This window comes from Trachypithecus francoisi, unplaced genomic scaffold (assembly GCF_009764315.1).
Source record: "Trachypithecus francoisi isolate TF-2019V2 unplaced genomic scaffold, Tfra_2.0 Lachesis_group0, whole genome shotgun sequence".
Classification (NCBI taxonomy): Eukaryota; Metazoa; Chordata; class Mammalia; order Primates; family Cercopithecidae; genus Trachypithecus; species Trachypithecus francoisi.
In genome coordinates, this window is record NW_022681453.1 from 79,446,340 (window position 1) to 79,518,428 (window position 72,089).

The window sequence follows — 72,089 nt, forward strand, 5'->3', positions numbered from 1 at the left end:
ATGAACTCGTCAGCACCCATCAACTCGTCATTTAAATCAGGTATAACTCCCAATGCAATCCCTCCCCACTCCCCCCTCCCCATGATAGGCCCCAGTGTGTGATGTTCCCCTTCCCGAGTCCAAGTGATCTCATTGTTCAGTTCCCACCTATGACTGAGAACATGCGGTGTTTGGTTTTCTGTTCTTGTGATAGTTTGCTAAGAATGATGGTTTCCAGCTGCATCCATGTCCCTACAAAGGACACAAACTCACCCTTTTTTATGGCTGCATAGTATTCCATGGTATATATGTGCCACATTTTCTTAATCCAGTCTGTCACAGATGGACATTTGGGTTGATTCCAAGTCTTTGCTATTGTGAATAGTGCCGCAATAAACATACGTGTGCATGTGTCTTTATAGCAGCATGATTTATAATCCTTTGGGTAAATACCCAGTAATGGGATGGCTGGGTCATATGGTACATCTAGTTCTAGATCCTTGAGGAATCGCCATACTGTTTTCCATAATGGTTGAACTAGTTTACAATCCCATCAACAGTGTAAAAATGTTCCTATTTCTCCACATCCTCTCCAGCACCTGTTGTTTCCTGACTTTTTAATGATTGCCATTCTAACTGGTGTAGATGGTATCTGACTGTGGTTTTGATTTGCATGTCTCTGATGGCCAGTGATGCTGAGCATTTTTTCATATGTCTGTTGGCTGTATGAATGTCTTCTTATGAGAAATGTCTGTTCATATACTTTGCCCACTTTTCGATGGGGTTGTTTGTTTTTTTCTTGTAAATTTGTTTGAGTTCTTTGTAGGTTCTGGATATTAGCCCTTTGTCAGATGAGTAGATTGCAAAAATTTTCTCCCATTCTGTAGGTTGCCTGTTCACTCTGATGGTAGTTTCTTTTGCTGTGCACAAGCTCTTTAGTTTAATTAGATCCCATTTGTCAATGTTGGCTTTTGCTGCCGTTGCTTTTGGTGTTTTAGACATGAAGTCCTTGCCCATGCCTCTGTCCTGAGGGTACTACCTAGGTTTTCTTCTAGGGTTTTTATGGTATTAGGTCTAATATTTAAGTCTCTAATCCATCTTGAATTAATTTTCGTATAAGGAGTAAGGAAAGGATCCAGTTTCAGCTTTCTACTTATGGCTAGCCAATTTTCCCAGCACCATTTATTAAATAGGGAATCCTTTCCCCATTTCTTGTTTCTCTCAGGTTTGTCAAAGATCAGATGGCGGCAGATGTGTGGTATTATTTCTGAGGACTCTGTTCTGTTCCATTGGTCTATATCTCTGTTTTGGTACCAGTATCATGCTGTTTTGGTTCCTGTAGCCTTGTAGTATAGTTTGAAGTCAGGTAGCGTGATGCCTCCAGCTTTGTTCTTTTGACTTAGGATTGTCTTGGCAATGTGGGGTCTTTTTTGGTTCCATATGAACTTGAAAGCAGTTTTTTCCAATTCTGTGAAGAAACTCATTGGTAGCTTGATGGGGATGGCATTGAATCTATAAATAACCTTAGGCAGTATGGCCATTTTCATGATATTGATTCTTCCTATCCATGAGCATGGTATGTTCTTCCATTTGTTTCTGTCCTCTTTTATTTCACTGAGCAGTGGTTTGTAGTTCTCCTTGAAGAGGTCCTTTACATCCCTTGTAAGTTGGATTCCTAGGTATTTTATTCTCTTTGAGGCAATTGTGAATGGAAGTTCATTCATGATTTGGCTCTCTGTTTGTCTGTTACTGGTGTATAAGAATGCTTGTGATTTTTGCACATTAATTTTGTATCCTGAGACTTTGCTGAAGCTGCTTATCAGCTTAAGGAGATTTTGGGCTGAGACAATGGGGCTTTCTAAATATACAATCATGTCATCTGCAAACAGGGACAATTTGACTTCTTCTTTTCCTAACTGAATACCGTTGATTTCGTTCTCTTGCCTGATTGCCCTAGCCAGAACTTCCAACACTATGTTGAATAGGAGTGGTGAGAGAGGGTATCCCTGTCTTATGCCAGTTTTCAAAGGGAATTTTTCCAGTTTTTGCTCTTTCAGTATGATATTGGCTGTGGGCTTGTCATAAATAGCTCTTATTATTTTGAGGTATGTTCCATCAATACCGAATTTACTGACCGTTTTTAGCATGAAGGGCTGTTGAATTTTGTCAAATGCTTTTTCTGCATCTATTGAGATAATCATGTGGTTCTTGCCCGTGGTTCTGTTTACATGCTGGATTACGTTTATTGATTTGCGAATGTTGAACCAGCCTTGCATCCCAGGGATAAAGCCCACTTGATCACGGTGGATAAGCTTTTTGATGTGCTGCTGAATCCGGTTTGCCAGTATTTTATTGAGAATTTTTGCATCGATGTTCATCAGGGATATTGGTCTAAAATTCTCTTTTTTTGTTGTGTCTCTGCCAGGCTTTGGTATCTGGATGATGTTGGCCTCACAAAATGAGTTAGGGAGGATTCCCTCTTTTTCTATTGATTGGAATAATTTCAGAAGGAATGGTACCAGCTCCTCCTTGTACCTCTGGTAAAATTCACCTGTGAATCCATCTGGTCCTGGACTTTTTTTGGTTGGTAGGCTATTAATTATTGCCTCAATTTCAGAGCCTGCTATTGGTCTATTTAGGGATTCAACTTCTTCCTGGTTTAGTGTTGGAAGAGTGTAAGTGTCCAGGAAAGTATCCATTTCTTCTAGATTTTCTAGTTTGTTTGCATAGAATTGTTTATAGTATTCTCTGATGGTAGTTTGTATTTCTGTGGGGTCGGTGGTGATATCCCCTTTATCATTTTTTATTGCGTCTATTTGATTCTTCTCTCTTTTCTTCTTTATTAGTCTTGCTAGCAGTCTATCAATTTTGTTGATCTTTTCAAAAAACCAGCTCCTGGATTCATTGATTTTTTGGAGGGTTTTTTGTGTCTCTATCTCCTTCAGTTCTGCTCTGATCTTAGTTATTTCTTGCCTTCTGCTAGCTTTTGAATGTGTTTGCTCTTGCTTCTCCAGTTCTTTTAATTGTGATGTTAGAGTGTCAATTTTAGATCTTTCCAGCTTTCTCTTGTGGCCATTTAGTGCTATAAATTTCCCTCTACACACTGCTTTAAATGTGTCCCAGAGATTCTGATATGTTGTATCTTTGTTCTCATTGGTTTCAAAGAACATCTTTACTTCTGCCTTCATTTCGTTATACACCCAGTAGTCATTCAGGAGCAGGTTGTTCAGTTTCCATGTAGTTGAGCGGTTTTGATTGAGTTTCTTAGTCCTGAGTTCTAGTTTGATTGCACTGTGGTCTGATAGGCAGTTTGTTATAATTTCTGTTCTTGTACATTTGCTGAGGAGTGCTTTACTTCCAATTATGTGGTCAATTTTGGAATAAGTGTGATGTGGTGCTGAGAAGAATGTATATTCTGTTGATTTGGGGTGGAGAGTTCTATAGATGTCTATTAGGTCTACTTGGTGCAGAGATGAGTTCAATTTCTGGATATCCTTGTTAACTTTCTGTCTCGTTCATCTGTCTAATGTTGACAGTGGAGTGTTGAAGTCTCCCATTATTATTGTACAGGAGTCTAAGTCTCTTTGTAAGTCTCTAAGGACTTGCTTTATGAATCTGGGTGCTCCTGTATTGGGTGCATATATATTTAGGATAGTTAGCTCTTCCTGTTGAATTGATCCCTTTACCATTATGTAATGGCCTTCTTTGTCTCTTTTGATCTTTGATGGTTTAAAGTCTGTTTTATCAGAGACTAGGATTGCAACCCCTGCTTTTTTTTGTTCTCCATTTGCTTGGTAGATCTTCCTCCATCCCTTTATTTTGAGCCTACGTATGTCTCTGCATGTGAGATGGGTCTCCTGAATACAGCAGACTGAAGGGTCTTGACTCTTTATCCAGTTTGCCAGTCTGTGTCTTTTAATTGGAGCATTTAGTCCATTTATATTTAAGGTTAATATTGTTATGTGTGAACTTGATCCTGCCATTATGATATTAACTGGTTATTTTGCTCGTTAGTTGATGCAGTTTCTTCCTGGCCTCAATGGTCTTTACATTTTGGCATGTTTTCGCAATGGCTGGTACCGCTTGTTCCTTTCCATGTTTAGTGCTTCCTTCAGGGTCTCTTGTAAGGCAGGCCTGGTGGTGACAAAATCTCTAAGCATTTGCTTGTCTGTAAAGGATTTTATTTCTCCTTAACTGTTGAAACTTAGTTTGGCTGGATATGAAATTCTGGGTTTAAAATTCTATTCTTTAAGAATGTTGAATATTGGCCCCCACTCTCTTCTGGCTTGTACAGTTTCTGCCAAGACATCTGCTGTTAGTCTGATGGGCTTCCCTTTGTGGGTAACCCGACCTTTCTCTCTGGCTGCCCTTAAGATTTTTTCCTTCTTTTCAACTTTGGTGAATCTGGCAATTATGTGTCTTGGAGTTGCTGTTCTCGAGGAGTATCTTTGTGGCGTTCTCTGTATTTCCTGAATTTGAATGTTGGCCTTCCCTACTAGGTTGGGGAAGTTCTCCTGGATGATATCCTGAAGAGTGTTTTCCAACTTGGTTCCATTTTCCCCCTCATTTTCAGGCACCCCAATCAGACGTAGATTTGGTCTTTTTACATAATCCCATACTTCTTGCAGGCTTTGTTCATTTCTTTTTCTTCTTTTTTCTTTTGGTTTCTCTTCTCGCTTCATTTCATTCATTTGATCCTCAGTGGCTGATACTCTTTCTTCCAGTTGATCGAGTCAGTTACTGAAGCTTGTGCATTTGTCACGTATTTCTCGTGTCATGGTTTTCATCTCTGTCATTTCGTTTATGACCTTCTCTGCATTAATTATTCCAGCTATCAATTCTTCCACTCTTTTTTCAAGATTTTTAGTTTCTTTGCACTGGGTACGTAATTCCTCCTTTAGCTCTGAGAAGTTTGATGGACTGAAGCCTTCTTCTCTCATCTCGTCAAAGTCATTCTCCGTCCAGCTTTGATCCATTGCTGGCAATGAGCTGCGCTCCTTTGCAGGGGGAGATGCGCTCTTATTTTTTGAATTTCCAGCTTTTCTGCCCTGCTTCTTCCCCATCTTTGTGGTTTTATCTGCCTCTGGTCTTTGATGATGGTGACGTACTGATGGGGTTTTGGTGTAGGTGTCCTTCCTGTTTGATAGTTTTCCTTCTAATAGTCAGGACCCTCAGCTGTAGGTCTGTTGGAGATTGCTTGAGGTCCACTCCAGACCCTGTTTGCCTGGGTATCAGCAGCAGAGGTTGCAGAAGATAGAATATTGCTGAACAGCGAGTGTACCTGTCTGATTCTTACTTTGGAAACTTCCTCTCAGGGGTGTACTCCACCATGTGAGGTGTGGGGTGTCAGTCTGCCCCTAGTGGGGGATGTCTCCCAGTTAGGCTACTCAGGGGTCAGGGACCCACTTGAGCAGACAGTCTGTCCCTTCTCAGATCTCTACCTCCATGTTGGGAGATCCACTGTTCTCTTCAAAACTGTCAGAGTCGTTTGCATCTGCAGAGGTTTCTGCTGCTTTTCTTGTTGTTGTTGTTGTTGTTGTTTAGCTGTGCCCTGTTTCCAGAGGTGGAGTCTACAGAGACAGGCAGGCTTCCTTGAGCTGCTGTGAGCTCCACCCTGTTGGTGCTTCCCAGCGGCTTTGTTTACCTACTTAAGCCTCAGCAATCGCAGGCACCCCTCCCCCAACCTCGCTGCTGCCTTGCAGTTAGATTGCAGACTGCTGTGCTAGCAATGAGGGAGGCTCCATGGGCATGGGACCCTCCCGGCCAGGTGTGGGATATAATCTCCTGGTGTGTCCGTTTGCTTAAAGCGCAGTATTGGGGTGGGAGTTACACGATTTTCCAGGTGTTGTGTGTCTCAGTTCCCCTGGCTAAGAAAACGGATTCCCTTCCCCCTTGCGCTTCCCAGGTGAGGCAATGCCTCACCCTGCTTCAGCTCTTGCTGGTCGGGCTGCAGCAGCTGACCAGCACCGATTGTCCGGCACTCCCTAGTGAGATGAACCCAGTACCTCAGTTGAAAATGCAGAAATCACCAGTCTTCTGTGTCACTCACGCTGGGATTTGGAGACTGGAGCTGTTCCTATTTGGCCATCTTGCTCCGCCCCCTTGTAGCTCCCATTATTCCCACATATTGTGGGAGGGACTCAGTGGGAGATGATTGAATCATGCAAGCAGTTTCCTCCATACTGTTCTCATAGTAATGAATAAGTCACATGAGATCTGATGGTTTTATAAGGGGAAACCCTTTTCGCTTAGCTCTCATTCTCTCTTTGCCTGCAGCCATCAGGTTAAGATGTGACTTGCTCCTCCTTGTTTTCTGCCATGATTGTGAGGCCTCCACAACCATGTGGAACTGTGAGTCCATTAAACCTCTTTCCTTTATAAATTACCCAATCTCAGGTATGTCTTTATTAGCAGCATGAGAACAGACTGATACACCATTTATATGCTATAATTTGAAAGACCCTTCTTGGTTGCTATAAAAATACCTTCTTATTCCACTTAGCTTCAGGTTTTATCATTAGGGTCAAAAAGTTTGAACAAGAAAGCAAGAACAGTCTTTCCAAAGGTCCATGAAAAAGCATGCTATTCTGAAACCACCCTTTGCTCTTTCTGGTAGGTGAAAAGATTATCAGATTAATTCATAGACACAGGGAAGAAAGGCCAGACTGCTAGAAGGGATTGTAATAAAGGAAGTGGCTTCAGATTTAAACACTGCCTCTTCAAACCTATTTTGAACCCATTCAACAAGATAAAACATGACAGAAGACTAAAAGAAGGAACACTTCCCAATGTCAAGAAGGAACTCTTCATCCCTGGCACTTCCTTATCTGAAAAGCAGACCCTGCCATACCTCTGCAAAATCCCAAGCTTTCCAGGAGCAGAGTTTGAACACTGATGCTCTAGTTCAACTCTCCCACTTCACAGATGAATAACTGACTTTCTGATTGTACAAGTCAGAAGATAAGTTAGTGGAAACTTCAGGAAGAGAATCATGGTGCTTTTATTCTCGGTCTAAAGCTTTTTCCATTGTATCCCTGAGTCCTGAGAACACAACTGTCCAGACTAAAAGAGAGCAGAAGTGTAAGTATTCTACAATCTCTTGCTCCATTTTGTACTAGGTAGCATAGCCAACTTTTCAGAGGCAGGATTGCATCATGCTTAAACAGGGAAGCAGGGGCTCTGAACCTCAAGTGTCTAGGTTCGAATCTAGATACCCCACCTAATAGCTGTGTGATATTGGGCAACTGAATTAAACTCTGTGACTCTCAGTTTTCCCATTTGCAAACAGAAACAGTAGTAGTATCTACTTGATAGAATTACTGGGAGGATAATATTATGAATCTATGCAAAGCACTCAGAACAATGAACTGGCATAGTACATACCATCTGATACGGTTTGACTGTGTCCCCATCCAAATTTTCATCTTGAATTGTAATCCCCATAATCCCCATATGTCAAGGGTGGGACCAAGGGTGGAGGTAAATGGATGATGGGGACGGTTTCCACCATGCTGTTCTCCTGATGGAGAGTGAGCCTCATGAGACCTGATTGTTTTATAAGTGTCTGGCATTTCCCCTGCTTGCACTCCTCTGTCCTGCTGACCTGTGAAGAAGGTGTCTGCTTCTCCTTTGCCTTCCATCATGACTGTAAGTTTCCTGAGGCCTTCCCAGCAATTCAGACCTGTAAGTCAGTTAAACCTCTTTCCTTTATAAATTACCCAGTCTCTGGTATTTACTCATAGCAGTGTGAGAATGCACTAATATACTATCTAAGCATTTACCACTGCTGTTGTCTTTAATGAGAGATACAAGAAAAAAGTATCATGGATATCTGAACTTTAAAAATATTGAAATCGATATTCCAGTTTCCCTGACCAGCAATGTTTGTATGCTGAATACTGAGCTCTAACTTTTAGAGAGTAAACACTTTAAGTCTCTGGTCATGACTTTTTTCATTTTTCCCTGTTAATTAAGTCAATTTCTTTCTTTCTTTTTCTTTCTTTCTTTCTTCTTTCTCTCTTCTTTCTTCTTTTTTTGTTTTGACTGACAAAAATTGTATATGATTATGGGGTACAACATGATGTTTCCATATATGAATACACTGTGAAATGGCTAAGTCAAGATAATTAACATATCTGTTACCTCACATACTTATTTTTTTTGTGACAGGAGCATTTAAGATCTACTCTCTTAGTGATTTTGAAGTATGTAACACATTGTTACTAACTATAATCATCATGTTTTACAACAGATCTCCTGAGTTTATTACTCCTATCTAAATGAATTTTGTATTCACAAATTTTTGTATTCTTTAACCCACATCTCCCCAATTCCCACCCCACCATCAGTCCATGGTAACCACAATTCTACTCTTTGCTTCCATGAATTCAACTTTTTTAGATTCTACATTTAAGTTAGATCATGTAGTATTCACCTTTCTGTTCCTAGCTTATTTCACTGAGCATTAGATTCCACATTTAAGTTAGATCATGCAGTATTGATCTTTCTGTTCCTAGCTTATTTCACTGAGCATAATGCCTTCCAGGTTAATTCATGTATTGCAAGTGCCAAAATTTCTTTTTTTTAAGACTAACTAGTATTCCATTGTGTATATATGCCACATTTTCTTTATCCATTCATCCACTGATGGACACTTAGGTTGATTTCATATCTTGATTATTATGAATGAAGTAATGAACATGAGTGTGCAGTTACCTTTTCGACATACTAATTTCATTTTCTTGGGATATGGAGGTAGAATTGCTGCATCATATGGTTGTTCTATTTTTAATTTTCTAAGGAACCTCCATAGTGTTTTCTCATAATGGCTGTATTGATTTACATTCTTACCAACAGTCATGACTTGCATTTCCAAGTCATAGGGTCAGGGATAAATGAGTAACAAAATATATAAGGAAATATTCCTTATATACCAATATCTTGCAAAATCTAGTCTGTATTTCAATTAGAAAAGTGGGTCTTTATCAGTAGAAAAATCTCAGAAAAGTCTGTAAAACTTTAGTGTTTTCTGCAGTCTTTTAAACTAAGATTAAAATGCCCATCTGTCGCAAAGCAGATGCTTTTTCTTCTATTTTGTGATTTTAAAACAATGAAAACAATATTCGTGACAATGACAGACTCTGTGATGAGTTCCAAGTACCTCAATGACAAAAACTTTCCACATTAAAAATGATGGAAGTGTAGGTCACTGTGCAAGGGGAGAACAGAGTACCCTGGACGGAGTTTATTTTCTTCAATGTTAAGGTGGCAGATGTTGGCAAAGAGTAAGTCCAGCCAAAGTTGCAAATCAAAGGTAATTTTCCTAAGAGAGGAACAGTGGGTGAGAAATGCATCAAAGAGCGAGTGGCCCAGGCTCAAAACGTTGATACACTCTTTCTGTATCTGGATGGTTCATTGGATCATGGAGTTATATTCCAAAATGTACTGTAGTGTGCATTTTAGCTTTTATGAAACTCGTTAAAGCAGCAAAAGTGAGATGAATGTCATGAAACCTTATGGAGATTCTAAATGCTTTTTTAAAAATATATATATTCTTATAGGACACTTTAAAAAAAATCTGTCTCAATTCAAAACTAAAACAGAGTTCTTAAAAATAACGTTTTAGGTAACAAAATAGCCTAAACTTCAGGGCATGGATTATTTCAGCCTCTAAAACCTCCAAGTTTGTAGAATCAATAACATGAGATTAAAGTTCAATGGCTATCTTAAAAGTTTTCCTCCAGGAAATTGAAAGGCATTTCCCAAGCTTCCAACCACAAGCTCCTCACCATGATCACTGGGCATGGTTGTTCCCCTTCAGGTTTATTATAGATACATAAGAAGAGGATAGGGTAAGATTCAAATGATACTTCAATAGTGCTTAAATTGATATATTTAATGTTTCACTCTTTCATTCATCTATTAAAATAAATAGTTATGTCAGATATTATGCTGCATCTTTGTGAATTACATACATCCAATTATTAATTAACTTGATAAATTTGTTGAATTGCCATTTTGTACCAGGCATGGTTTCAGATGCAGTAATACAGCCAAACGAACTAGAAGGTATGACCCTTGTTCTTACAAATTGCACATTGCAGTGAAGAGACAGAAAGCAAAAAAGTATGCAACATTTCAGATAATAAATATTATTTTAAAAAGGCAATATGATAGAAACAACTTATGACAGGGTGGTCAGGGAAGACCTCTCTGAGGTGGTAGCCTTTGTCATAAGACCTAAATGGTAAGAATGACTTAGTCATGCAAAGATCCAGGAAAAGAGCAGCCTGGACGTGGAAAGATCGTAAACCTGGGAGGTTGAAGGGTCAAAAAGCAGCCCAGGTTGGCTGGATTTTAGTAAAATGGGGAGTGGAAGAAAGCAAGAGTGTGGGGTAGGCTAAGGTCAGACAATCCTAGGATCCAGAGGATCTAAGTAATTTGGAATTTATAGCATGTCACTGTCAAGTTCAAAGTAGAGGAATGACAAGATATAATTTATGATTTTAAAATATTACTGTTACAGCTATGTGGAGAATGAATTATAAGCAGTGATGCACCAGTAAATTTTTAACAATTAGCTATCTAGTAAAACATGTATTAAAAAGCCCAGATTTATAGCATTTCCCAATGCATGTTGTCTAAATACTCTTTCCATGGCCAATTTCAAGCTAGAAACTTGTCACTGAATGCGGAGCTTGAAAGTGACGGGCACGACTGGCTCTTTTTTTTTTTTTTTTTCTGAGACAGAGTCTCGCTCTGTCACCCAGGCTGGATCTCAGCTCACTGCAAGCTCCGCCTCCCAGATTCACGCCATTCTCCTGCCTCAGTCTCCCGAGTAGCTGGGACTACAGGCGCTCACCATCACGGCGGGCTAATCTTTTTGTGTTTTTAGTAGAGACAGGGTTTCACCATTCACACGATGGTCTCGATCTCCTGACCTCGTGATCGGCCCGCCTAGGCCTCCCAAAGTGACAACTGGCTCTTAAGTCTAAATAAGACAGCCCCAGGCCATTCTACTGACTGCAGAGCAGCAGAGGTAGAAGCAGAAACACAAGTACCGAGATTTCAGCAGCTGCCCAGCCAAGAGAGTTGGCAGCTTGGTAGAACAGGCTGAGTGTTGGCAGATGCAGTTGAAAGAAATAGACAGACTTGAGAGGTACATATGAGAGAAAAATAGATAGGACTGAATGATGAATTAAATATAGTAACCAGATAGGCATCACAAATGAATTCCATGTTTCAAAATTATAAAGTTCCATTCAGTTACTTACTCTCTCTTGACTTGTCTCCATCTTTCCTATATCCTACCCAGGTTCTTTTTTTATTTAATTTTTTAAAAAACATAATTCATACCTATTTGACTCTTCTCCAATCCAGGGAAAATAAAGAAGTTTCTTCCCCATGTTCTGCTCTCTTTCAAGTAGACATAGCCCAGTATGGACTACTGAGAGTGATGGTAAAAATTCTGGATTCAATATTAACTTTCTCTTTAAAATTAATTAATTTTTAATTGACAAAAATTGCATATATTTATTATGAACAACATATTGTTTTGAAAGATTTAGATACTGTAGAATGGCTAAATCAAACTAAATAGCGTATATTATCTCATACTTATTTTTATGATGAGAACACTTAAAATCTAATTTCTTAGCAATTTTCAGAAATCCAATACATTATTATTAACTGTAGTCATCACATTATACAGCAGATATCCTGAACTTATTCTTCCTATCTAACTGAAATTTTGTATCCTTTGACCAACATCTCCCCAGTCTTCTTCCAACCTTGCCCCTGGCAATTACCATTCTGCTCTGCTTTGAGTTCATCTTTATTGGATTCCACATGAAAGTGAGATCATGTGCTTTAATCTAATGTGCTTACCCCCTGTCCCTGCATCCTTGCTGTGGTACACTTGGGCAGTTCAGCCCCTGACCATGTTTGTGTTGAGTGAGGGTAGTTAGCGATGATGGGTTTTGAAGAAATGGTGTTAAGAGAAGTCATGCTGTTTCCCAACCAATTCCAAAACCTACTATTTCAACTATCAATTTGACAATGAATACTGAAGTCTCATTTACTATCCCTATTTGTGTAAGAAGGTATTTGGGCTGGGTGCAGTGGCTCACACCTATAACCCTAGCACTTTGGGAGGCTGAGGCGGGCAGATCATGAGGTCAAGAGATCAAGACCATCCTGGCCAACACGATGAAACCTCGTCTCTACTAAAAATACAAAAAATTAGCCAGGCATGGTGTCAGGTACCCGTAATCCCAGCTACATGTGAGGCTGAGACAGGAGAATCACTTGAACCCGGGAGGCAGAGGTTGCAGTGAGCTGAGATGGCACCACTGCATTCCAGCCTGGGTGACAGAGCAAGACTCCGTCTGGAAAAAAAAAAAAAAAAAAGAAGATACTTCATCATTTGACAAAACCCATTTCTAACTGAGTACTATTCCATAATTGAAATTTGTTACACAATATTTTTAGTGTTTGCTGTGAATGTATTTTATTCATTGCAGTCATTTCCCATTGCCTATCATTACTTTTTGTACTATGTACCAAATGTTTTAAACAGCTATATCCACAGAACCAAACTGCATTTTAAAATTACATTAATAAGTCCATTGCACTGTACCAGCTTTCAGGAACTCCCTCACCTTTAATTTGATGGACTGGATGACACTGAAATTTGGTGACCCAAAAACTGAAAGAATATTTTATGGATAATATTGTATGTTTGCTATCACAGTTTTCAATGGAATCAATAGAACTAATGATGAGCCACGTGTCAGAAAAAATGAATGCATTTTTTTTGGTAATTGACAAATACTTATGTTCAAGGTATTATTTCCATCAAATCTCTTTTTCTTTGCTCTCCTGTTGTCCTGTATTTATAAGACAAGTCCACTAAAGAGGACTATCTTTCTCCCTCTGAGAAATGTAGATATTGAATTTATTGATATAATAATTTATTTTGTCCAGACATAACTGCAGATTTCAATAATAATATAGTTTCCTTGCCAATGTTGAAATCTATCACTGTCACAACAACATAGGAGAAAGGTTATTGAACTGTTGGTAGAAGGTCTGAGTTTCAGGTCCTCTAACGACTGGCTGTTTGACTATAGGAGACACACCAGTCCTCTGTGACTTCACTCATTTATATAATGAAGCACTTAAAAATAGACATTTAAAAAGTTCCCCTGAGTTCTCAAGATGTCTGAAACTTAGAAACTTGTGTCTAGCTTATATAGGCTCATATACATTATCAAAACATTGTATACTGCCTCTTTCTACCTCCATATTATTAATCACAATTGTAGTTAAGCTCTTAATAAATCGCTGCCTATATAGTAGTCAAGACTCAACTCAAACTAGCTTATGAAGAAAAAGCAGGGGAAGGAGGAGAGGTGTCTTGATTCACACAACTGGGAAGGAGAGTGATTAGTCAAAGGACTGAAATGATGCCGTCTGACTTTCCACTCTCCCATTCTTGATGCTGAGTTTTGATGATTTCATCCCACAGCTTCAACATGAAAGCAGGTTGAGGGTGGGGGGCATGTGTGACTGAAAGTAACTTCAACATTACATCATCTTCTATTATACTCAAAATATCAAACCCCAGGGAAAGACTGCAACTGGCTCAAAAAAAAATTGTATTAATAACTGGCTCTGTCACTGTACCCAGAAAAAGAATACTTTAACTTGTGATGAAGCCTGGGTGAAATTTCATCTCCCATGGTTTAGAGGGTGATGAGAAAGGGCAGAGTTCACTGAGTATCAGCCCATCTTAAATCTTGTGTACAGAGAAGGTTGAGTCCCTCAGAAGGTGGTAGTCTTTCCAGAGAAGAGGGAAGGATACCACCCTGAGAAAAATAGAATATAAACACCAGAATCTGCATTCAAAGTTTATCCCTGTAAAAGATATGGCATTGCTTTCTTTTGAGGTTTTGTATGGACCTTGATTATTCTTGCTGATACATGTACTTGATGTTAGAAGCCTAACTGGAGTGTCCCATCACCCAGGAAAGGGACAGTATAACTTAACTATTTACAACCCACATGCTTTACTCAAGCAGCTACTCAACAAATATTTAGCAATAATTAAAAAGTTTTAGTTGGTGTAAGCCAGTTTCAGTTTACACTTAACTTCTTTACATTATCTACTTCTGCTAACTATTATTGGCTCAAGTAATTGTGGCAGGGTGTACTGTTCCTAGATAGTTAATCTGTGTCAGCTTTAGTAGAGCTTTTTTGGTTCATTAGACAGTGCTTGATCTCTCCTGACAGCTTCAATCCTATAATACTCTTCCCCAAAGGCTTTACTTAAAGACTAGATATCTCTATACATCACAGAGGTTCAAGTTCATGACCTCACTCTTTAGTAGGCTCATTGAAATTCCAAGGATCCTGATATTTGTTACATAGGAGACTTCTATGGGAGTTATTATTAAAGGCTTTGGAGCTCTTGGCCAGAACTTTTACACATGTGAGGTCACAGAATGTGTTTATTATCTTAATGGTTATGTTCCTTTTCTTTCCATTGATCCTCAGGAATAAGAGATCATGTGCATAAATTCATTTTGTCCTTCATTGCCTGTGATTTATAAATAAATTAAGTGAAACAATTTTACTATTGTAGAGCAAGCTCTACATTAAACAAAACTAGTGGTTGTTTCTTTCCTTGATAATTACTTTTCATTTAACTGGATCCGTTTTACCATGTTTAGTTTACAATGGTAATAGTGAAAATATATATTTCCATATATCAAGTATGTGCTGATATATTGATGAATATATGAATATAATATATTCATATTGTGAATATATATTCACAATATATATGAATATATTCATATAAAAATAATTAGAAGGAATTTGCCAGGTCAATAAAAACCTTCCCCAAGATAATTTTATATGAAAGCAAATACTTAATAGCATATGGTAGATCTGAAATGTAATTGCATCCACAACACTTTCTACATGTTTTGTTTTATGCTTCAGCCAATATTTTGTTTAGACATCTGTAATAATTACCACCATAAACTTTGACAATCATTCTGTTTCTCACAAGTTTTAGTTACATAATTTTTCAAGACACACTTTCTTCTCTCTATAATGGACCTGACTTGCAGGATTGTTGTAAAACTTAAATTAAAAGAGTATAATATAATTGCACAGTAATATATTATTCTGAATCCAAGTTCCTTCTAGTTGCTACCAGATTATATTAACCTTTATACCAAAAGTTCTTCAAGAAGTATTTTATTAAAAATTTTTCATCTTCACTTCCTATATTTCCATTCTGTCCTCAATGCACTCCAGTTAGGCCTTTTTCCTCACCAATCCACAGAACCCCACTCTTGACATGGCCATCAGTTATCTCTGTCTTGCCAGTTCCAGGGTCAACTCTCTCCTCCTCTAGCTTAACGATCTAGCAGAATTTGATACATTTGATTACCACTTCCTTCTTGAAACATATTCTTCTCTTAGTGATTAACCGAAAGGTTGGTAAACTTTTTCTGTATAAAGTCTGATAAATATTTTAGGTTTTATGGATCAAATAGCTTTTGTTGCAACTGCTTAACTCAGTTGCCGTAGCACAAAAGAAGCTATCAAAAAAATGCAAATGAATAAGTATGGCTATCTTCCACTAGAACTTTGTTCATAAACAGTTTTGAATTTCATATAAATTACATGTGTCAATAAATATTAGTCTTCTTTCAATGTGTAAAAATGTAAACACATTCTTCTTTCAAATATTTCAAGATGTAAAACACACTCTTTGCTCAACAGCCATACAAAGCAGGAGACAGGATTTGCCATGTAAACTTTAATTTACCAACCCCAAACTGGATGTATTGGCTAGGACAATACATGTCTTCTTTATCCTCCTAGTATACTTGTTGCTCCTTCTTTTTTTTTTATATACTTTAAGTTCTAGGGTACTTGTGCACAACGTGCAGGTTTGCTACATAGGTATACATGTGCCGTGTTAGTGTGCTGCACCCATTAACTCATCATTTACATTAGGTATATCTCCTAATGCTGCCCTTCCTCCTTCCCACCACCCCACAACAGGCCCTGATGTGTGATGTTCCCCTTCCTGTGTCCAAGTGTTCTCACTGTTCAGTTCCCACCTATGAGTGAGAACATGTGGTGTTTGGTTTTTTTTGTCCTTGCGATAGTTTGCTGAGAATGATGGTTTCCAGCTGCATCCATGTCTCTACAAAGGACATGAGTTCATCCTTTTTTATGGCTGCATAGTATTCCATGGTGTATATGTGCCACATTTTCTTAATCCAGTCAATCATTGATGGACATTTGGGTTGGTACCAAGTCTTTGCTATTGCAAATAGTGCCATAATAAACATAAGTGTGCATGTGTCTTTATAGCAGCATGATTTGTAATCCTTTGTGTATATACCCAGTAATGGGATGGCTGGGTCAAATGGTATTTCTAGTTCTAGATCCTTGAGGAATTGCCACATTGTCTTCCACAATGGTTGAACTAGTTTACAGTCCCACCAACAGTGTAAAAGTGTTCCTATTTCTCCACATCCTCTCCAGCACCTGTTCTTCCCTGACTTTTTAATGATTGCCTTTCTACTGGTATGAGATGGTATCTTATTGTTGTTTTGATTTGCATTTCTCTGATGGCCAGTGATGATGAGCATTTTTTCATGTGTCTGTTGGCTGCATAAATGTCTTCTTTTGAGAAGTGTCTGTAGGGCTTCTTTGTTTTTTTATTGTAAATTTGTTTGAGTTCTTTGCAGATTCTGAATATTAGCCCTTTGTCAGATGAGTAGATCGCAAAAATTTTCTCCCATTCTGTAGGTTGCCTGTTCACTCTGATGGTAGTTTCTTTTGCTGTGCACAAGCTCTTTAGTTTAATTAGATCCCATTTGTCAATTTTGGCTTTTATTGTCATTGCTTTTGGTGTTTTAGACATGAAGTCCTTGCCCATGCCTATGTCCTGAATGCTATTGCCTAGGTCTTCTTCTAAGGTTTTTATGGTTTTAGGTTGTTGCTCTTTCTTAGTCTTTTTTGCTATGTATCACCTTTAAATGTTGCAGTGCCTCCAGGTTCGCTTCTTTATCCTTTTCTCTATTCACACTCTCTCCACTTGGAAATCTAATACTCATATGACACTGGTAACCTATCCAGATCAAGAATTTTTTATTATCTCCCTTAAATGCTGTATTAGTCTATTCTCTCACTGCTATAAGGAACTATCTGAGACTGGGTAATTTATAAAGAAAAGATGTTTCATTGACTCAGAGTTCCACAGGCTGTTCAGGACACATGGCTGGGGAGGCCTTAGGAAACTTATGATCATGGCAGAAGGTAAAGGGGAAGCAGGCACGATCTTCACATGGTCAGCAGGAGAAAGAGCAAAGGGGGAAGTGCTACACACTTTCAAACAACCAGATCTCATGAGAACTATATCATGAGAGCAGCAAGGGGGAAGTCTGCCCCATGATTCAATCACCTCCCATCAGGCCCCTCTTCCAACATGGGGAATTACAATTTGACATGGGATTTGGGTGGGGACACACAGCCAAATCGTATCAACTGCTATCCCCCAGTTTTTCTCATCTGGGAAAGTGGTCATGCATTTACTCAGTTGCTCAAGACAAGAACCCAGGGATTATCTTTTATTGCCTCTCTTTCCTTTATACTCACATCCAGATCACAAGCAAGCCCTATGAATTTTACCACTTGCCACTACTCACCAATTCCAACTCTGCTCAAGCCCTTTTACATTTCTTGTCTGGATTACATTGTTAGCTTCCTGACTCAAGTCCCTGTATTTTTGTTGATCCTTTGGCATTCTGTTCTCAATTGTGCTACCAGATTAATAATTTCAAAATGTAAAATGGCATTATTCTCTTGCTCAAAATTCTCTAATGATTTTTCATCTTAATTAGAATAAATTCCAAAATCTATACCATAATCAACAGCACTTCCCAGGATCTGACTGCCAATAGCTATGAATTCATCTCCCATCACCCTCTCTTTTCTTGTTTTTCTTTTTTATATTTAATTTAATTTAATTTTTACTTCAGGGATACCTATGCAGGACAAGCAGGTTTGATACATAGGTAAACGTGTGCCATGGTGGTTTGCTGAACCTGTCAACGCATCACCTAGGTATTGAGCCCCATATGCATTAGCTATTTCTCCTTATGCTCTCCCTCCCCCTGCCCCCGGACAGGCCCCAGTGTGTGATGTTCCTCTCCCTGTGTCCATGTCTTCATTGTTCAGCTCCCACTTATGAGTGAGAACATGCAATGTTTGGTTTCCTGTACCTGTGTTAGTTGGCTGAGAATAATGGCTTCCAGCTCCATCCGTGTCCCTGCAAAGCACATGATCTCATTCTTTTTTATGGCTGCGTAATATGCCATGATCACCCTCTCCTTTCTGTTGGCTCTAATCCAGACATGCTGGCTTATTTAAAATCTTTTCGGGGAGCACCCAAGATGGCTGAATAGGAACAGCTCAAGCCTCCAGCTCCCAGTGTGAGCAACACAGAAGAAGGGTGATTTCTGCATTTTCAACTGAGGCACCGGGTTCATCACACTGGGGAGTGTCGGACAGTTGGTGCTGGTCAGTGGGTGCAGCCTGAACAGCGAGAGCTGAAGCAGGGCGAGGTATCGCCTCACCTGGGAATTGCAAGGGGGAAGAGAATTCCTTTTCCTAGCCAAGGGAAACTGAGACACACAACACCTGGAAAATCAGGTAACTTCCACCCTAATACTGCATTTTACCAAGGGTCTTAGCAAATGGCACACCAGGAGATTATATCCCACACCTGGCCTAGAGGGTCTCACGCCCACGGAGCCTCTCTCATTGCTAGCACAGCAGTCTGAGATCTAACTGCAAGGCGGCAGCGAGGCTGGGTGAGGGGCGCACACCATTGCTGGCGCTTAAGTAGATAAACAAAGCTGCCGGGAAGCTAGAATTAGGAGGAGCCCACCACAGCTCAAGGAGGCCTGCCTGCCTCTGTAGACGCCACCTCTGGGGACAGGGCATAGCTAAACAAAAAGCAGCAGAAACCTCTGCAGATGTAAATGTCACTGTCTGACAGCTTTGAAGAGAGCAGTGGTTCTCCGGGCATGGAGGTTGAGATCTGAGAATGGACAGACTGCCTGCTCAAGTGGGTACCTGACCCCTGAGTAGCCTAACTGGGAGACATCCCCCACAAGGTGCAGACCGACACCTCACAACTCACACGGCTGGGTGAAACTCTGAGACGAAGCTTCCAGAGCAAGAATCAGACAGCAACACTCACTGTTCAGCAATATTCTAACTTCTGCAGCCTCTGCTGCTGATACCCAGGCAAACAGTGTCTGCAGTGGACCTCAAGCAAACTCCAACAGACCTACAGCTGAGGGTCCTGACTGTTAGAAGGAAAGCTAACAAACAGAAAGGACACCCACACCAAAACCCCATCAGTACGCCACCATCATCAATGACCAAAGGCAGATAAAACCACAAAGATGGAGAAAAAGCAGTGCAGAAAAGATGGAAATTCAAAAATCAGAGTGCATCTCCCCCTGCAAAGGAATGCAGCTCATCGCCAGCAACAAACAAACCTGGACGGAGAATGACTTTGAAGAGTTGAGAGAAGAAGGCTTCAGTCGATCAAACTTCTCAGAGCTAAAAGAGGAACTATGTACCCAGTGCAAAGAAACTAAAAATCTTGAAAAAAGAATGGATGAATGGATAAATAGAATAATCAATGCAGAGAAGACCATAAAAGTACTGATAGAGATGAAAACCATGACATGAGAAATACGTGACAAATGCACAAGATTGAGGAACCGACTCAATCAACCGGAGGAAAGAGTATCAGTGATTGAAGATCAAATGAATGAAATGAAGCAAGAAGAGAAGTGTAGAGAAAAAGGAGTAAAAATAAATGAACAAAGCCTCCAAGAAATATGGGATTATGTGAAAAGACGAGATCTACGTCTGATTGCTGTGCCTGAAAGTGACGGGGAAAATGGAACCAAGTTGGAAAACACTTTGCAGGACATCATCCAGGAGAACTTCCCCAACCTAGTAATGCAGAACAACATTCAAATTCAGGAAATACAGAGAACACCACAAAGATACTCCTCGAGAAGAGCAACTCCAAGACACATAATTGTCAGATTCACCAAAGTTGAAATGAAGGAAAAAATGTTAAGGGAAGCCAGAGAGAAAGGTCAGGTTACACATAAAGGGAAGCCCATCAGACTAACAGCAGATCTTTTGGCAGAAACTCTACAAGCCAGAAGAGAGTGGGGGCCAATATTCAACATTCTTAAAGAAAAGAATTTGCAACCCAGAATTTCATATCCAGCCAAACTAAGTTTCAATAGTTAAGGAGAAATAAAATCCTTTACAGACAGGCAAAGGCTTAGACATTTTGTCACCACCAGGCCTGCCCTACAAGAGATTCTGAAGGAAGTACTAAACATGGAAAGGAACAACAGGTACCAGCCATTGCAAAAACATGCCAAAATGTAAAGACCATCGATGCTAGGAAGAAACTACATCAACTAATGAGAAAAATAATCAGCTAATATAATAATGCCAGGATCAAGTTCACATAACAATATTAACCTTAAATGTAAATGGTCTAAAAGGTCCAATTAAAAGACACAGACTGGCAAATTGGATAAAGAGTCAAGACCCATCAGTTTGCTGTATTCAGGAGACCCATCTCACATGCAGAGACACACACAGGCTCAAAATAAAGGGATGGAGGAAGATCTACCAAGTAAATGGGAAAAAAAAAAAAACAGGGGTTGCAATCCTAGTCTCTGATAAAACAGACTTTAAACCATCAAAGATCAAAAGAGACAAAGAAGGCCGTTACATAATGGTAAAGGGATCAATTCATCAGAAAGAGCTAACTAACCTAAATATATAAGCACCCAATACAGGAGCACCCAGATTCATAAAGCAAGTCCTTAGAGACTTACAAAGACACTTAGACTCCTATACAATAATAATGGGAGACTTTAACACCCCACTGTCAACATTAGACAGATCAACGAGACAGACAGTTAACAAGGATGTCCAGGAACTAAACGCAACTCTGCACCAAGCGAACCAAATAGACATCTACAGAATTCTCCACCCAAATCAACAGAATATACATTCTTCTCAGCACCACATCACACTTATTCCAAAATTAACCACATAATTGGAAGTAAAGCACTCCCCAGCAAATGTAAAAGAACAGAAATTATAAGAAACTGTCTCTCAGACCACAGTGCAATCAAACTAGAACTCAGGACTAAGAAAATCAATCAAAACTGCTCAACTACATGAAAATTGAACAACCTGCTTCTGAGTGACTACTGGGTACATAACGAAATGAAGGCAGAAATAAAGATGTTCTTTGAAACCAATGAGAACAAAGATACAACATACCAGAATCTCTGGGACACATCTAAAGCAGTGTGTAGAGGGAAATTTATAGCACTAAATGGCCACAAGAGAAACAGGAAAGATCTAAAATTGACACCCTAACATCACAATTAAAAGAACTAGAGAAGCAAGAGCAAACACATTCAAAAGCTAGCAGAAGGCAAGAAATGACTAAGATCAGAGCAGAACTGAAGGAGATAGAGACACAAAAAACCCTCCAAAAAATCAATGAATCCAGGAGCTGGTTTTTTGAAAAGATCAACAAAACTGATAGAATGCTAGCAAGACTAATAAAGAAGAAAAGAGAGAAGAATCAAATAGATGCAATAAAAAATGATAAAGGGGATATCACCACCAACCCCAAAGAAATACAAACTACCATCAGAGAATACTATAAACACCTCCATGCAAATCAACTAGAAAACCTAGAAGAAATGGATAATTTCCTGGACACGTATACTCTCCCAAGACTAAACCAGGAAGAAGTTGAATCCCTGAATCTCTCCCAAGACTAAACCAGGAAGAAGTTGAATCCCTAAATAGACCAATAGCAGGCTCTGAAATTGAGGCAATAATTAATAGCCTACCATCCAAAAAAAGTCCAGAACCAGACGAATTCACAGGTGAATTCTACCCGAGGTACAAGGAGGAGCTGGTACCATTCCTTCTGAAACTATTCCAACTAATAGAGAAAGAGGGAATCCTTTCTAACTCATTTTATGAGGCCAACATCATCCTGATACCAAAGCCTGGCAGAGACACAACAAAAAAGAGAATTTTAGACCAATATCCTTGATGAACATCGATGCAAAAATTCTCAATAAAATACTGGCAAACCAAATCCAGCAACACATCAAAAAGCTTATCCACCATGATCAAGTGGGCATCATCCCTGGGATGCAAAGCTGGTTCAACATACAAAAATCAGTAAACATAATCCAGCATATAAACAGAACCAAAGACAAAAACCACATGATTATCTCAATAGATGCAGAAAACGCCTTTGACAAAATTCAACAGCCCTTCATGCTAAAAACTCTCAATAAATTCGGTATTGATGGAACTCTCTCAAAACAATAAGAGATATTTATGACAAACCCACAGCCAATATCATACTGAATGGGCAAAAACTGGAAGCATTCCCTTTGCCAACTGGCACAAGACAGGGATGCCCTCTCTCACCACTCCTATTCAACATAGTGTTGGAAGTTCTGGCCAGGGCAATCAGGCAAGAGAAAGAAATAAAGGATATTCAGTTAGGAAGAGAAGAAGTCAAATTGTCCCTGTTTGCAGATGACATGATTGTATATTTAGAAAGCCCCATCGTCTCAGCCCAAAATCTCCTTAAGCTGATAAGCAACTTCAGCAAAGTCTCAGGATACAAAATCAATGTGCAAAAATCACAAGAACTCTTTTACACCAGTAACAGACAAACAGAGAGCCAAATCACAATGAACTTCCATTCACAATTGCCACAAAGAGAATAAAATACCTAGGAATCCAACTTACAAGGGATGTAAAGGACCTCTTCAAGGAGAACTACAAACCACTGCTCAGTGAAATAAAAGAGGACACTAACAAATGGAAGAACATACCATGCTCATGGATAGGAAGAATCAATATTGTGAAAATGGCCATATTGCCCAAGGCAATCTATAGATTCAATGCCATCCCCATTAAGCTACCAAAGATTTTCTTCACAGAATTGGAAAAAAAAACTGCTTTAAAGTTCATATGGAACCAAAAAAGAGCCCGCATTGCCAAGACAATCCTAAGTTAAAAGAACAAAGCTGGAGGCATCACGCTACCTGACTTCAAACTATACTACAAGGCTACAGGAACCAAAACAGCATGGTACTGGTACCAAAACAGAGATATAGATCAGTGGAACAGAACAGAGCCCTCAGAAATAATACCACACATCTACAGCCATCTGATCTTTGACAAATCTGACAAAAACAAGAAATGAGGAAAGGATTCCCTATTTAATAAATGGTGCTAGGAAAATTGGCTAGACATAAGTAGAAAGCTGAAACTGGATCCTTTCCTTACTCCTTATATGAAAATTAATTCAAGATGGATTAGAGACTTAAATGTTAGACCTAATACCATAAAAACCCTAGAAGAAAACCTAGGTAGTACCATTCAGGACATAGGCATGGGCAAGGACTTCATGTCTAAAACACCAAAAGCAATGGCAGCAAAAGCCAAAATTGACAAATGGGATCTAATTAAACTAAAGAGCTTGTGCACAGCAAAAGAAACTACCATCAGAGTGAACAGGCAACCTACAGAACGGGAGAAAATTTTTGCAATCTACTCATCTGACAAAGGGCTAATATCCAGAACCTACAAAGAACTCAAACAAATTTACAAGAAAAAAAACAACCCCATCAAAAAGTGGGCAAAGGATATGAACAGACACTTCTCAAAAGAAGACATTCATAAAGCCAATAGACACATGAAAAAATGCTCATCATCACTGGCCATCAGAGAAATGCAAAACAAAACCACAATGAGATACCATCTCACACCAGTTAGAATGGCAATCATTAGAAAATCAGGAAACAACAGGTGCTAAAGAGGATGTGGAGAAATAGGAACACTTTTACACTGTTGGTGGGACTGTAAACTGGTTCAACCATTGTGGAAGATGGTGTGGCGATTCCTCAAGGATCTAGAACTAGAAATACCATTTGACCCAGCTATCCCATTACTGGGTATATACACAAAGGATTACAAATCATGCTGCTATAAAGACACATGCACACATATGTTTATTGAGGCACTATTCACAATAGCAAAGACCCGGAACCAATCCAAATGTCCATCAATGACAGACTGGATTAAGGAAATGTGGCACATATGCACCATGGAATACTATGCAGCCATAAAAAAGGATAAGTTTGTGTCCTTTGTAGGGACATGGATGCAGCTGGAAACCATCATTCTCAGCAAACTGTCGTAAGAACAGAAAACCAAACACCATATGTTCTCACTCATAGGTGGGAATTGAACAATGAGATCACTTGGACACAGGAAGGGGAACATCACACACCGGGGCCTGTTGTGGGGTGTAGGAAGTGGGGAGGGATAGCATTAGGAGATATACCTATAGTAAATAACGAGTTAATGGGTGCAGCACTCCATGGCACATGTATACATATGTAACAAACCTGCACGTTGTGCACAAGTACCCTAGAACGTAAAGTATAAAACAAAAAGATAATGATACAATGGACTTTGTGAACTTAGGGGGAAGTGTGGGAGGGGAGTGAGGTACAAAAGGCTACACACTGGGTACAGCGTACACTGCCAGGGTGACGGGTGCACCAATATCTCAGAAATCACCACTAAAGAACTTTTTCATATAACCAAAAAACTACTTGTTCCTTAAAAACTGTTGAAATGACAATAAAATATAAAAATAATAAAATAAATAAATCAAGAAATAAAATAGACAGCTGTATTAAAACTTGCTTCAATAAAAATAATGGTGGGATTGTCAATTTTTTGTCCTACCTCCCCTCACCATAGTGGGGTGGGGCATGTGGTCAAAGCTAATCATACAATTTCTTTCAGAAATTTGATTTTTAAAATATGCAGAATATGAAATGGCTAATTAAAAATGATGATTAATTTCATTTCAGAATTAGAAAGTGACTACTTAAGGGTTTCTGCTGTTGAAACTCCTAGACTTGTCTTTCTTGAGGTTTTGATACTCAGCTTTTCTTCAATTCTGTGAACTATTTACTGTACTTCTAGTAAGTACCTTACCTTTCAACCTCTTTAATTACCTAGAGTTAGTTTCTCTCACTTTTAATAAAATAACATGAGATTCCTGGATCAGAGACAGAATATTTTATTACTGATGGCACACCAAGCTTCATGAATATCAATTTATGTCAGTTCACCTTGCCTTTCAAGTCCCACAGGGACAACATGAAGATACGTGAGTAGATGCTGCAGATGGAATTAAACTTTCCCCCTAACTCAATGATTTATAATGGAATGAAGTAAGTTGCTCACTGGTCACCTAGGGCATGGGAAGAAAAGATAGGAATCAACACTTGGTTAGACAGGGCAGATTGCCAGGGCACAATAAAGTGTCTGGATTCTCCTGAATGTGGACCCATTCCTTAAAGAATGACTTGCTGCTTGGAGGAGATGTTGTTCTTGCCCTTAGCCCAAACTTTACTTTATTAGGCCTTGTTGAGGGCAGAGGCAAGAAAAGATAAGAACTTTTCATAGCAGGTTTTTAATGAAGAGAAAAAACTTGTCACCTGGGTTTGATGAGAAGATTCTACCTTATACTGCATTTTTAATAATATATGTATATTTTCAAAATGTAAAATACTTGAATAGGCTTATGTCATATATCATAATAGCAGTATTATTGGCAGTCTGTTTTTCAGGCTGATGAATATAATTTATTCATTATTTTCATTATTCTGGTGTCATTTTAGTCCTTAGTAATTTTTTAAAATTATGTTTTGCTTTTTCACTGTAAAAAAGTATACAAAACAAAAACTTGAAAGGACAAAGTAATTAGGTAGGATGAAACTGCATACAAAAAAACATAATTTCAGAGTAATGTAGTTGACTGTGTTTAAGATAAAGGCATTTAACTGTATTTAAGAGAATGTAAAAAAATATATCAATACATATTCAATATATCAAATTATTTTGAAATTTATAATATATTTATATATATTTGTGTAGTAAAAATATTTAACAAAATATAAGTATACAATTTAAACTAAATTTACAGCTTCATCATTAAAAGTTCAGTGAATGTTCTTCTTTAATACAGTACCCTGGAAAGTATTTCAGCAGTCTGAGTAAATCAAATTTGTGTGTGTATGTATGTGTGTGTGTGTGTGTGTGTGTGTGTGCGTGTGAGTGAGAGAGAGAGTGTATGCAGTATTCTACATAAAATAAATAATTATTGACTACAAAGTACATTAGCAACACATGCAAAGTAATCAAGTCCTTGCTTGATAGACATAGTCTTTGTCAGATGCGTAGTTGGTGAAGATTTTCTCCCATGTTGTAGGTTGTCCGTTTACTCTGCTTACAGTTTCTTTTGCTGTGCAGAAGTTTCTTAGTTTAATTAAGTCCCATCTATTTGTCTTTCTTTTTGTTGCATTTGCTTTTAGGTTCTTGGTCATGAACTCATTGCCTAAGCCAATGTCTAGAAGAGTTTTTCCGATATTATCTTTTAGAATTTTTATGGTTTCAGGTCTTAGGGTTTAAGTCTTTGATTCATCTTGAGTTGATCCTTATATAAGGTGAGAGATAAGGCTCAAATTTCATTCTACGTTCGGCTTTCCAATTGCCCCAGCACCATTTGTTGAATAGGGTGTTTTTGTTTGTTTTGTCAAAGATCAGTTGGCTGTAAGTATTTGGCTTAACTATTTATTTTATATATAAGAAATAAAACATTACCATGTATAGACCCATAGACAAACATGCCACTATTTCACTCTTCTCTGACTTTGCATATGCTATTCCTTTTGCCTAGAAGTCTCTTCTCTTCCTTCTTCACCAAGCAAGCTTCTACTTGTTTGGAAAGACAGTCATACACACCTTGTCACCCCTTGCCTAGCCACGTAAAAGTGGCTCTGTACTTAGTAAAGGGTGAAATCTTCTCATCAAACCCAAATGACAAGTTCTCCTTCTTCATTAAAAAACAAGCTATGAACAAGTTCTTATCTTTTCTTGTTTTAGAACATTTCTTTTCAAGGAGATTAAAAAGTCCTCACAGCCTTTGCTGGACAGGTCTCTTACTTGGAAATACCTTTCCCTTCCTGGGCTTGATGTGTGCTTTTTTGTTATGCTTGAGAGTGTACTACCTGGTCAACCCCACTGATGTATCTGTTCCCTGGGGGAAGGGAATGGGGTTCTTTACCTGCGGCACAGGAAGGGTGCATGCAGACCATCCTCCTGCATCAGCTGTAAGGCAAGACTGCTGGCCCTGGGAACTGACCCTAACAATTGAAGATGATCCTGCTTTGTCTCTTGGCTTTGTCACTGGATGCACTGTCCATCCAGTGATGCACTTTCCATCCAGTGACTATGTAACTTATCTTCCTTGGTGACCCCAACACCTGCAAGCCAGGCAGTGAGTTGACATCCTGGGAGTGCTGCTCCTGGTGGCAGGTATTATACTGTTTGCTGTCCTCCACGAAGTGGGTCTCCTCTGTTGGAGGTGGCAGCAAGTGTCATTTGCTTAACATTGCTCACTGTTTAGAACTAGACAGTTGTTAACCCTGTTCTTTCTTCTACTATAGTACTTTTACTTAACTGTAGAACCCAACCTATGTTAATCTTTTCTGAAATTCTTTGTTTAAATATCTGTATACACTAGTACATTGACATTTCTTTGGATAGGTCTATACCTTATTTATTAATATATTGCTAACACCTACTCTGGTTCCTGACATCTAAAAAGAGTTAAGTAAAGCCTCGTTAATTAAATGAGTTAATAAATAGATAAGTAGATGAATACATAAATTAGAGGTTACAGAGAAGCAAGGAAGCCTGGATGCTTGTTCTTGGGAAGCTGTTCCACACAATCTCCATTTTGGTTTTTGTTTTCAGGTCTTTTCTTTTCACCTACCTCTGTACTACTCTCTAGAACACTGTTGTTTTCTTGCTCTTTACAACTTAATTATCATAACTTTAATACTCAACTCCTCTTGAGAAACTAAATAGTCAGATTTTTATTTTAAATGCCAATTTCTTCCTCATTTCTAATACCAAGTTTTCTGACACACTGCTTCCACATTTCTATCACATTTGGTTCACAAGAATTTATAGTCCATACTAAATTCAAGTCCATGAACCTCACTTAACTAGTTAGTGGCTAAGACTGTCTTTCAACCTATCATGTACTAACAGTTTCCTTTGTCTCATTGTACTAAATACTACCTCATAAACTGAAAAAAGTAACATCTCTTCCAAATTGCTTAAGTTCAGGCATAATTGGGGTTACCTGCTTTGTTACATAAATCAAAGCAAATGCCTAACTTTTTCCCTGAGATCTTAATAAGCAAAACAAGGAAGCATATGTTTAGGAGGTATAACAACACATGAATACCCATGAAAAATTTTACTTCCTATGAATGTCTTTTGAGAATTCTGCCATGAAGTTTTGTTTCAAATCATTTTGTCAATACTAAACAATGAACTGTTTTTTTGTTTTGTTTTGCTTTTTGCTTTCGTGACCTTCTTTGTGAAACTCAAGGAAAAAAATGATATGCTACAATGTCACCTCTCTTTTAAGACTCATAAAGGAGAAAATATTTTCTTCCTTGTTTGCTTTTTTTAAATAATTGAAACATTCCCTTTCTCTTGCTAATTGAGCCCATTCACCTGTGACAAATGCAAGCTGTGCTACAGTTAGGACAATACAAGTTTGTCAGCAGGGTCACTCACAGAATGCTCTGTGCCAGGGAAAATTTGCTGATGTTCCAGAATATTCTTAGTTGTTAAATTCTAGCAAGTGACCATAAACAAATAGCTTCATTTATTCAAGAAAGGTAAAAAGTAGAGGGGGGAGTGAAGATGTGACAATTGCTATTTTCATCCTTTCGCTAAGTCAATCAAATTATGTACAGCATAGCAAATCCATTATACATGATACATATCTTCTCTGGCAGAAACATACTGGATTAAAGCTTCTTGCACATTTGTTAACTTAGTTCTCTATGTTGCTCCTTTATGGAGGTTCACCTGGAGCAACGATGTGAGGAGAAAGAAATGTCAGATACAAATATAATGGAATTATGGCTTTTCACTATAATGATGCTGCCTGTCTCTCATAAATTTATTCTCCAACTGTGTACCCTTTCATAGACAATTTATGCCACATATTTATTTATTACTTAAGCTTGCATCTTGAACACATATTATGATTCTTGACACATCAGAAAAGTGTGGAGAGTTTTGTTACTCACATGAATGAGAAATGGATGAATGAATGAATGAATATGAATGAATTATTTCTAACTAGTCAACAAGTTATTTGATGTTAGTTTCCGGGATTAACCTTTTTTTTTACATTTGCAAACAGCTTAGCAAATAACCATTCTTTTTTTTTTTTTTTTTTTTTTTTGAGACCGAGTCTCGCTCTGCCACCCAGGCTGGAGTGCAGTGGCCGGATCTCAGCTCACTGCAAGCTCCGCCTCCCGGGTTTACGCCATTCTCCTGCCTCAGCCTCCCGAGTAGCTGGGACCACAGGCGCCCGCCTCGTCGCCCGGCTAGTTTTTTTTTGTATTTTTAGGTAGAGACGGGGTTTCACCGTATTAGCCAGGATGGTCTCGATCTCCTGACCTCGTGATCCGCCCGTCTCGGCCTCCCAAAGTGCTGGGATTACAGGCTTGAGCCACCGCGCCCGGCCAACCTTTCTTATCTTTCTTTACTAACAGTAGTTCTAAAACAAAAAAAGGTATGGAATAAAAATAAATTGATTATATTATTTATAAAACATTGTATTTTATTTCTAAAAATCTTATTGGGTCACTACATAATCTACTGAAGACCTTAAAGCCTTTATAAGCATAGTTCAACTCTTTCTGAGTAGCCAGGAACACATCATTTTGCCCCTTTGGACAGTAAATGAAAAAGATGAAATTAATCAGGAGAAACTAAAATCCATTGCATTCCTCTGAATAACAAATGGCAACTCCAGGAAAGAGTTACTGGGTTTTCTTAGATTGCATTATTTGATGTACTGAGGAAGCCCTCGTGGGCAGTAGTATGGTCTGTTACATGCCATTTTCATTCCCCTCCCACAACCACCGTCTATTCACATTGTCCTCTGACCTGAACCTGGCAATCCTAGACTTTCCCAAGTTCCAGGCCATTCACCTGCTCCCAGCAGAATGAGAATTATGTTGGGGGCAAATGGCCAAAGTCTGGAATAGTAAGAACTCTTCTCAGAACTGAAATTTTCTTATAATTAACACTTGAGTTAGTGTATTTTTTTAAAAAATTTATTGTTGAGGACATTGCTAATGAGGCTTCCTTAAGATCAACTGATGTGTTCCCAAAAGTTGAACATAGAACTAGCAATGTGAAAGTAAAGCTGTCAATGAAAAAAATAAACAAAAGAGAAACAGTTGTTCACGAACTTTATCCTAGGCTAGTGGCTGAACACCAGACTTCTGTACTAACCTTAGCCTGCAAACATCAAATATTGTTCAGTGATGTGATGAAAACAGATTTGCCTTTTTTGATATATGGATAATAAATTTGCCTTACCAGATCTTGTCCCCTTTCTTCTTCAAACTGTTGCTATATCAACCTGTTTCTTAGATGTTTTGCTTATCTTTCAAAGAGAATTTGTCCTCCAATTGTTTGCAAAACAGACTATGAGCTCTGCTGGAAACCTTTTGTTAATACATAGTTGTTAGTGCTGTAACAAATCTAATGAAAGTCAGAAAGAATGATTTCAGGCTTCACCCAAGGCAAAATCCGGAGTTCAAAGAACACATTTCTAAGAATGGGGTGGTCTAAGAAAAAGAAAATTTTCAAAGAAAAAATCAAGACACTGTCTATTATACTTCAGTTGAGAGAGGTAAAGCAGCTGTTAGGAAGTGCGTATTCACTGTTTATCGTAATACCAGGACATTTTAGTACAGCAAATAAAATTGAGATGCTCATAGCCAGTGCAAGTTTGAGAGACAAGTGGCGTTCTGCCATGGATGTAGATGACTTCACATTTCCACATGCTTCAAGAAGGAGGGATCCATTTGCCTTAGGTCTTCAGAAAGCAGAACTTTTAAGGCCAAAGGAAAAAAAAAAAGCCGAAGTTTTATATTCTAATAATATTTAATGAAGAAAACCTAACATTGTATGTAACAGAGATGATGAGTATTTATTTGGCTTATTATTTGCTTTTAGCATGATTATTTCTTCTCTTGAATTCATAAGGAAATCAAATAGTTCCGTGGTCAAATCCACATAAATTAGCTTGCAAGTTCTAGAGGCACAAGATAATTTTGCACTGATACATTTCATTTCTAACAATGTATACATTGTATGTATACATACATTCATAGTCTATTTATTTTAACTATACTACTGATAAAAAAAATTCCCTCTTGTTTGTAACATTAGCACAAATGAGGTCTTATCCACAAGCAGAAAAAAAATGTCTCTTTGATCAGTCATGTTTTCACCTATTTTATTTCCTATAAAATATTTCCTATATTATTTCCTCTTTTTGTCAATTTGTTTGTTAAATGCTTCCTTTGCTTCTATTTGCATCTCTTTCATCTCTATCCACTTTACTTCTAATAATGCCCCTATACCACTTTCTTGTTTAGTTATTCTATAGCATCATGGAAGCATTAAGCTAGGAGATCAGAAATCATTCTAAGCCAGAATTTACCTCTAATTAATTATGTGTGTATTTCCTTCCTGAATCTACTACCTGAAAAATGATTAGATTGAATGTAAAATCCAGTTGAATGTAAAATTACATTGAATGTAAAATCTTAGTTGAATATAAAATTCTGTGTGTGTGTGTGTGTGGTTTTCTTGAGGAAAAGAGTCATCATTTATCAGTTTTTTACAGGATGTTTTTAAACCATAGCTAGTAGCTGATCAACCTTCTTTCCTCTCTCATCTCCTAAAATAACTGAGGCAATAAATAGAGCTATTTTTTCCAATATAGGTCTTAAAAGTATTCAGATAGTTCTAGAAAATAGAAAATTCTCCAGAAATTCAATAGATTTTAGAAAAATCCAGTTGACAAAGAAATTCAATAGACATCAACAATTAAACTTATTAAAACTATATTAATAAATTAATTAATAAAGTTGGATATTGATAAGTGTACTATTAATGACCTTAAATAAAGAATACAGTACATAAAAAATCTTCTAAAAATAAGGAATACAGTACCTTGAAGTGATGGAATACTACACAATAATACTTTTTTATCCAATAACTGATTATTATTACTAATGTTCGGAGAAATATAATGTTTGGACATGGCATTTATGTTATATACTTCAGAATTTAAACTACATATTATAGTATAATGAGGGCAAAATATGCAACATGAATATTTAATAATTTATAAATACCAGATTAAGTATTTTAAGCTTATTTCAAATGCAGAGAGCTGGAAAGATAGTTAACAATTTTTCAGTCCAAAAATTGGTATAGATAGAAACTCAGAAAAGTAAGCAGAAATGAACACATTTTAGTCTCAAGATAATTTTCCCAACCTAATGAACTTAAGTTTAAGTTTTCTCAGCCTTGTGGATTATAAGAAATAAAGTTCAAAACCCAAGGTAGACAGTTTAGTAGCAGAACCCTTCGCCATAAAGCCAGATACCCAAAGTGCCGTACCCTCAGTGTAAAAATGAAGTAAAAGTAAACATGCCTACCTCTTCCTATCCCATAGAACTATAGAACTACTAGGAATTTTGCCTTGGCAAAGAGCACAACAGAAGAAAAAAAAAATATGCCTTAGAGGCTATTGTCACAAATCAGCTGTTGCTCATATGTGTAGCCCAAATCTACAATATGAGATGATCCAAAAAACCTCAAGTCATGCCTTCAATTTAAAATAGTCCAACTATATAATTAAGCACAATTGTTAAATTATTATTATACTTTAAGTTCTAGAGTACATGTGCACAATGTGCAGGTTTGTTACATATGTACACATGTGCCATGTTGGTGTGCTGCACCCATTAACTCATCATTTACATTAGGTATATCTCCTAATGTTATTCCCCCCCTCCCCCCACCCCACAACAGGCCCATCATAAATCATTGATGCTTTATGAAAAGTTTGGACAATTCACCAAAGAAATCAGCAGTTTACAAATAGATAACTCATTTTAAGAAGAGATGAGAGCATGTTGAAGATGAAGCCCATAGCAGCAGACCATCCACAACAATTTGCAAGGAAAAAAATTAATCTTGTCTGTGTCCTAATTGAATAGGACAGATGATTAACAGCAGAAACAAAAGCCAATACCATAGTGTGTGATGTTCCCCTTCCTGTGTCCAAGGTAAGCACAATTATTTTTTGGAAAGAATAGGCCTGGTCCATGACCTCAGAAGTGGTCCACAAATAAGCCTCCCTCCCTAATTAGCACATCCCAGTCAATAATTATTGAGGATATATAATAGTTAATTTTATTTGTCAACTTGACTGGGACACAAGGTGCTTAGATATTTAGTCAAATATTATTCTGGGTGTGTCGATGAGGGCATTTTTGGATAACATTAACATTTGAATTTGTAGACTGAGAAAAGCAGATTCTCCTCACTAATATGGGTGGGACCTCATCCAACTAACTGAAAAACTGAATAGAATAAAAAGGTTGACCATCCCTCAAGTAAGAGAATTCTCCTGCCTGACTGCCTTTCAACTAGGGCATTTATTTATTTCTGGATCTTGAGCCTGTAGGCCTTTCGATACCCTACACCATCAGCACTCCTTCCATTTGGTGTCCAGCCTGCCAACTCACCCCTCAAATCTTGGGACTAGTCAGCCTCCATAATCACATGAACCTATTTCTTACAAAAAATCTCTTTATGCACATGCACTATACATGTACTTCAATTTTTTGCCTCAAAATAAAGTCATACTAATTTGTTGTAACACGTCTGAATAGGACGTACTTTGAGACACTAAGAAGGATAAGACATCAGTTTGAAAATAGCCCTTATTAGAGCAACATGAAGTCTGTTAAATTGAAGCAAGAACAAATGTCAAATTTATAATAAATCTTGGGTGAAAGCATGGTAAAATCATTGCTGCTTTATGAAAAGTTTGGACAATTCACCAAAGAAATCAGCAGTTTACAAATAGATAACTCATTTTAAGAAGAGATGAGAGCATGTTGAAGATGAAGCCCATAGCAGCAGACCATCCACAACAATTTGCAAGGAAAAAAATTAATCTTGTCTGTGTCCTAATTGAATAGGACAGATGATTAACAGCAGAAACAAAAGCCAATACCATAGACATCTCAATTGGTTCAGCTTATACAATTCTGGCTGAAAAATCAAAATTGAGCAAACTTTCCACTTGACGTGCTAAAACTGTTGGACCCAGATCAGCTGCAGACAAGAGCAGAGCTTTCAATGGAAATTTTAAACACATGTGGGATTAAGATCCTGAAGTGTTTCTTTGAAAAACTGTAACAGAAGATTAAAATATGGCTTTACAAGTATGATCCTGAAGACAAAGCACAATCAAAGCAATGGCTACCAAGAGGTAGAAGTGGTCCAGTCAAAGCAGAAGTGAAAAAGTCAAGAGCAAAGGTCATGGAAACAGTTTTTTGGGATGCTCATGCATTTTCTTTAGAGACTTTCTAGAGGGCAAAAGAATTATAACATCTGCTTATTACAAGTATGTTTTGAGAAAGTTAGCCACAGTTGTAGCAGAAAAACACCAAGGAAGGCTTTACCAGAGAGTCCTTCTCCACCATGAAAATGTTCCTTCTTATTCCTCTCATCAAATAAGGGCAATTTTGTAAGAGTTTCTATAGAAAATCATCAGGCATCTACCTTACAGTCCTGATTTGGCTCCTTCTGACTTCTTTTTGTTTGTTAATCTTAAAAAATCTTTAAAGTTCACCCACTTTTCTTCATTTAATAAAGTAAAAGAGACTGCATTGACATGGTTAAATTCCCAGGACTCTCACTTCTGTAAGGATGAACTAAATAGCTGGAATCATCACTTACAAGTGTCTTAAAACTGGATGGAGCCTATGTTGAGAAATAAAAGAAAAATTTAATAATAAAATATATGTTATCAAAGATGCTTGAGTTTACAGGTTGACATACAGAAAATACATGTTTTATGGTAAAGTATGACTTCTTCCCCTAGTGTCATAGCCAAATGAAAATGATGTCACCTAACCACTGTGGAGGTCTACAAGGTTAAACAGAACTGTCCTAATGGACTATTGTCAGGAGGATGTTTATTGGTGTTTCACAGAGTCTGCCATGATGCTGCACAGATGGAAATTATATTTTTAAGCCTGACTCTAAACAGGAAGTAATTAGTTTTTCATAGAGTGGTTTAAGTTTCCTGTGGCCACACTATACTGAATACCAGTCCCTGCAGAGACAAAGCATATACAGCCTGCTCACATTAGACAAACACAGACACAACATTAATCCACAGTGATAACCAGTATTTTGTAGGCATATTTCATGAAAATAAAGATCCAGTAAGTTCTATCTGGCAAATCCCAAAGAGAAAACTATTAAGATTTTATAGAGATCAGTAAATAGTTCATACAAAAGGCAATAGCTGTCCTTTACATCAGCAATAACCACTAGAGGGTGATGGAAAAAAAAAAAAAAAAAACAGCACATTGACAATAGCAACAAAACCCATAAGATATCCAGGATTAACTAAACACGAAATATGCCAGTTCTATATTTAAGAAAAGAGAGAGGGCTTATAAAACATATTTTTCAAGGAAAGGCAATTTGAAATTATCTCTGTGGAATGGAAGAAAAAATATTGCAAAGGCATTGATCTTCCCCAAATTAATTTATAAATTTAATTAAATCCAGTAAAATATAAAGTTTACTTTAGTCACAAGCTAGTTCTAAGGTGGATCTATATCACTTAAAGCCAAATAACAAACCTCTTTCACTCTTCATTCTATATTCAATACTTGGTATTATTGATAGCACATAATAGGTCCTTGACTGATAACTATATATTAATTGAATAAATAAATAAGTACAATTCAAGTAATAAATATAACATAATAAGTATGTAACAAGAGCCAATACGTTTTTGAAAAGAAAAAACAGTCTGCCATATATCAGACTATTTTATGAGGTTATGTCCACTGACCACCATGACTAACATGTTCCAGATTAACTCCCTTATTACAAACAACTGTAAAACTGGAAGAAATAAAAGTGGCAACTGTTTCCAGACAATGGACAAAAGATGATGAAATACTTCAATTTCTAAAGGAAGGTCAAATCACAAGGTGAGTTTTACTTGTGCCCCAGAGAGAACACTTCCTGACCTTGGCATAGAAAGGAAGAACTCAAGTAGAGTATGGCAGTCTTTTCAGAGAAATCTGATAAAGACTTCACAGAACAATTATATGGCAAAACCTTTTATTAACATAGACTTTTGAATCCTCAAATCCAGAAATATATAAAATGAGTAGTATTTTCTGACCAACTAGGATTTATCTCAGGAATGCAAGGTTAGTTCAACAGTCAAAAATCAATACAGGTTTTTGGGGTTTTGTTTGTTTGTTTTTGTCAAGATGGCAGATTAGAGGATTGCCACATTAATTCCATAAATAATTCCACATACTTCAGCTTTAATTCCACATACCTTGAGCTTTAATTCAAGAAGGAAAATGGGAATTCATCAAAATTGTGAAGGATACCACAGATCCTGAATGCTGGCAAACAGCCCCCATTACAGTGTACATCTGAAAAAAGTAAGTGAAGCCCCAGTATGTGAGAGAGGCAGACAGCCTCCCTCATGACTCACCTTTACAGTGGGGATCCAAGCAGCCCAGGCCGAAAGAGAGCACTTTGTTTCTACCAAGCCCTGGAGCTAACTTGGGTAGAGGCTTGGAGATGCTATGAGGGAAAGATACTGGGGAAAGCTGCAGAAATTTTTGCAGACCCAGTACTTATAGCATAATGCCATTTTTAACCCAAGTGCATGCAAAGTCAGCCATTCCATGGCTACCTAGCAGTATGGCCATGCAAGCATTCTAGTCTCAGGCCAGAGATTGGAGTATCTGCTCTGGAGTGGGGTAAGGGCCTCCACAACCAGAACAGTAGAAAGTGCCTCAGAAGTAGGTGCTAGAATTGTGCTCTCCCAGTTGCCAGCCTAGGGTGGGAGGACAGCTGCTACAGCTGCAGTTTCTCCTAGACAGAAAGACTTGCAGCCAGAGCCAGCTTGATGAACTGGAACTCATTTGAGTTCTAGTTCAGTGGGTGAAATGGCCTGGAACTCAGATCAGTTGGTTGTCCCACTGCCCCACCCTCCCTGAGATTATGATGCAATGAGGCCCTCTCTGCTCCATACTTAGGTACATCTCCAGGCATTTGGAGCACCCATTCTCCTGGATTAGGTGTTGAGGACACCCCTGAATCCCAGTGAAGAGGGCTTGGAGCTGAGGAGGTTTCCCAGCTCCATGTCTAGTCACACTCTGGGCACTTGGTGGCTGCCTACTGGATGGGGCCTAAGTGCTGGTGCCTGTGCCTGCCGTTGGGGGACTTATGGGTGGACCTTTGTGGTCCCTGCCCCTCTGGGGCTGATCAGGGAGCTCAGACTACTGTGTACTCCATGAGTCAACCCATTGCCTGCGACAACAGAGCCCTTCTGCCAGTAAATAAGAATCAAGCATTTAGTCAGCCACATTGGCTGCAGCTGGTTCTTACCTGTAAGTTCTACCTATGGGCCTGTAGGCCAAACTGCACAGCTGTTGTGCAGAATATAAGACCTGCTGACAGAAGCACCTAGGGCTACAGAAGCAAGGCAAAAGAACCCTACCCAGAATTCTCTACTGTCACACCCCCTAAGGAGGGGGGAAAGGGAAAGGAAAATGAATTATAATAATAACATTATAGGGAAAGAAAACAAAAGATAAAATCTTACCCACACAAAAATAACTACAAAAATTAAAAGTGCCAGCATTTCCAGATGAGAAGGATTCAGTGCAAGAATTCTAGCACCATAAAAAAAAAAACTGAGTGTAGTGAAACCACCAGACAATTATACTAGCTCTCCAGCAATGATCCCTAATCAAAATGGAAACAAAAATGACAGATTCAAAGCAGCGATTGCAAGGAAGCTCAATGAAATCCAAGAAAATGTTAAAAATCAACACAAAGAAACTTCTAAGGAGATCCAGGAAGTGAAGGAAGAGATAAACATATTAAAGAGAAATCAATCAGAGATTCTGGAAATAAAAAACTCACTTACGGAATTTCCAAATACAATTGAAAACCTTATCAATAGACTGGACCAAGCAAAAGAAAGAATTTCAGAGCTTGAAGACCAACCATTTGGACTAACCCAGTCAGACAAAAGAAAAAAAAAAACTCAAAACATCAACAGATCTTTGAGAAATATGGGCTTATGTAAAGAAACCAAACCCATGAATTATTGGCATTCCTGAGAGGAGAAAAAGTCAACAACGCAGAAAATATATTTGGAGGAATAATTCAAGAAAACTTCCCTAGTCTTGCTAGAGAGGTAGACATCCAGAAACAAGAAATCCAAAAAACACCTATGAGATACTATGCAAAATAAACATCAAGGCATATGGTCACCAAACTGTCCAAGTTCAATGCTAAAGAAAATATCTTAAAGGCAGCTAGAGGAAAAGGGTACATCATGTATAAAGGGAAGCCCATCAGGCTAACAGCAGACTTCTTCAGTAGAAACCTTACAAACCAGGAGAGATTAGGGCCTATTATTTTAGCAAAAAACATAAAACAAAATAAATAAAAAATAAATTCCAACCAAGAATTTCCTATCCTGCCAAACTAAACTTTATAAACACAGGAGAAATAAAATAGTTCCCAGACAAGCAAGCACTAAAGGAATTTATTACCAGTAGGCCAGCCCTATAAGATCCCCTCAAGGAAGTTCTAAACATGGAAACAAAAAAGGACACCTGTTTCAAAAACACCCATAAGTAAAGAGCCTACAGATCCTATTAAAGCAACCACACATCAGACACTGGAAAGCAAACAGTTAATAACTTTACAATAGAATCAAAACCTTACATATCAATATTAACTTTGAATGTAAATGGTTTAAATGCCTTGGTTAAAAGGCACATAGTCCCAAGTTGGATAAAAAGAGACTCATCTATCTGTTGTACCTGTTGTTTTCAAGAGCATCTCACATGTAACAATACCCATAGGCTCACAGTAGAGAACTGGAGAAAGATCTGCTATGCAAATGGAAAATGAAAAAGAGTAGAAGTCTCTATTCTTATATCAGATAAAACAGATGTTAAACCAACAACAATAAAAAGGACAAAGGAGGGCATTACAAAATGATAAAGGGTTCAATTCAACAAGAAGACTTAACTATCCTAAATATATATGCATCCATATATATTCTGGACCATTCAAATATATATTGGAGCATCCAGATTCATAAAACAAGTACTTTTATGTTGGGGTGATCAGACCTAACACTAAGCTGTGGGGGCTATGAAGTCCAGAGGATTCAAAGGAATGAGAAAAGACAGGTTAACAGTACATAAGGTGGGTCTTTGCAAAAAAGAAAAGGGAGACATGTTGGTAGAAGAGCTGCAACAAGACAGCTTTCCACCCTTTGGCACAAAGCTTAGTGTTCCAAAGGCCATGAAACATTTTAGACCTTAGACCTCAGACATCTTCCAAGACTCTTTTATATTATGACAGACAAACCAGTCCTGCCTCAGCTCTTCTACGAACACTTTCAGACCTACAAAAAGACTTAGACAGACACAATAATAGTGGGGGACTTTAACACCCCGCTGACAGCATGAGACATATCATTGAGGCAGAAAACTAACAAAGTAATTCTGTATGCAAACTCAACACATGACTAATTGGACCTAATAGACATCTACAGAATACTCCACCCATCAACCACAGGATACACATTCTTCTCATGTGCACACGGAACATATTCCAAGATTAACCACATGATAAGCCATAAATCAAGTCTCAATAAATGCAAGAAAATCAAATTCATAACAACGTATTATTGGACCACAGTAGAGAAAAAACAGAAATCTATACCGAAAAGATCTCGCAAAACCACACAATTATAAGGAAATGAAATACTTGCTAATGAGAGACTTTTTGGTAAACGATGAAATCAGGGCAGAATTTTAAAAATTCTTTGAAATAAATGTAAACAGAGACACAACATACCAAAATATCTGGGATGCAGCAAAAACAGTGTTAAGAGGAAAGTTCATAGCACTAAATTCCTACCTCAAAAAGTTGGGAAGATCTCAAATTAACAATCTAACATCACACCTAGGAAAACTAAAAAACAAGATGAAAGTAACACTAAAATGAAAACAAGAAAATAAATAACTAAAAAATGAGTGGAACTGAGCAAAATTGAGACCCAATAATCCACAAAGAATCAACAAAAGCAAAAGCTGGTTGTCTGACAAAATAAAAATTGTTGATAGACCACTAGCTAGATTAACGATTAAAAAAGAGAAGATCCAAATAAGCACCTTAATAAGAAATGACAAAGATAACATTAAAATCAATCCCACAGAAATACAAAAAATCTCCAGAGACTATTATAAACACCTCTACACCCACAAACTAGAAAATGTAGAGGAAATAGATAAATTCTTGGAAACACACAATCTCCCAAAATCGAATCATAAAGAAATTGAAACATTAAACAGACCAATATCGAGTTCCAAAATTGAAACAGTAATAAAAAACCTACCAGCCAAAGAAAGGCCTGGACCAGATGGATTCACAACCAAATTCTACTAATATACAAAGAAAAGCCAGTAACAATACTACTAAACTATTCAAAAAAAAATTGAGGAGGAGGGACTTCCTTATTCATTCTATAAAGCCAGCTTCACTCTGATACCAAAACCTAGCAGACACAATGAAAAAAGAAAACTGCAGGCCAATATTTGTGATGAACATAGATGCAAAATCCTCAGCAAAATACTAGCAAACCGAATTCAATAGCACATCAAAAAGTGAATTCACCATGATGAAGTAGGCTTCATTTCTGGGATGCAAGGTTGATTTAACATACACAAATTTATAAATGGGATTCACCATGTGAGTAGAATTAAAAACAAAAACCATATGATCATCAAAGTAATTTACAGATTCAATATCATTCCTATCAAACTACCAACATCATTTTTCACAAAACTGGAAAAACTATACTAAAATTTATATTTAACCAAAAAGGAACCTGAATAGTCAAAGAAATTGTAAACAACAACAACAAAAAAAAAGCCAGAGGCATCACGTTATCTGACTTTATACTATAAGAGTACAGTAACCAAAATAGACACGTAGACCAGTGGAGAGAATGAAGAACCCAAAAAGAAAGCTGCACACCTGCAGCCATTTGATCTTCAACAAAGTCAACAAAAATAGCAGTGGGGAAAGAATTTCATATTCAATAAATGGTGCTGAGATAGCTGGCTAGCCATATGCAAAAGAATGGAACTGGACCCCTACTTTCACCATATACAAAAAAATAGCTAAAGATGGATTAAATATTTAAATGTAACATCGCAAACTACAAGAATCCTAGAAAAAAACCTGCACCACTATACAGAATAGCAAAGACACAAAACCAACATAGGTGCCCACCAATGGTGGATTGGATTAAAAGAAATGTGGCACATATATACCGTAAAATACCACACAGCCATGAAAGAATGAAATCATGTCCTTTGCAGCAACATGGATGCAGCTGGAGGCCATTATCTTAAGTGAACTAATGAAGAAATAGAAAACCAAACACCATATGTTCTCACTTACAAGTGGGAGCTAAACATTAGATACTCACAGACATAAAGAAGGCTTCAATAGACACTGAGGACTACTAGAGAGGGAAGTAAGAAAAGTAGCAAGGGCTGAAAAACTGTCGGGTGTTATGCTGAGTACCTGGGTGATGGGATCATTTGTATCTCAGCATCACACAATATACCCAGTTAACAAACCTGCACACGTAGCCCCTGAATCTAAAATAAAAGTTGAAAAAAAAAATGTAAACTATTATATCTAAAGAATATTCAGTGAAACCAGAGTAATTAAATTAATAGTAGTAATAATGGCCTTGCAGTAAGAAATGAACATTCCATCATCAAGCTGAACAATGGGGAATATTTTAAATAAACTTCAATAGAAGTAGCTCTCATAACTTGGAGATTGTAATCATTTCTTATAGAACAGAAACTGGAAACTGAGATCGAGACCAACTAATTATATGTAAATATATTCTAAAAATATATAATTTTAATATAGAACATGAATTTAAGCCATCTTCACAAATCCTTTTATATTATTCATAATGCCCAAATTGAAGGGCCTCTCTGACTACTGCTTTATAGATATACAAAGGTCTAGTACGTCTTATTTGGCTATTAGCTCCCAGTTACTAGATGAGCAAAGAATGGCCAGTTGCTTTCCTTACAGAATTAAGCTTTAACAAGGTTTATCTCTACGTGGTGTGTTACAGTTTCATAGATCAAAATACTTACAGTTTCTAAGAAACAACTTTAAGCTCTAGTATTTATTTCCAGATAAATAGCAGTGTTTTTCAATAAACCATACACTAGAAAAAGTTATAACGCCTCAGTTATATATTCTGCTTTTACTATACTGTGCTTCCAAACTATTTCAGTACTTACTTTCCCCAACTCCTGTGAGAGTAAGAAGTCCAGGTCACCAATGCTCAGCTGATTTTCTAGGTTACAAATCTTGTGGAAAGTGGAAAGAGACTTACTGTGTCACAGACTTGAACAAATAACCTCAGGATGAGTACTACTTAAGAAAGAAGATTATATCTATTTCAGCCTCTGAACTACTTTTCATTTGCTTCAGCTTTGATTGAAGGCATTTAATCTAAGGCTGATAATGTTTTCATTCTGGCTAACATGCCATTCCTGAGACTTGCTTTCCAACGCAGTCCTTGTTGTCATTAGCCTCCGCTTTATATGGATAGGGGATTGACTACAACAGGCTCCCACATCATCTGGCTTGTGGCTTAACTAGTTAGAGGCACTACAGAAGGTGGGAAGCTAGAGAGAGGAGAAGCCAGAACATTTCTCTATTCCCTTTCTGCTCAACCTTGATTATTGAGATTACTATTATTATGCCTTAGCTATGTGAAATATATTCACATCACTTACAACTAAATAATCTTCACTGACAGAATACAAAGATCACTAAATTTATTTATTTTTTTTTATTTATTTTATTTTTATTTATTTATTTATTTTTGAGACAGAGTCTCACTCTTGTTGCCCAGGCTGGAGAGCAATGGCGTGATCTCGACTCAGCACAACCTCCGCCTCCCAGTTTCAGGCGATTCTCCTGCCTCAGCCTCCCGAGTAGCTGGGATTACAGGCATGCACTACCATGCCCAGCTAATTTTGTATTTTTGGTAGAGACAGGTTTCTCCATGTTGGTCAGGCTGGTCTCGAACTCCCGACCTCAGGTGATCTGCCCACCTCAGCTTCCCAAAGTGCTGGGATTACAGGCGTGAGCCACCACGCTCAGCCAGAAATCACTAAATTTATTTTTAAATGAAACCAAACTACAAATTGCTATGAAATAATTTAAAATTGCTGTTGTCCAAAGTCATTGGGTTTAATCTTTTTATTTCTGGTTTAATTACGAAAAAATGACTCATTATCATTTACCATACTGGGTTAGAATTACCTTGTACCTCTATAAGGACACTGATTTTGTAACCATTTCCCAGAGAACATCTGTACAATTCTCAAAATATTATTTTAACAACATTAAGAGCATAATTAATAGAGGACCTCTGATTTGTTTGCAAAGCCAAGCAGACAAGTAAGAACAGTAAGAGCAATAAGTTATACAGAAGGCTTGGCACCTTTTTGCAGTTGACTAGTAGGTGAGTCCCTTTCCTACTTTATTTGTAGTTTATAACAACCCTTGAGAGATTTTTAAAATCTTGATTATCTAAATACATAAACCAACTACATTAATAAAAAAAATCTGGTAGAAGATAAGATATGTTGAAAATAGTTACTGATGTTACTTAAGGTTTCTATTTGAAATGTTCATTTTTTAAGAAAAGGAAGATAAAAATTAAAACAGTGTGATGCTAAAAAATTAACAACTGCATAGCAGTGCACAATACACAAAGTATATTTTAAATCCAAATAGATTATTATCATCCTATGCTCATAAATTACAATTGTGCATAGTATAGGCTAAGCAAATTGCTCAAAGCTACAATGAATAAATCATGGATCTGGGAGTTGCTACCTGTTCCTTTATCCAAGAGTGATGGTATACATAATAACGGTTATGTCAACAACAATCATTTAAATTTATTGGTGTAGAAAATTGCAAAGGCCAGGAGTATATTTGGCCTTAAGCATAGCTTCAGTCATGGCATGAAGCTCAAGTGATGTCATCAGTGTCTGTTTCTCTCCATTACTTGGAGGTACTGATCAAACGACGGCCAGGAGTCCACCATCCATTGGTGTCATTGTACTATTTCATGTGCCTACTGGATTCCAGAATACAATGTGAATTTTTCTTTCTGAAATTGGACAAATGAGATTCTTGATAATCTAAGTACAGCTATAGGGCTAGAAGAACCTTGGTCTGAAGAATGCCACATAGCTCACAATCTAACAGGTCCCCGGGCTTATTTATGAAACAGGAATAATTATAAACATCATGCCTAAGTAAGCATTACTGAAAGCTAAAATCTTCTCTGATTTCACCAAAAGATGTGTACAAGAATGTTCATAGCAGCTTTACTAATTCTATCTTAGTCCATTCTCACACTGCTATAAAAGACTTCCCTGAGACTAGGTAATTTATAAAGAAAAGAGATTTAATTGACTCACAGTTCTGCATGTCTGGGGAGGCCTCAGGAAACTTACAATTATGACAGAAGTGTAACAGTCTTTCCTCGTCTTAGATAACGCCCAGAGGAGCATGGACACAAAGGTGAGGTTAGAGCAAAAGTTTATAGTTGAAGGAAGCTCTCTGCCAGAAGAGACGAAGTCCCGAACAGGAATACCCACTATGAGTCTGGGGTCCAGAGTTTTTATGGACTGGGAAGGGGAAGGAATGAGCTTAGTCAGTGAGCTGTCTTACTGAATGTGTGACTCAGCTTGGCCTGGGACCAACCAGGAGCTGAAATGATGACTTATAGAGGCTGCTCAGCTTGGCCCAGGACCTGGTAGAAGCTGAAGTGAAAGCCTGGCCCGGGACCAATCAGAGGCTGAAGTGATGATTCAGAGGAGCTGGACTTATAGTCCTAATAAAGGAAAGTACTGTGCCCACTGGAACCCACCAGAGCCCACCATGCCCATGCCCACAAAAGAAGAAGAAACGTTTCCTGGGAGTCCACTGACTATATACAGGACAAAGGTATTTCTATGCCAGGCTTTGTTCCCTTATCTGAGTGAGCTGGAGGTTTGTGCAAGTTTTTATACAAATGGGCAAGAGGTTTTTTTCTATCTGTGCAGCCGTGGGCATGTCTCCAGGCACAACACCCTGTGCTAGCTCCCTTATCGGCGCCTGCAGCTTGAATTTTTTCCCAGGCTGCTTTTTATGTTACGTGGAGATGAGGCACTAACCCATGGGCAGGGGCTCTCCAGGACCCTTCCCTTGTTATCTACCTAAGGCAAGCTAATGAACCCCTTTCAGGAGAAGCAGGCACATCTTACATGGTGGAAGGCAAGAGAGGGGGATGAAGGAAGAACTTCCAAACACTTACAAAACCATCAGATCTTCTGAGAACTCACTCAGTATTATGAGAACAGGATGGGGGAAACTGTCCCCAAGATCCACCTCCCTCCCCTCAACCTGTGGGGATTACAGGTCCCTCCTGTGACACTTGGGAACTACAATTTGAGATGAGATTTGGTTGGGGACACGGAGCCAAATCACATAACTCTCCCAACTAGAAACAACTGAAATATTCATCAGTAGGAGGTTCGATACATAAACTGTGAAAATTCATACAGTGGAATACAGATGGTTCCTGACTTAACAATGATTTGACTGACTTATGATTTTTGAACTGTAAGATGGTATGGAAACCATACTTTAAGTACCCATACAACAATTCTGTTTCATTTTCAGTGCAGTGTCCAATAAATTACATGAGACATTCAACACTTTATTATCAAACAGTATTAGATTTTTGAGTCAAAGTATAGGCTAATGTAAGTTCTCTGAATATGTCTAAGGTAGGTGAGGTTAAGCTATGATGTTTAGTAGGTTAGGTATATTAAATGCATTTTGACTAACTATATTGTCAACTTACAACAGGTTTATCAGGACATACCCCATCATAAGTCAAGGAGCATCTATACTACACAGGAGGGAAAAAAAAACAAATGGATACTACCTGCAATTGTATGGCTCAAAGTTTCAGACTTTATGTTTAGTAAATGAAGCCAGGTTAAAAAGAGTACCTACTCTACAATTCCATTTATACGAAGTTCAAAAACAGGCAAAACTAATTGATTATAACAAAATCTAGAGTCTTAGTTTCCTTGAAGTTATTGGGTTTTGACTGAGGAGGGGCATGAAGGAAATTTCTGGCTGTTGGAAATGTTATATATCAATCTAAGTGATAGTTATTTGAATATGTGTGTAAAAGTTCCTTGAGCTGACACTAAAGAATCATGTGCTTTATTTACTTTATTATGCATATGCTAAAAGTCAATATTCAAATTTGGTTTAAAATCTGCTCTGAATCATTTGACCACGAACACATTGACTAATATGCCACATCAAAAAATACCACAGTGAAACATCACAACAATACATCTAAATATGCCACCATCCTGACACTCTTCTTAAAGTTATTCATCCGGGATATGCAGTGACCTTTATGTTTTTAAGGTGGTATATTTTAAAAGAATATGAATTTTAAACTGTTTATTCAGTTTCAGTAACAGATATGCTCAGACTTGTCTGTGTTCTGGGATTTAGCTGCTGTGTTATCAGCAGCATGTATTTATCAATAAACCAGGTATACAGATGCAATAACATGTACAATATATACCCACTAGTAATCATATCAGCCAGCAATAATGTAACCTTATGCAACAAATAGATTATTTTAAGTGGGGTAAAATTAATTTTTATAAATGGAAGGCTACTAAAACTGCATTTTCAAGATTTATTTTTGCTAATTTCTCCATCCAAATCAGCAAAACAAATAATTAATTAGCTGAAGACACTTAAATATAATGTTTCTTAAAATATTTCTTTAATAAAATGTAGTGTCTGTTTTATAAGTTTCTCCCTCCTCTTCAATTCGCTTAAAACTACACCATAGGTCAACAAAAGAAAAACACAAGTTTTGATATCTTCTGTTTTGTCTTTTCTCTTTCTTTTATTTTTTTTTTTAAGATGAGGTCTCGCTCTGTCACCTTGGCTGGAGTGCAGTGGTGCGATCATGGCTCACTGCAGTCTTGACCTCCCAGGATGAAGCTATCCTCCCACCTTAGTCTCCCCAGTAGCTGGGACTACAGGCAAATGCCACCAGGCCTGGCTGATTTTTGTATTATTTGTAGACATAGGATCTTACCGTGTTGCCCAGGATGGCCTTCAACTCTTGAGTTCATGCAATCTACCCACCTTAGCCTCCAGAAGTGCTGGGATTTCAGGCATGAGCCACCACAGCTGGCCTTTTGTTTTGTCTTTATCATTAGGTCTTTGGTAGTGAGTCACTGGAAGAACAAAAAGATCAAGTAATGAAATCATTTAAAGTCAGGCCCTCTCAGCTTACGTCAGATGCAATTTGTTAATAGGAGGTTTATGAATCCTGGGTTTTATTAGAAAACATTGATTACTAGAGGTTTAGGAGTCTGAAGATCTTGTTAACAGCCTCCCTGTGCTGACCAAGAACTTGGGGAAATTGCAGTCTCTTTCCAGACTACTTTTCAAGAAATTTCTCCCAGACTGCTTTTCAGAACTAAATGGTTTCTTTGCTTGAAAAATTGAACAAACAACTGAATTCTGGCCTTGCAAGAAGTTCTCTTATGTGTTCAAATTGATGGCATTTCATCTACAGTATGTCATCTGGTTTTTGAGACTGTGGTACCTCCCAGAACATCCTTGAAAATAAGATCACATATTTTTATAAAAAGGAATGATGTGTGATATTGAACCTGTTCTTGCTCATGCTAGCTTAAAGCAAACCTGTTCAAGAATTCATCATGACCTAGTATGTATTAAAATTTCACTAAGTCCAATATAATTTTGACTCTCTTTTAGAAAAAGAATATACTTTATTCCATATAAGGGCCAAAAAATATTATTATGTATTGACAGTGAAATAATGCTAGGCACATAGGAAGTGCCTAATACATTATCATTGATTGACTGACATGTAAATGAACTGTGTGATTCTTTATGATCTTTCACAGATTGGGAAGCTCTGAAAACACATTACTTATTCAAAAAAGAACTGAAAGATCAGTCCCTGAATGAGCAGCTCTATTGTTCTGTCCAACTGTCTTTGGCCGAGGTGAGAGGGTATTTAACTTAGATTTAACTGGTCTTCAGTTATGTCTACTTGACCTTCCATGTCACAAATGGAGCAGAAAGCAAGGTATGCACAGAGCAGAAAAGACAAGTAAATATCTGACCTTCAAAATCAATTCAGGGAAATATTTTCAGTACTTAACTCTGTATTGTTCAAGTTTCTGTGCAAAGAAAATAAAGTAGGCCTTCTCCTGACTCTGTCAGAGCTCATAATTCACACAGTTCTGGTCTCTAGAATAAATCTATCTATTGAAGAACAAGGTGGTTGTAATATAGTAGTAGTTCTCCCATTATATCTAGGGTTTTGCTTTTTATGGTTTCAATTACTCGTGGTCAACTAGAGTCGGGAAATAGGTGAGTATACACAATAAGGTATTTTGAGAGGGAGAGACAGACCACATTCCCATAACTTTTACTAGAGTATATTAATTGTTCTATTTTATTATTAGTTGTTTTTGTTAATATCTTAACAGGCCTAATTAGTAAATTAAACTTTATCATAGTTAGGTATGTATAGAAAAAGACATCTCATATATAGAGTTTGATACTATCCACGGATTCAGGAATTCACTGGGGGTTTTGGACTGTTTCCCCACAGATAAGGGGAGACTACTGTTCACAGTGTTCAAAGATGAATATCCCTTCAGGTTGAAGCTGAATGAACGCATATTTGGAGTGAACAGAGATAGAGATATGAGAGTACTTATTTTATATATCCTGCTCTAGAAAGCAGAAAGCTGTTGGGCTGTTTTCTTTTTCTTTTTCTTTTTTTTTTTTTTTTTGAGACAGGGTCTCATGGAGTGCAGTGGCACAATCACCACTCACTGCAGCCTCAAACTCCTGGACTCAAGCAGTCCTCCTACCTCAGCCTTCTGAGTAGCTGGGACTACAAATGTGTGCCACCATGCCTGGCTAATTTTTTTATTTTTTTATAGACAGGATCCCACTATGTTGTCCAGGCTGGTCTCAAACTCCTGTGCTCAAGCAGTCCTCTGGTCTTGGCCTTCCAAAGTGTTGGGATTACAGGCATAGCCACCATGTCCACCTGGGCTTTTTTTTTTAAGTATCATTTTGCTTGTTTTGGTTTTTGCCCTTTAATTTCAAGTTAGTTTTTATGCTCTACCAATGTTCAAGAGGTATTTTTTCCAATAAGAAAGCTTGCTAATTCAATATTATTAGTTTATCTGAGTTTGAGATACCATCTGTAGCATATTATAATAGCTAATTTTTTTTCAAAGTTCAATTTACATACACTGGCCAAGGTCTTTGTGACTTCAGCAATGCTGACACCTTTGGGTACGTTGAAAAAGGATATGGAAAACATCCTCTAAACATTGGCTTCCTAAAATTGAGTAAATTTCATGAATTATAAGTAGTTATTCCAATATTTGAATAGGTAACTACATAAATATTTCTGTCTCACTGTCACCATTAGCATTGAGTCAGTTGCGGTTCATCAGGAAAACAGAAGCCACCCTGTGTATCATGGATCTTAAGGATGCACATAATAAAGAATTAGGGATTTATACTTCTGTTGGAAAATAGAAGAACAGAGATAGAGAAGCTTCTACCAAAATTTAGGGGTCCTGTCTCTGAAGGTTAAAGAAGTCATCTCAGCCTAAAGCACTGAAGTGGTTGGTTGAAAGTCTTATCTGGAAGTTGCTGCAATTCTCTGGTATCTCTAGAAAGGTCTTATGAACAAACTCAGACTGAAACCACTAAACTGGTGGTTCTCAAGGACTCACCTCTGACCACACATCGGGCTGCAACTATATCCAGAGAATAATTATTTTCTTCCAAGTTTTTTTCATTGGCAAACTCAAACCTGGGACTACTCAGGGAAGGGGATTCTGGGATATACAGTTCCCAGTTTCTTTGCTGAAATGTAAAGGAGACTTTGGTTCCCATCTAAAAGAATGCTGGGTGCACAGTGGACCTCAGGTGATCCTGCAGAAGAGCTCCCAATTTGTGCACCACTTTCTAAAATAATGCTCACAATAAGGTGTTATTACCTTAAAAGGACACTTGTGTTCATTTAAAAGTTGGAAGGATTCTGTAAGAAAAAAGAAAAGTACGACATTTTAACCCTGGTTTGGAAATTAATAATGAACAATAGCATAGAAAAGGCAGTAAAGAGATGGCAGAAAACAAAACAAAACATGAATTTATTTAATCCAACATTTCCACACTTCCTGGATAAAGGAACACTTATGTACATTCTGCAGTGCTTGCTAACAACATTCCACAGTACACTTTTATATAAATCCTTTTCTAGAGGATACTTTTAGCATGCTTCAAGGTTACTGAACAAATCTACAGTTAAATGAAATGTGCTGACTAAATGTATTTATCTCTTCTTCCTCCCAGCGCTCTACTGAAATCACAGTATTGGGATCACTAAGGCATAAACCCCCAAAACAAAAGGAATGAAGAAAAACATCAGAGATGACAGATTTCAGCAGTTTTGAAAGACAGATAATAGATGTAAAATTAGTAACTGAGGAAATGTCCTTTAAAATATTTAACAACCAGGATGACCTGGGCACCAGCCAGTCAGAAGAGAAACTAGAAGAGTTTAGAGCTGAGCCTTGGAGGCTCACTGATGGGACAAATATTAACCCACTCATCAGTGGTTCGACGGTGGGGAGTTGAAGGCTGAGTTTGACACTAAGGACTATTTTTCAGGCTCAGAGGATGTGATCTCTATTTTCATTGCTATGCTCTTAATTCTTTCTTTCTTTTTCTTTTAAAAAAGACCCCACTTTACTCAGGATTCTTGACTTAGTTTGAACACATACAACAAAAAGTAACATTGCTATTAATGATCTTTAACTAAAGATCAGCAAAGTGAAGGGTTAAGTGAAGTGTCGGCCAAAAGTAAAATTACTTTGCTATACTCTGGATCCAAGATACTAATTTTTATCTCAACAGCTATGCTAATTCTGTTCACAAAAGAACATGGCTTTCTCTCTTTTCTCTGACTTTTTAAATTTTATTCTTCCTTCATGAACAAATTTAAATTCTATTTTATTTGTAAAAGCTTTTCCACTAATTCGTAGCCATACTGACCTTTCATTATTCTGCCATGCTACAGTGCTTACTTTCTGTGTCATACATTTTGGCTTATAACAAAAATGATCTTTAGCTATTATCTATGCTTTTCATCTGATGAACTAGTTCACCTATGAGACTGTGAACCCCTTGAGAAAGAGAATATGTCTTGTCAAAAATATTTTCTGGGTGTATTAATCAGGTCTAACTAGTGAAACAGAACTAGTAGGAGATATATTTATTACAAGGTACTGGCTAGTACAATTGTAGGGACTGGCCAAGTAAGTTCAAAGTCCATAGGCAGAAGACAAGTTCACACAGGCATGAACCGAAGCTTCCTGTTCACAGGTAATGGTCAGAAAGAAATATCCACAGAGACGGGAGAACAACTATACACTCAGCAGCTATCTGGAGTCCTTGACTTAGGAAAAGCCTAAGTCCTCTTCTAAAAGCTTTCCAAATAATTCAGATTCACCCTGAATAAACTTCTTCTTCATTAACTTAAAGTCAACTGATTAGAAACTTTAATCACATCTGCAAAATATCTTCACAGCAGTGCCTAGATCAGTATTTTAATAACTAGAAGAAGTTAGATGTGTGCTACAAAATGACCATTGCCTGTTTTCTCATGAGAGAATAACCTTTGTAACCTGCCCTAACCAGACACATATAGGGAATCCTGGGGACTATAGTTCAGCCCAGTCAAATTGACAAGTCAAAAATCTATCACACTAAGCATCAAGTATATAGGAAATAGAGAACATTTTTACTGCCTTTAAAGAAGAAATAAAGTCCTGTATAGTTATTTCCTATCTCCCCCAAATGCCTGGCTCTGTGCTAGATATACAACAAGTACACAATAAATACCTAAAGAAATAGGTAGCCTTGGCTAATTTCTACCTAATTTGATTTTGATTGATTTGAGTACTAAACAGGTTGATGAGTACATTGTTTTGTCTGCATAAAATGATTTAATGGGAAGAAATAGTTGAGTTAATGGCAGCATTGTGTTTTCTCTCATTTAGTTCTGTTAATAAGCGCATGCTGAATGGTAATTTCTGAAAACAGCACAAAATGCCTTTATTATGTTTGATAGAGCATTTATTCAGCAAACCATGTCAAATTCACAGCATAAGCCATTAATAAGAATTATCAAAATAATTGAAGAAATAGTGATAACCCATCCTCAAGGTAGCACTGTTTACTCATTCATTTAGTAAATATTAATCAAGTGCCTTCTATGTGCTATCATGGTTCCATGTGCTGGAGATACAGTTGGGGACAAAACAGTTTCTATACACATAGAGCTTGTTATGTGGGAGGTGACAAAAAATTTAAAAATGAACAAATTAATATATTAAATGTCAGTTAACCAGAGCAGATTCAATAACGTAGGGACTGAAATTTACACAATTTTAATGGTCTTGAGTTAAAGAAAAATAAATCATAAAATCAATGAATACTAACAAACGAATTAGATTGAATCAGATATATGCACTAATACTTATGTAGAATGGGAAAATAAATTATAAATTTTACAAAACTGATGTGATGATTAATTATTGGTGTCAACTTGACTGGGCTAAGAGACACCCTGAGAGTTGGTAAAACACTCCTTTTGGGTGTTATCTGTGAAGGTGTCTTTGGAAGAGATTAGCATTTGAACAGCAAAAAAGATCTATCCTCCTCAATGTGGGTGATGTCATTCAATCCCTTGAGGGCCCAGATAGAAGACAAAGGCAGAGAAAGGAAAAATTTACTTTCTCTTTTCTGGAGCTGGAATATCCATCTTTTCCTGCCCTTGGACAAGAGAATTCTAGATTGTCAGGCCTTTGGACTCCAGGACCTAATATCAGTGACCCCTTGGTTTCTCAGGCTTTGACAATGGACTCAGAATTCTAACATCAGCTCCTCAAGTTCTCAGGCCTTTAGACTAAGATTGAATTACACTACCAGCTTCCCCGATAATATTTTATATCTGGTGGAAAAAAACGGTTTCCCGTAGATTCACTTCTGGCGTTTTATGCTTTAAACCTTGTTTCTTCCCCACTACCCTCATAATTCCTATGCCAGGCACTGTGAACACACTCCAATTGTCCTAAGACTTCTGGCCCTGCCCCTATAATCCAAAATATCCAGTGTATCCCCAACTCAACTTCCCCTTGGTTAGACCTTAACAATGCCTGCTGCTATTCCAATACCAACTGGAAAGAATCCAAGGAAATATGATACATGATTAATGTTTAGAAAATAAACTTACTTTCATAATTTTTATAACAATGTATGGCCAAATGAGAAGCCCAGAATAAACAAAGGTCAAAGTCTGTAGGACAGTTTAGCAGAAAATTTACTCTGTTATCTAAAATTTTTATTGCTTTATGCTGTAATATTCCCCATTTCTTCCCTGAGTAATGCTCATTTTATTGATCATCTGTAAAACAATTGCTTGCAGTATATTGTTGAATCCTGTACTGCCAGACTTTTTACACGGTAGGATGCCTACTGGGTTAAGTCAGTGTCAAATCCAGGAACTTCATATCATTAGTACCTTTGAGTAGGGTAACATCTTTGAAATATTAAGTCATGTGTAAAACACTGTCATGCATTTTTTCCGTTTTGCTTCCCCATGCCATACTAGCTCAGGTACCCTGTCTTCTTCCATACTTACTGAGAATAGCTATATTTTGTGAGGGCTACGGCAGAGTCAAATGGGGGAAAATAAAGTCTCTTCCTAGCTTTGCTTTCCAAAAGCCTAAAGTCCTAAGATGACCTGGTGAACTGAGACCACTCCTAACCTCAAAAATGAGAGAAACAATAAAAGAGAGTGGTGCCTTGAGTCCCTAGACAGAAAAGACTCCCCGACTAAAGAAGGAAGAGAGAGATGGAGGAGACACGGTGAGGGCGTAGGTATCAGAGAGGAGGACTGAAGGAGTATGGAAGGGTGACGTGGGGCTCCCATTTATGGGCCCGGTGTCCTGTTTCTAGTCAAAGCCCTTCAGTGTCACCAAGATTGCAGACAAAAAACATGAATAGAGAATCTAGGCAGTTGCGTGTCAGCACCATGGTGATTTCAGTGCCTCCACCCAGCACGGGATCCCATGACCACATAGACCACTCATGGAGTCACACCAACAGAAATGAGGGATGTGTCAGAGGTGACATGTGTGAACTGAGAACTAGATAAGATGGACGCCAAAGCAGATATTTGTGAGGACAAATGACATGTAGAGTCCACTCAGCTAAGAAGGAGTAGAGAGGATTCTTCAATTGAAGAGGATTAAATGTCTTCCACCCTGCCAAAATGAAAAACTAAAAATAGCCATCAAATCCAGGCATAAAATAAGGAACTATAACCAGAATTATAAAAAATTTTAAATAGAATTAATAATTAAATAAGAATAATTTTTAAAGAATTACACGTATTTATATGTATACAACAAACACACACACACATATGCATATCTTGAAGAGAATATTTCGTAAACCTCATTATTAGAGCCCAAGCAATTCTGTTGGAGGTGTTCAAGAAATGGCTATCTTTTTCTAAGAAAAAACAAATAATGTACTAATGAGAAAAGTCTCAAAATTCTCAAGAAAATTCTATGTAACTTTCAGTAACTCAGGTAAGTTTTTAGTCATGGAGAAAGACATTAACATTAACATATTCTGGGTCTATTTCTACTGTTATTTATATTTCACACACTAAGTAGGATAGATGTGTTTAAGTATTAATCTATTACCTGTATTATAAAAGCTATGTCTTCATTACAAACACCTAACTTTAAAATTGTCATTAACAAACTTTAGTCAGGTTTTTGAAATATCTGACATAAACATAATAAGAATCTTTATGTTGATTGTAAATATATTAGCTATATTCTAGATTAAATATGGCTATTTTTATGAGGTCTATAATGTTTAGTCATTAACTTTGAAAAAATTTTATAGAATATTAGAACATCATCTTCAAATTGGCAAATACGATAGGTCACTAACAGAACGTGTCTAATTTGGCTACTAAAGGAATATATTGTTCATTTTTTCAGAATGATAGTTACTATTTCAGACCAATTAGATGTACTTGCTATACTCTTCCTCCCCTCCAATATATTGTCCCCACAGACCCTTATTTAGGAGAGGTTTGCTGAGGGAAATATTACACTTAAGATTGTAAATGTACAAGTATACACAATTGAAAATTGTTGCTGGGTGTGGTGCCTCACACCTGTAATCCCAGCACTTTTGGAGGCCGAGGCAGGCGGATCACAAGGTCAGGAGATCGAGACCATCCTGGCTAACATGGTGAAACCTCATCTCTACTAAAACTACAAAAAATTAGCCGGGCGTCGTGACGGGTGCCTGTAGTCCCAGCTACTCGGGAGGCTGAGGCAGGAGAATGGCATGAACCCGGGAGGCAGAGCTTGCAGTGAGCCGAGATCGAGCCACTACACTCCAGCCTGGGTGATGGAGAGAGACTCTGTCTCAAAAAAAAAAAGAAAGAAAGAAAGAAAAGAAAATTGTTTTATTTTTTTCTGACCTATTTATTTTTATTTTAAGTTTTAAGGTACATGTGCAGGATATGTGCAGGTTTGCTACATAGGTAAATGTGTGCCATGGTGGTTTGCTGCACCTGTCTACATGAAAATTGTTAAATTTGAATAACCATAGTCAAGAATACAGTAGAAAATCTCAGTTTGGAAACGTTTACATTTTTAGTTTGTAGTCACCTAAAACCTCAATATTATTTCAAATGCACTTGTAGGATGCTAAGTAGAGAATTGGGAATAAGATAAACAGCACAGTAAGTAAAAAATTCATGGACTTTCCTGTTCTTTATTCTCTATATTGTCTCTTTTCATGTGCCTCTTTAGCCACCTGGATTGCTTCAGGGCTTCCTGTTCTTTGAATTATGACAGAGAATTATTCACCTTCCAGCAGCCAACCCTGGAAATAGATGCATTGGAGAAGGGTCCAAGGAGCGGAAAACTGGGCTACTTGCCTCTAGCAAATAATGTTTTGTAAGAATCCAAATTTGCATCAGACTGGGAGAGGGGATAAGGCTGGGTGGAGAGATTAGGGGTTGAGATTTGAGGGCTGTACATAAACCATAATTTAAAGTTAAATCTCATTATCATTTTCAAGGTCTAATAAAGTGGAGGAAGAAAATGTGAACTAAATTACTAATTAAATTCTCCCAGAGAAGCAAGTGTAGCTATTCTGCAAAGTTCCTACTCTCTAAAATTTTATGTCAAATATAAACACAAAAATAAATAAAAGGTAAGGGAATTATTTTCTTTTAACATAGTAAAGACTAAAAGAAACTATCAGATAGGCTGTCAATGAAAAACAGTGCACAAAACATGCCGGAAAAGCAACTGATAGTTACACGCATAACACTTCCTCATTTAGACATTCCAACAAATATTTTAAGCACTGACTGCTGGAATGCAATGATAAATAAGAAAGATGATGCCCTTAGTTTTCATTAAATTTATAGTTGAATATATGCACGTGTGTGTGTGTTGGAGGAGAGCAGAGATTAATCAGATAATTTACTCATTCATTTAACTAATATCTATCAAATGGCCACAATATTCCAGGTCTGGTCTACATATTGACAATATACAAAGTTCCTATCCCTGTGATGGCTTACATTCTGATGAGAGAGACTATAAATGAATTAATAAATGTTTAACGTATTGGTAAATCCTATAGAGGAAAAAAAAAAAAGCAGGGGAGATTAGGTGAGTTACGTGTGAGTGCATCCTATTGAAGATTTTAAGGTTTAGTCGTTTATAACAGGCTCCTTTGGGGAGGTGACATTTTAGCAGAAACCTGAATAAAGTGAAAAAATGAGCCACGAGAACACTTAAGAATAAAACATTTTAAGAAGAGAGAATTTCAGGAACACAGGTCCTGAGCTAGAAATGTGCTTGTGTGTTTAAGAAATAGCAGGAATGCCAAATTTATTGAGCACACAATTTAGGGAGTTCTATGTGCCAGGAATCAAACTTATAAGAAAAAAAACAAAGAATCCCATCAAAAAGTGAACAAAGGATATGAACAGACACTTCTCAAAAGAAGACATTTATGCAGCCAACAGACATATGAAAAAATGCTCATCATCACTGGCCATCAGAGAAATGCAAATCTAAACCACAATGAGATACCATCTCACACCAGTTAGAATGGCGATCATTAAAAAGTCAGGAAAGAACAGGTGCTGGAGAGGATGTGGAGAAACAGGAACACTCCTACACTGTTGGTGGGACTGTAAAGTAGTTCAACCATTGTGAAAGACAGTATGGCGATTCCTCAAGGATCTAGAACTAGAAATACCATTTGACCCAGCCATCCAATTACTGAGTAAGTACCCAAATGACTGTAAATCATGCTACTATAAAGACACATGCACATGTATGTTTATTGCAGCACTATTCACAATAGCAAAGACTTGGAACCAACCCAAATGTCCATCAATGATAGACTGGATTGAGAAAACATCACACATATACACCATGGAATAGTATGCAGCCATACAAAAGGATGAGTTCCATGGGAGTGAAAGCAAGTCCTAGCCCTCAAGGTGTGTCATATGGTGTGAGATGGTATCTCATTGTGGTTTAGATTTGCATTTCTCTGATGGCCAGTGATGACGAGTATTTTTTCATGTGTCTGTTGGCTTTATGAATGTCTTCTTTTGAGAAGTGTCTGTTCATGTCCTTTGCCCACTTTTTGATGGGGTTGTTTGTTTTTTTCTTGTAAATTTGTTTGAGTTCTTTGTAGGTTCTGGATATTAGCCCTTTGTCAGAGGAGTAGATTGCAAAAATTTTCTCCCATTCTGTAGGTTTCCTGTTCACTCTCATGGTAGTTTATTTCACTGTGCAGAAGCTCTTTAGTTTAATTAGATCCTATTTGTCGATTTCGGCTTCTGTTGCCATGCTTTTGGTGTTTTATTTTATTTTTTTATTTTTTTTTTTTTTGAGGCGGAGTCTCGCTCTGTCGCCTGGACTGGAGTGCAGTGGCCAGATCTCAGCTCACTGCAAGCTCCGCCTCCTGGGTTTCCGCCATTCTCCTGCCTCAGCCTCCCAAGTAGCTGGGACTACAGGCGCCCGCCACCTCGCCCGGCTAGTTTTTGTATTTTTAGTAGAGACGGGGTTTCACCGTATTAGCCAGGATGGTCTCGATCTCCTGACCTCGTGATCCGCCCGTCTCGGCCTCCCAAAGTGCTGGGATTACAGGCTTGAGCTTTTGGTGTTTTAGACATGAAGTCCTTGCCCATGCCTATGTCCTGAATGGTATTGCCTAGGTTTTCTTCTAGGGTTTGTATGGTTTTAGGTATAACATTTAAGTCTTTAATCCATCTTGAATTAATTTATGTATAAGGTGTAAGCAAGGGACCCAGTTTCAGCTTTCTACATATGGCTAGCTAGTTTTCCCAGCACCATTTATTAAATAGGGAATCCTTTCCCCATTTCCTGTTTTTGTCAGGATTGTCAAAGATCAGATGGCTGTAGATGTGTGGTATTATTTCTGAAGGTCTGTTCTGTTCCATTGGTCTATATCTCTGTTTTGGTACCAGTACCATGCTGTTTTGGTTACTGTAGCCTTGTAGTATAGTTTGAAGTCAGGTAGTGTGACACCTCCAGCTTTGATCTTTTGGGTTAGGATTGTCTTGACAAGGTGGGCTCTTTTTTGGTTCCATATGAACTTTAAAGTAGTTTTTCCAATTCTGTGAAGAAAGTCATTGGTAGCTTGATGGGGATGGCATTGAATCTATAAATTACCTTGGGCAGTATGGTCATTTTCATGATACTGATTCTTCCTATCCACAAACATGGAATGTTCTTCCATTTGTTTGTATCCCCTTTTATTTCATTGAGCAGTGGTTTGTAGTTCTCCTTGAAGAGGCCCTTCACATCCCTTGTAAGTTGGATTCCTAGGTATTTTATTCTCTGTAACAATTGTGAATGGGAGTTCACTCATGATTTGGCTTTCTGTTTGTCTGTTATTGGTGTATAAGAATGCTTTGATTTTTGCACATTTTTTTTTATCCTGAGACTTTGCTGAAGTTGCTTATCAGCTTAAGGAGATTTTGGGCTGAGACGATGGGGTTTTCTAAATATACGATCATGTCATCTGCAAACAGGGACCATTTGACTTCCTCTTTTCCTAATTGAATACCCTTTATTTCTTTCTCCTTAAAGCAGTGTGTAGAGGGAAATTTATAGCACTAAATGCCCACAAGAGAAACAGGAACGATCTAAATTTGATACCCTAACATCACATTTGAAAGAACTAGATAAGCAAGATCAAACACATTCAAAAGCCAGCAGAAGGCAAGAAATAACTAAGATCAGAGCAGAACTGAAGGAGATAGAGACACAAAAAACCTTTCAAAAAAATCAATGAATCCAGGAGCTGGTTTTTTGAAAAGATCAACAAAATTGATAGACCGCTAGCAAGATTAATAAAGAAGAAAAGAGAGAAGAATCAAATAGATGCAATAAAAAATGATAAAGGGGATATTACCACCGATCCCACAGAACTACAAACTACCATCAGAGAATACTATAAATACCTCTATGCAACTAAACTAGAAAATCTAGAAGAAATGGATAAATTCCTGGACACACAGACCCTCCCAAGACTAAACCAGGAAGAAGTTGAATCCCTGAATAGACCAATAGCAGGCTCTGAAATTGAGGCAATAATTAAGAGCCTACCAACCAAAAAAAGTCCAGGACTAGACGGATTCACAGCTGATTTCTACCAGAGGTGCAAAGAGGAGCTGGTACCATTCATTCTGAAACTAGTCCTATCAACAGAAAAGAAGGGAATCCCCCCTAACTGATTTTGAGTCCAGCATCATCCTGATACCAAAACCTGGCAGGGACACAACAAAAAAAGAGAATATTAGACCAATATCCCTGATGAACATTGATGCAAAAATCCTCAATAAAATACTGGCAAACTGAATCCAGCAGCACATCAAAAACTTATCCACCATGATCAAGTGGGCTTCATCTCTGGGATGCAAGGCTGGTTCAACATATGCAAATCAATAAACGTAATCCAGCATATAAACAGAACCAAAGACAAAAACCACACGATTATCTCAATAGATGCAGAAGAGGCCTTTGACAAAATTCATCAGCCCTTCATGCTAAAAACTCTCAATAAATTAGGTATTGATGGGATGTATCTCAAAATAATAAGAGCTATTTATGACAATCCCACAGCCAATATCATACTGAATGGGCAAAAACTGGAAGCCTTCCCTTTGAAAACTGGCACAAGACAGGGAAATATTTTCTTAGAAAGCCTCTGATAAAGTTACCATGTCGAATGAATATTATTAAGGGGCATAAGAAATTGAAATCTGCAAAACTGAGCCAGTTCTAAGGGAAAGCCATGACCATTATAGGCTGGAGTGTTCTAGATATAAATGTCATCAGCAAAAGTGTAGAGGGGCATGGAAAGGAGGGAGGAGAACATATGCACTTATAGAAAATATATGATTAATAAAATGGCACTACCACCTCCACTAGGAAGTAAATAAACAGCAGCAAAGTCAGTTAAGATGGTGTCATGTAAACACGAGTGCTTCATCACCTAAATATCACACCCAAATGTTTATATAGGTAACTTCATTGTCAATGACTGATGTCAGTTAATGGGACTGTTAAGACAAAAATATTTTTAAGAATTCCCAAGATTTCTATTATTAGCAGCCTAAAACATACAGTTGTATGTTGAAATATACCATCTTTAGGTATTTTAGATAATTTTATTAGAAATTATTCTACTTTTGGCCAGATGCAGTAGCTCACACCTGTAATCCCAGGGCTTTGGTAGGCCTAGACAGGAGGATAGCTTGAAGCCAAGAATTTGAGACTAGCTTGAACAACATAGAGACCTCATCTCCCAAAAATAAAAAAATAAATAAAATCAAAAAAGTTAGCTGGGCATGGTGATGAGCACCTGTAATCCTAGCTACTCAGGAGGCTGAGATGGGAGGATTGCTCGAGCCTAGAAGGTGGAGTCTGCAGTGAGCCAGGATTGTGCCACTGCACTCCAGCCTGGGCACCAGAGTGAGACCATGTCTCAAATCTGTGAAATCCTGTTTCAAAAAGAAAATAATAAAAGAAATTCTTCTACATTCAAGCTAATCAAGTAATCTATCACCTTCTAAGAAAATTGAAAGTTTTTGAGGATTGTCATAAATCATCTATTCTTGATCAAAGGGTACATATATCTTTGCCATATGCATATACAAAAATACAATACAATATATTAAAAAGGTGTGATATAAAGGGAATGACCATACTGAGGTTAGTCATCACTTTTATTTCTAGAATACCTCAAATTACTAGGGCAAGATTTTGTGCAAAGGCAATAGAACCAAGGAGAGTGGATACAAATTTGACTAAATTTTCTGTTAACATTATTACATCAGTTTTAAAAAATAAACTGTAGATAATTTATAATAGCCTTAGATGTTTTTCTTTATTAGTTTGGACAAATTAGATTTCAGTGAATCTGGGATTTCTTAATTAAAAGTTAGTATATTCTGAAACAGCCATTTCTAACAGTTGACACAGAACTGTAGCTACAAAAGTCCACTATGTTGGTTAAGAATTTAATTAAACTGCAACAAAGCCGAAGGCAAGAACTGCAAATTCATACTTTCTGAACTTTACAGATTTACACCAATCTAGCCTTTTAAATTAACATTGGCACACTATCCAATGCATAAGAAATCCATTGACTGCCTATGTCTTTATTTATATCCAGTACTTAGCCATAGAAGGAAAAATCAAAATCAAATGTTAAGCACCTACTATATGCTAACTTCTGTGTAAGGTACTCTATGGGCTCTTTGCCTCTTAAAGGTGTGTAACAAAACAGTTTCCAAAAATGATTTTTGACAAATTTGTTCTTCACCTGCTGTTCTAACTTAAGCTATCAGAAATAATACCCCGAAAGAGAGAGTAAACCTGAAACATCATGACCCTAATCATCTATTCTTATACCTTGCAATTGAAAGCAAATAGCCTGTTTAGGACAAATGAAATTTCTTCTGTGCAGATAAGAACCCTACACCCAAACATGTAACTTTCTTAGAACATTTATATAGTCAAGTTAAAAAAATATGAACTATCATGACAGAACTCACTATTTATATCTGCCGTTTTTGTTTATGAATGTATATAACCAATTCTCATGTATACAGATAGACTCATACCTTTAACTTTATGCATTCAGAATATTAAATCATAGAATTTTTCTCCATTTAAATTTTTTATTATTATTATACTTAAAGTTCTAGGGTACACGTGCACAATGTGCAGGTTTGTTACATATGTGTACATGTGCCATGTTGATTTGCTGCACCCATTAACTCATCATTTACATTAGGTATTTCTCCTAATGCTTTCCCTCCCCTCTACCCCCTACCCCACTACAGACCCCAGTGTGTGATGTTCCCCGCCCTGTATCCAAGTGTTCTCATTGTTCAGTTCCCACCTATGAGTGAGAACATGTGGTGTTTAGTTTTCTGTCCTTGTGATAGATAGTTTGCTCAGAACGATGGTTTCCAGCTTCATCCATGTCGCTACAAAACATGAACTCATCCTTTTTAATGGCTGCATAGTATTCCATGGTGTATATGTGCCACATTTTCTTCATCCAGTCTATCATTGATGGACATTTGGTTTGGTTCCAAGTCTTTGCTATTGTGAATAGTGCCACAATAAACATACGTGTGTATGTGTCTTTATAGTAGCATGATTTATAATCCTTTGGGTATATACCCAGTAATGGGATGGCTGGGTCAAAGGATATTTCTCGTTCTAGATCCTTGAGGAATCGCCACACTGTCTTTCACAATGGTTGAACTAGTTTACAGTCCCACCAAAAGTGTAAAAGTGTTACTGTTTCTCCACATCCTCTCCAGCACCTGTTCTTTCCTGACTTTTTATGATCGCCATTCTAAGTGGTGTGAGATGGTATCTCATTCTGGTTTAGAATTGCATTTCTCTGAGGACCAGTGATGATGAGCATTTTTGCATAAATGTCTTCTTTTGAGAAATGTCTTTCATATCCTTTGCCCACTTTTTGATGAAGTTGATTTTCCTTGTAAATTTGTTTAAGTTCTTTGTAGATTCTGGATATTAGCCCTTTGTCAGATGAGTAGATTCCAAAAATTGTCTCCCATTCTGTAGGTTGCCTGTTCACTCTCATGGTGGCTTATTTTGCTGTGCAGAAGCTCTTTAGCTCAACTAGATCCCATTTGTCGATTTTGGCTTTTGTTGCCATTGCTTTTGGTGTTTTAGACATGAAGTCCTTGCCCATGCCTATGTCCTGAGTGTTACTGCCTAGGTTTTCTTCTAGGGTTTGTATGGTTTTAGGTCTAACATTTACATCTTTAATCCATCTTGAATTAACTTTTGTATAAGGTGTAAGGAAGAGATCCAGTTTCAGCTTTCTACATATGGCTAGCCAGTTTTCCCAGCACCATTTATTAAACAGGGTATCCTTTCCACATTTCTCATTTTTGTCAGTTTTGTCAAAGATCAGATGGTTGTAGATCTGTAGTGTTATTTCTGAGGCCTCTGTTCTATTCCATTGGTCTATATATCTGTTTTGGTACCAGTGCCATGCTGTTTTGGTTACTGTAGCCTTGCAGAATAGTTTGAAGTCAGGTAGTGTGATGCCTCCAGCTTTGTTCTTTTTGCTTAGGACTGTCTTGGCAATGCGGGCTCTTTTTTGGTTCCATATGAACTTTAAAGTAGTTTTTTCCAATTCTGTGAAGAAAGTCATTGGTAGCTTGATGGGGATGGCATTGAATCTGTAAAGAACCTTGGGCAGTATGGCCAATTTCACAATATTGATTCTTCCTATCCATGAACATGGAATGTTCTTCCATTTGTTTGTGTCCTCTTTTATTTCGTTGAACAGTGGTTTGTAGTTCTTGAAAAGGTTCTTCACATCCCTTGTAAGTTGGATTCCTAGGTATTTTATTCTCTTTGTAATAATTGTGAATGGGAATTCACTCATGATTTGGCTCTCTGTTTGTCTGTTATCGGTGTATAAGAATGCTTGTGATTTTTGCACATTGATTTTTTTATCCTGAGATTTTGCTTAAGTTGCTTAACAGCTTAAGGAGAATTTGGGCTGAGATAATGGGATTTTCTAAATATACAATCATGTCATCTGCAAACAGGGACAATTTGACTTCCTCTCTTCTTAAGTGAATATCCTTTATTTCTTTCTCTTGCCTGATTGCCCTGGCCAGAACTTCCAACACTATGTTGAATACGAGTGATGAGAGATGACATCCCTGTCTTGTGCTAGTTTTCAAAAAGAATGCTTCCAGTTTTTGCCCATTCAGTATGATACTGGCTGTGGGTGTGTCATACATGGCTCTTATTATTTTGAGATATGTTCTATCAATACCCAGTGTAGAGTTTTTAGCATGAAGGGCTGTTGAATTTTCTCAAAGGCCTTTTCTGCATCTATTGAGATAATCCCGTGGGTTTTGTCTTTGGTTCTGTTTATGTGATGGATTATGTGTATTGATTTGCGTATGTTGAACTAGCCTTGCATCCCAGAGATGAAGCCAACTTAATCTTGGTGGATAAGCTTTTTGATGTGCTGCTGGATTTGGTTTGCCAGTATTTTATTAAGGATTTTCACAATGATGTTCATCAGGGATATTGGGATAAAACTCTCTTTTTTTGTTGTGTCCCTGCCAGGCTTTGCTCTCATGATGATGCTGGTCTCATAAAATGGGTTGTGGAAGATTCCCTCTTTTCCTATTGATTGGAATCTCTTCAGAAGGAATGGTACCAGCTTCTTTTTGTACCTCTGATAGAAATCAGCTGTGAATCTGTCTGGCCCTGGACTCTTTTTGGTTGGTAGGCTATTAATTATTGCCTCAATTTCAGAGCCTGTTATTGGTCTATTCAATGATTCAACTTCTTTCTGTTTAGTCTTGGGAGGGTGTATGTTTCCAGAAATTTATCCATTTCTTCTAGATTTTCTAGTTTAGTTGTATAGAGGTGTTTATAGTGTTCTCTGATGGTAGTTTGTAGTTCTGTGGGATGGGTAGTGATATCCCTTTTATCATTTTTTATTGCATCTATTCGATTCTTCTCTCTTTCCTTCTTTATTAGTCTTGCTAGTGGTCTATCAATTTTGTTGATCTTTTCAAAAACCCAGTTCCTGGATTCACTGATTTTTTGAAGAGTTTTTTGTGTCTCTATCTCCTTCAGTTCTGTTCTGATCTTACTTATTTCTTGCCTTCTGCTAGCTTTTGAATGTGTTTCCTCTTGCTTCTCTAGTTCTTTTAAAAGTGATGATAGGGTGTCAAAATGTCGAAATTAGATCTTCCCTGCTTTCTCTTGTGGGCATTTAGTGCTATCAATTTCCCTTTACACACTGCTTTAAATATGTCCTGGAGATTCTGGTATGTTGTGTCTTTGTTCTCATTGGTTTAAAAGAACATCTTTATATCTGCCTTCATTTTGTTATTTACCCAGTAGCCATTCAGGAGCAGGTTGTTCAGTTTCCATGTAGTTGTGCGGTTTTGAGTGAGTTTCTTAATCCTGAGTTCTAATTTGACTGCACTGTGGTCTGACAGTCAGTTTGTTGTGATTTCTCTTCTTTTATATTTGCTGAGGAGTGCTTTACTTCCAACTATGTGGTCAGTTTTGGAATAACTGTGATGTGGTGCTGAGAAGAGTGTATATTCTGTTGATTTGGGGTGGAGAGTTTTGTAGATGTCTATTAGGTCTGCTTGGTGCAGTGCTGAGTTCAGGCCCTAGATATGCTTGTTAACCTTCTGTCTCGTTGATCTGTCTAATATTTACAGTGGGGTGTTACACTCTCCCATTATTATTGTGTGGCAGTCTAAGTCTCTTTGTAGGTCTCTCAGGAATTGCTGTATGAATCTGGGTGTTCCTGCAGTGGGTGTATATACATTTAGGATAATTAGCTTTTCTTGTTGAATTGATCCCTTTACCATTATGTAATGGCCTTCTTTGTCTCTTTTCATGTTTGTTGGTTTCAAGTCTGTTTTATCAGAGACTAGGATTGCAACCCCTGCTTTTTTTTGCTTTCCATTTGCTTGGTCGATCTTCCTCCATCCCTTTATTTTGAGCCTATGTGTGTCTCTGCACATGAGATGGGTCTCCTGAATACAGCACACTGATGGATCTTGACTCTTTATCCAATTTGCCAGTCTGCATCTTTTAACTGGGGCATTTAGCCTATTTACACTTAAGGCTAATATTGTTATGTGTGAATTTGATTCTGTCATTATGATGTTAGCTGGTTATTTTGCTCATTAGTTGATGCAATTTCTTCCTAGCATCAATGGTCTTTAAAATTTGTCATGTTTTTGCAGTGTCTGGTACCAGTTGTTCCTTTCCATGTTTAGTGCTTCCTTCAGGAGCTCTTGTAATGCAGGCCTTGTGGTGACAAAATCTCTCAGCATTTGCTTGTCTGTAAAGGACTTTATTTCTCCTTCACTTATGAAGCTTAGTTTGGCTGGATATGAAATTGTGAGTTGAAATTCTTTTCTTTTTTTTTTTTTTTTTTTTTTTGAGACGGAGTCTCGCTCTGTCGCCCAGGCTGGAGTGCAGTGGCCAGATCTCAGCTCACTGCAAGCTCCGCCTCCCGGGTTTACGCCATTCTCTCACCTCAGCCTCCCGAGTAGCTGGGACTACAGGCGCCCGCCATCTCGCCCGGCTAATTTTGTATTTTTTTAGTAGAGACGGGGTTTCACCGTGTTAGCCAGGATGGTCTCGATCTCCTGACCTCGTGATCCGCCCGTCTCGGCCTCCCAAAGTGCTGGGATTACAGGCTTGAGCCACCGCGCCCGGCCGAAATTCTTTTCTTTAAGAATGTTGAATATTGGCCCCCACTCTCTTCTGGCTTGTAGGGTTTCTGCCGAGAGATCTGCTGTTAGTCTGATGGGCTTTCCTTTGTTGGTAACCCGACCTTTCTCTCTAGCTGCCCTTAGCACTTTTTCCTTCAATTCAACCTTGGTGAATCTGACAATTATGTGTCTTGGGGTTGCTCTTCTCGAGGAGTATCTTTGTCGTGTTCTCTGTATTTCCTGAATATGAATGTTGGCCTGCCTTGCTAGGTTGGGGAAGTTCTCCTGGATAATATCCTGAAGAGTGTTTTCCAGCTTGGTTCCATTCTCCCTGTCACTTTCAGGTATACCAATTAGACGTAGATTTGGTCTTTTCACATAGTCCCATATTTCTTGAAGGTTTTGTTCATTTCTTTTTACTTTTTTTCTCTAAACTTGTCTTTTCACTTCATTTCATTAATTTGATCTTCAATCACTAATACCCTTTCTTCCACTTGATTGAATCGGCTACTGAAGCTTGTACATGAGTCACGTAGTTCTCGTGCCATGGTTTTCAGCTCCATTAGGTCATTTAAGTCTTCCCTACATTGTTTATTCTAGTTAACCATTTGTGTTTTTTCAAGGTTTTTAGCTTCCTTGCAATGGGTTTGAACATCATCCTTTAGCTCAGAGAAATTTGTTATTACCGACTTTCTGAAGTCTACTTCTGTCAACTCTTCAAAGTCATTCTCCATCCTGCTTTGTTCTGTTGCTGGCAAGGAGCTGCAATCCTTTGGAGGAGAAGAGGTGCTCTGGTTTTTAGAATTTTCAGCTTTTCTGCTCTGGTTTCTCCCCATCTTTGTGGTTTTATCTACCTTTGGTCTTTGATGATGCTGACCTACAGATGGGGTTTTGGTGTGGATGTCCTTTGTGTTGATTTTGATGCTATTCCTTTGTGTTTGTTAGTTTTCCTTCTAACAGTCAGGTCCTTCAGCTGCAAGTCTGTTGGAGTTTTCTGGTGGTCCACTCCATACCCTGTTTGCCTGGGTATCACCAGCAGAGGCTGCAGAACAGCAAATATTGCAGAACAGCAAATATTGCTGTCTGATCCTTCCTCTGGAAGCTTCGTCTCAGAGGGGCAGCCAGCTCTATGATGTGTCAGTCATTAGCTACTGGGAGATGTCTCCAAGTTAGGCTACAAGGGGGTCAGGGACCCACTTGAGGAGGCAGTCTGTCTGTTCTCAGAGCTCAAACACCATGCTGGAGAACCACTGCTCTCTTCACAACTGTCAGACGGGGATGTTTAAGTCTGCAGAAGTTTCTGCTGCCTTTTGTTCAGCTATGCCCTGCCCCTAGGGGTGCAGTCTACAGAAGCAGGTGGGCCTAGTTGAGTTGCAGTGGACTCCACCCAGCTCAAGCTAACTGGCCACTTTGTTTACCTACTCAAGCCTGCGCAATGGTGGACACCCCTTCCCTAGCCAGGCTTGCTACCTTGCAGTTCGATCTTGGACTAGCAGTGATCAAGGCTGTGTGGGCATGGGAACCACAGAGCCAAGCATGGGATATAATCTCCTGGTGTGCAGTTTGCTAAGACCATTGGAAAAGTCATGTTTAGGTGGCAGTGTCCCGATTTTCCCGGTACAGTCTGTCACAGCTTCCCTTGGCTAGGAAAGGGAAATCCCCCAACCCCTTCTGCTTTCTGGGTGAGGCGATGTCCCACACTGCTTCGGCTCACCCTCCATGGGCTGTACCCACTTTCGGATCAGTCCCAGATGAACCAGGTACCTCAGTTGGAAATGCAGAAATTACCTGTCTTCTGCATCAATCACTCTGGGAGATGCAGATCGGAGCTGTTCCTATTCAACCATCTTGGAACGGACTCCCATCTAACTCTTTTTTCAAACAAAAATGGTGTGATTGAAGAATGGTAATAAAACTCACATCAGTTACACTAGAGATAATCCAGAGACATAATATGAAATTAAGAGACTCCTGGGAAACTTTCAAAGATTTCACTGAAGAGGTATAGGTTTTGACGGATTCTAAACCACTCTTTTCCCCTTCTTGAATAATTATATATCTATCAACTGAAAGTGAATTATAAAATGTCATTTGATCAGTCAGTTAACATGATGAAGTCATCCCCGAGTCCAGGTACTCCTGCAATGAAACGAATAGTCAGGGTTCTTTAAGAACAGTAAAGAATATGAATGTAACACACAAAATAATTCCATTATAAAAGTGCTGTTCCAGTAAGCATAAAGTGAATGCTTATAGGTCAAATTATATTTTTGCTTTAAATAATAAAATTGAAGATGTATTTTTGAAGTTCAAATACAAATGAAGAATATGATAAATCTTTAAAATGTCTTACTTTTTACTTTGTCCTTTAAAGTGTTTGTTCTCTTTGAAGCAACAATTCACTTTTTAGAAATCTATTCCAAGAAAATAATTAGAATTTTACACGAGCAAGAGTTTTTATCACAGTATTATTTATAAGAATAAAATTATACAAACAGCCTACATGTCTGTCACTAAAAAGAATTTAAATAATGGCAAATCCTTATAATGAAATGTATTTATTCTTTAAAAATTATGTTTTCAAACAATTTTTAATACCTTAGAAAATGTTCATGACATAATGTTAAATGAAAAAAGTAAGATGCAAAGTAGAATATGCTTTTCTAACATTTTGTATGTATAAGTGTACCAAAAAGGGGCTAAAAGGAAATAAAATGGCAGTTGTGCTTCTCTCTGAATTGTAAGATTATATAATTTCTTTTACATACTATTATGTATTATACATATTTCTAATAATAAATGTAATACTTTAATTCAGCATATAGGTATTTATTTTTAATTGTTAATTTTGTCTAAACTGTCTAATACTCAAAATATCAACAGGAAGAACTACTTTTATACAAAAATATATTGAAACTGAATTCAGAAAATGTCATTCCAAAAATGTTGCTTGTGTGTCAACTGCAACGAGCCAACAACTACTTTTTACACTTGTTGCTTTATTCTATTTTGTTAATAGTTTTTAATTCAAACAGTTAGTACTCCAAGGGATTATGTTTAATTTTTTTGTTTTTTCTTTTGGGTTATTATTATTATTATCATTATCAGTTTTTTTCTTCTCTAGAAACTGTGTTTTGTTCTTCCACTCAGCATATTATTAGTAATCATTAACCAAAATTAGCTACCTGATTATTTATTTAAGATCCAGTTGCCAGGCCGGGTGCAGTGGCTCACGCCTGTAATCCCAGCACTTTGGGAGGCCAAGACGGGTGGATCATGAGGTCAGGAGATCGAGACCATCCTGGCTAACACGGTGAAACCCCGTCTCTACTAAAAATGCAAAAAATTAGCCACGCATGGCGGCAGGCACCTGTAGTCCCAGCTACTCGGGAGGCTGAGGCAGGAGAATGGCGTGAACCTGGGAGGCGGAGCTTGCAGTGAGCCCAGATCTGGGCGACTGAGCGAGACTCCGTCTCAAAAAAAAAAAAAAAAGATCCAGTTGCCATTTATGAGATGAATGCCTGTATCACATAACGTTGACATTTTCCAAGTGACATCTATGAACAAAAGGTCTCAGGCTGGGCATGGTGGCTCCTGCCTGTAATCCCAGCACTTTGAGAGACTGAGACAGGCCAATTGTTTGAGGCTCAGGAGTTCAAGAGTAGTCTGGGCAACATGGCAAAACCCCATCTCTACAAAAATACAAAAATTAGCTGGATGTGGTGGAGCACATCCGTGCCCATATACTTGGGGGAATGAGGTAGGAAGATTGCTTGAGCCTGGGAGGATCACTTGAGTGTGGAAGGTTGAGGCTGCAGTGAGCTGTGTTCCACCACTGCACTCTAGCCTGGGCAACAAAGTGAGACCCTGTTTCAAAAAAAAAAAAAAAAAAGTCTCATCATTAATAAGTTTGGACAACACTGCTTAACATCTCCTGCCTGGCCGGGCGCGGTGGCTCAAGCCTGTAATCCCAGCACTTTGGGAGGCCGAGACGGGCGGATCACGAGGTCAGGAGATCGAGACCATCCTGGCTAATACGGTGAAACCCCGTCTCTACTAAAAAATACAAAAAAAAAAAAAAAAACTAGCCGGGCGACGAGGCGGGCGCCTGTAGTCCCAGCTACTCGGGAGGCTGAGACAGGAGAATGGCGTGAACCCGGGAGGCGGAGCTTGCAGTGAGCTGAGAGCTGGCCACTGCACTCCAGCCTGGGCGGCAGAGCAAGACTCCGTCTCAAAAAAAAAAAAAAAATCTCCTGCCACATGGAGAGTCAGAATTTATACTACATGGATGTGCTTTGAGTGGTCCTGCTGTATTAAGAACATATATAACTATACTTAACCCACTGTTTGCTGAATTTCCCTTCTTAGAATTTATCTTTTAATAATCTCTGGAAATAGAGTTCTGAGACAGTGCTTAACAAGTTTAACCTGCAAAAAAATTACCTAGGGTTATTACTGCAATCATAATCTGACC